This window comes from Vulpes vulpes, chromosome 15 (genome assembly GCF_048418805.1).
Source record: "Vulpes vulpes isolate BD-2025 chromosome 15, VulVul3, whole genome shotgun sequence".
NCBI classification, from domain to species: Eukaryota; Metazoa; Chordata; class Mammalia; order Carnivora; family Canidae; genus Vulpes; species Vulpes vulpes.
This window is the reverse complement of record NC_132794.1, coordinates 78911210-78972157: the sequence shown is the minus strand read 5'-3', so window position 1 is coordinate 78972157 and position 60948 is coordinate 78911210. Positions and strand designations below refer to the sequence as shown.

The 60948-nt window shown below is 48.8% G+C and overlaps 2 protein-coding genes across 2 annotated transcripts; both read right to left on the bottom strand.

The window, feature by feature from the left end:
• Positions 1–1763: 1763 nt before the first annotated feature.
• CHAT (choline O-acetyltransferase) lies at positions 1764–54548 on the bottom strand. The gene is made up of 15 exons (XM_072739291.1): positions 54321–54548; positions 52120–52222; positions 49770–49961; positions 48882–49000; positions 47437–47490; positions 45730–45910; positions 43485–43662; positions 22973–23142; positions 20533–20633; positions 19511–19639; positions 16922–17044; positions 13784–13925; positions 13575–13637; positions 6601–6738; positions 1764–4874 (listed from the first exon to the last, which is right to left on the bottom strand). Exons 2-15 carry the CDS (start codon positions 52183–52185, stop codon positions 4605–4607), a joined length of 1926 nt encoding a protein of 641 aa, XP_072595392.1. The 5' UTR covers positions 52186–52222; positions 54321–54548; the 3' UTR covers positions 1764–4604.
• A 1465-nt stretch (positions 54549–56013) lies between these two features.
• Positions 56014–58557, bottom strand: SLC18A3 (solute carrier family 18 member A3). The gene is made up of 2 exons (XM_072738132.1): positions 58345–58557; positions 56014–58246 (listed from the first exon to the last, which is right to left on the bottom strand). The coding sequence occupies exons 1-2, from the start codon at positions 58555–58557 to the stop codon at positions 56390–56392; spliced, it is 2070 nt and encodes a 689-aa protein (XP_072594233.1). The 3' UTR covers positions 56014–56389.
• Positions 58558–60948: the final 2391 nt, after the last annotated feature.

The following is a 60948-nucleotide window of genomic DNA, read 5'->3' as shown; positions in this document are numbered from 1 at the left end:
TAGCTCCTGTTTGCTGCTTGATTTTGGACATTCTTTTCTCTGTAATGTGAGGATTTATTTTCTTTCTTTGACCTTGGTTATATATTTAAAGAATTTTCTCTTTGTGCTTATGTGTTTTGTTTTGTTTTGTTTTAGATTTTATTCATTTTTTTGTGAGAGACACAGAGAAAGAGGCAGAGACACAGGCAGAGGGAGAAGCAGGCTCCCTGTGGGAAGCCCCATGCGGGACTCAATCCCAGGAACTCAGGATTATGACCAAGCCAAAGGCAGAAGCTCAACCATTGAGCTACCCAGGTGCCCCTGTGCATATGTTTCTATAGGTGGAGGAAACCCTTCTGATCATTTCAGTCTCCCATTTTGCTGCTCCTTAATATAAGAAATAGAGGTTGAGGACAGAACCCTGGGGTCCAATGACAGATGAGGGACAGAAATAGGAAGTGAAATCCCACAAGGAGATGGGAGAAACAGTAGAAATAGAACAAGGAGAGGGCTGGCCTTTAGGAAACAGGGAGGACAGCTTTTAGTAAGGCTCTCTTATGTGATATGAGGCCAGCTTTTCCCAGGGATAGCATATTGTTCATCCTGCAGACTCAGAAGGCCTCTTTGGAAGGAAAACTCAGAGAAATATAAAAGAAATATAAAAGGAGGAGGATCAACTGAATTTATAAAGGGAACTCAAGGCACTGGTTCTACACCCCCCCCCCCCCCCCACTACCAAGGAGAACTGCTTAGGATTAATTGGGGAACTTTTGGTTGTTTTTGTGAACCTGAGAGGGACTCTTCTCTGCATTTTTAGCTAAATATGCCAAATTCCACCCCACAGGACCTCCGGAGACAACAAGGAGGGTGTTGCATTATTTTGTATGTTGGGGGCTGGTTTGCCTGTTTGGAATCCTATATTGTCTTCATCTTGTTATTCTAGGGCCACATGTATATACATGATGAATAAGAGCAAACCCACATTACTTGGATCCTGTTTCTTCCTAATCCCACCATTCCTCTTGGAATGTTCTTAGCCATTATCTTTTTGGATACTGCCTTTTCTGCATTCCAATTACAGAAATTCATACAACTTTAAGGTTCCTTTAGGCTCTGATTGGAAAGCATTTGGGCTTCTTTTTGGAGGAATCTCAGTTCTGGTTCTGTGGATCTTTGTGGCTGCATAGGAATGTATCTTGCAGCTTGGAATATATCTCTGGGCTGTGCAGAGTGAAGGAACTTGTGTACCATGTACCTGAGTCTTCAGTAAGAGACTTTTACATCATTTTCTAAGTTTTCAAACAAGGACAATCTATGTCATCTCATCACAACCCTGGAAGCGGGTAGTGCTGATGTCAACATCCCCATTTTACAGATGAAGAAATATGGCTAGAGAGGTGAAGTGACATCCCCAAAGTTAGAGATAGAACTGGATTTATACTTCAGGCATCCTACCTCTGAGCCTGGTGCTATTTCCTCCACTCCATTCTGTCTGTGCATGTTTGTGCAGGCTTAAGTGGAGACACCCATCTCTACACCCAGGTTTCTGCCAACCTGATCACAAACAGCCTGTGAACCTCTCTGCCCCTCACTCTTTCCCCATGCCACACACTAGGAGAGATTACACTCCTTCCTCCCTTTCTCTCCTGGCCCCTGTATCTTTCACACATCCACCACTGCTGCTGACAGACCTCAGACAATGCCAAAGGAATCGTTGACCCAGTTCACAGAATTCACAACAAAATCTATAGCATTTCTGGGTAGAAACAATGGCTAACACCATCTTTCTTGGCATTACTTTTTATTGAATACAGATTTACAGTCTTGAAATATTTTGAATATAGTGCTTTCAATTTACGGTTCTTTAGTCATACATATATTTCTTTAAAGCACAAAAAACTATAACTTAAAATTGAAAGGCTATAAATACACATGTATATATTGCCATAAATCTAGAATAATTTTATAAAAATAGAACTAAAATGTCAACTTTGTATATTTTGGCAACTTAGCAGTATTGTAAGGTGGCCACAAGCATTTTTATTATGCATCACTGCCCCAGTGTGACTCTCTTCAGATATCATTTCCATCTCTTTGGGGACACTTGGAACAGTATCTATTACCAGGATCCCCCAGAGGGATGCCCATGGCCATGGCTTAGCATTGCCTTTGCATAAAGACTCAGTGCATCCACCTGTTCTTGGAGGGGGAAGACCAGCTTCCAGATTCTTCCTCAGAAAGAGGAGGTGTTCCCTCCTGTCAAGTGTCCACAATCCTACACTTCTTGAAGCCCTCACAGTGTATGGTTGATATCTGAATATACAGAGTCAGTTTCCTTTCCCTATGCTCAGAGAATGATAGATGTGTTTGGTTCTTTCAAATCAGTGTAAAAAGTCTGAAACAAATTCATCCAAACAGTGCCCACTGGGGTAACATCTTCCTGACAGTGAACATGAATGCCCGCTTGCTTGCGCAAAGCCCCTTACACATGTGCTCTACAATCCTCACAGCCTTGAAAGTTTGGAACATTCTTGTCTCCATCTGATGACAGAGGGAATTGAGTCTCTGGGCATTTAAGTCTCTTGGTTAAGATCCATGGGGTTGCCTGACCCCCAAATCAGAGATCTCTCTGCCTGCCGTCAAATCCATGGAGGGAACCAGAAGAGAACTCAGATCTGTACTGTGGCCATTTGGTGAGAACAGACAAGTGGCTTTGGGTCGACTTACAGCAGGTGGACAGTAGTTCCCCAGATATTCCTAGGATTCTTGGGCTGCAACTTCCCACGGAGAGCAGGAAGGTGGATATCTGTGGAAGAACTATGGACCTACAGACAGTGCCAAAGTCTTCCAGTGCCTCCCTTCATCCAATAGGGATCCTCAATCTAAAACCAGGGCTCAAAAAATTGACTGCTTGGGGTTGTTTGTGTTTTCGAAGAGTTGAGCAAAGGTCATAATGCCAGCTGCCCCCATCTCAGCCCTGCCTTCAATACAGGTCAAAGTGCAGAAAGCTTGCTCAGTGGCCCAAAGGGACATGTGCAGGGTCCCTGGGCCAGAGTGCAGTGCTTAGAGTGCTGCAGAGCACAGTGAGAATGGGGCGAGGGGGCTTTTTCAGGAACCCCCTGTAGGTTGCACAGCAGAACTCAGTGTGGTGAGAGCCAAGCTCTGTACCTCCTCTGGACAGAGACAGACTTGCCTCCTCAGCTATTTGCAGTTTTGATTTTCTGGTTGCTTTCTGACTACCTTGACTTTTTAGATTTTCCATAAAAATATATTGCACTGGGGAGTGCCTCTCATATGTCCTGGATGATCACAGCCTCTCAGGACAAACTTAACTTTGGCTCTGTGCATGATCTGCCTCTCAAAGCTGACTCTGGACATAGTCATTCCCTCCTACTGGCCCTGCTCCCCTCCAGTGGTCTCTTCAAACTGCTCCATAACTGCACCCCACCGACCCACCCACTGCCAGGCCAGGGAGAGCCCTGCTCTGTGTTCCTCCATGTGAAATTTGGTTAGAATCCCTAGATAACATCCTCCACATAAAGGAGCCCAGCTGTCTGCAGGTGGATGCTTGGGCCACTGAGATCGTTTTCTGAAGTTAATGTCACAGTGTTTTTTTTTTTTAAAGCCTCCCTTAAGAATGAATAAGACAAAACAAATAAACAACAACAGAAAATCCCCAAAGCAACCCTCTCTCTTCTCCTCTAGAAATCAGATCACCTGTAAGGGTATTATTCCTGTGAAGGGGAGTAGTGAAGCAACCAGGAAAAATGTGAGTGCAGGATTCTTGGGGAAGCAGACTGCTCCTTCCTCGTCTCTGCTGCTTGGCAGGCACTGTGCTGTTTACTCATCCAGGACTCGCTGGTGGCCCCAGGGAAGCAGAGCAGCACTACTCCAGTGTAATGGTGGATGAGTCTTTCTCCCCTATCAGAATAGCAGGACAAGACTTTCCGAACTCAATGGAAGGCTGCCCCTGGGAGACGAAAGGAGAAATGCGTTCTGGGGCCTGGGTGACTATATTTTAAATTAACTCTGTGTGTGTGTGTGTGTGTGTGTGTGTGTATAGGGGATGGGGTGTTTACAGCACTATATGGCTCAGTGCAGGCCACCCTGAATGCCATGATTGCACTGCTTTGAATCTGAAAACAATACTCCCTACTCCTCCACAAGAGAAAAGAGGTAATGACCTGAGTTAGCCTCTTTCTTCATGATTCATGTAGGTACATTGAATGTAATAGGGTGACTCATTCTTTTTTTGGGCAAAACATCACCTGGACCCTCTAGGTCTTGCTAGAGAAGAAAACACCACCATTAAGCTTCTGAGGCTATGGAGGGAAGGTGGTGTAGACTTCCCCATCTCACCAAGGTTGCCTCAGAGCCAGGCTGGTCTATTTCCCAGTACACAGGCCAAAGGACAGTGTGACAAATAAGGATAGTCTCAATGTCTAATGAGGGACACTTTCTTCCCAAGACTCCTGCTTTGCGTGATGCCTCAGTGTGGTCTCTGTGTTGGGCCCTGAGGACAGGGGAGCTACCAAAAGCTAGGGAGAGGGTTGGGAGCAGGGGTTTGGTAGGGTCTAGCAGCTGAAGAATATTGGATTTGGGGAAATGAAACATCATGGCAGGAGTCAAGGTTGGTGCCCCTGGATGGGCCTCACAGCTTTTTCTTTTGTTGCCAGTGGCTTGCCCACTGTAGACTCTGGCAGACTGCAGAGGTCCCTCATTTCAATGAGGCTTTCTTCCACTGCTTTTGCAAACTTGGTAGAAGAGGTGTCTTTGCAGCCATGAAAACTGGAGATGCAGAAAAGGATGCTCTCTGGCTGGGGGTTGTAACAGGCACCGTACCCGTTGGGTACCACAGGACCATAGCAGCAAAACATCTCCATGGTTGTGGGCACCTGGAGGAGAGGACAGGTCAGAAGCTGCTGGTTCTGAAACATAACCTGTGAACTTGCTAGAATACAGGGCATTTTCAATGACCCTGAGGCCTCAATGGGATATTTACATCTCTATTTTCCACCTGGGCATTTGACTGAACCAAATGAACCAATTACTTCAGCATGGATGGTCATAGCCAGAGTCATAATAACAAACCCAACTAACTGCACAATATCATAAGAAGAGGGTCCATAAGCCATTCCCTGGTGGGAAATCTACTCTACATGTGGGGTTAGAATCTCCCAGAGTGACCTGTGCTGGGTCTCAGGCTGAGTCTCTCCTTCACCTGGGGGCTGTTGGAGGCATCAAGGCAATCAAGGTAATTTACTCAATGGCACCCTGGTGGCACCCAACGGTTGGATGGCTTCCCAGAGGGAGTAATTTATGAACAGAAGGAAATCTGGCCTGTCTTCTCTGTCGATTTTCCCCACATCCTTGATTACTGTCAGTATTGCCTGGCTGGTCTGATTTTCTCCCCACAGCCTCGCCATGCACAATTACCCAGCGTGGGCATTTCAGGGATTGCCATCAACTGGAGTTTTAGTTATTCACCTAATACATTTTGAATTCAGAGAGCTGAAATTTTGTAATCAGGATCACAAATCAGGGAAATATGTCTCGGATGGCATTCAAGCCATAAATGTGTTCATTTCCAGGTGGGAGAAAGAAAACAAACAAACACCAAACTACCATACCAGCTAATCTTATTAACGAGTCTTAGGGGGAAAAATAGAACACATTCTTGGGTGTTGCAGGGTGGAGCTTGTTTTTACACCAGGGCACTGTGTAGTCGGGCCTTCAGAACTGACACTGGCCATTTTAATGGGGCAGAACAAACCATTAGTCTTGCTAATAGAGTCACCTCTTTGTCAGATAAATTTGCCGTGCGATAGCTGAAGGCTGTAAAACCGTTCCAAAGCACTTTTTGCCCATGGATGGTTTCCTGAAGAATTTATATTGTGTGTCCTGTTCTCGTTTATTCGCTTCTGTGAGCTCACTGCTGTGATGTCAAAATCAAATCACTGAGTGGGCTTTTATCCTCAAACACAACTTATCAATCCTTCTCATTGCCCAGGTTCATCCTTTAGCAGATGAAGCTTTAGGGAGCTGATGTTCGAGGGTTCTTTCCTAAACTGCCTGCCCTTCTCTGGTGGATTTTATTCTGTCTTTGTCACAATGGTCCTCCCACAGGATGGGCCTGTAGCATCGTTTAGGAGACCTGCCGTTGGTGGTGCAGCCCTTCACAATAATGACCATGACCTGTTTGGAGGGTCCTGTCCATGCCAAGTACTGGGCTAGGCTTTCTACTCAAATTGTCACTTTAGTTGAGCCACGACTTCACTCTAGACCTGTTGGGCTTCTGAGCCTGTGGCCATCATGGTGGAACACCACCCAAGTAACAGAAAGATAGTACGATAGTTAGGACACCCGTTCCCAACCAGTCCACCTCTATTAAGGTGGCATCCATGATTACACCCATTTAAATGGTTGGGAAACCAGAACTCTGAGCATTTAGGTCACTTAGGTCATTTTACCAAAGGTCACGCAGCTTGTGAGAAGCAGAGCTGGGACTTGCCTGCCTCCAGCCAGTGGGCTGTAGTCACTGACTTATGCTAAATGGTCTTTTAGAAAGGCCACTGGTTGCACTAAGTGGCCCCTTGGGTGACAGCTGCAGTAGGGCTGTACCTGGCTGGTTGAGAGGATGAACCGGTTGCTCATCATGTATGTTTCATCTGTGAACATCTCAGGCAACTCCTTGCATGTGTCCCGGGCCAGCTCCCGCAGGGCCAGCAAGTGGTTGTCGATGGCCATCCCTGTTATGGCCTGGGTAGTTGGGGACAAAGGACAGGAAATGAGACAGAGGCTCCTGTGCCCTCTTCCCTTGCCCCCGCCCCTTCTCTAGTCCACAATGCTAATAGCTACTGCTAGGGCCACAGCTTGCACTTACCCAGTGCTTGCTGCAGATAATGTGTGTGAGTGGCCGCCCAGGACTGACCACTCTACTACTCAGACCTTTCCTATGTGCACAAGGCAAATCCAGAGCAGGCTGGGTTCTAAAATGAGCGTGCCTGAGTTAAAGGTCTATGAGTCTCAGTATCCCCTGCCTCTCAACCCCCGCACGGTCATTGCTGACCATACACTGAGTATGACCACTCACGTGGAAGGGGTGGGGTGGGCACCCCTACTTACTTGTTAGGTAGAGGAGAAGTCTGGGGAGGAAGATGAGTGTGGGCCCTGGTGAAGCAAGGAGAGGGCTGCTCAGGCTGTCCCTGGGCACTCTTACCACAACCAGCACTTAATCCTCCAGCAGGAGTCCAAAGAATGAGGGATAGAGAACATTAAGGTCTGTTCCTAAATCTTGGTTCCTATTTCATGGGCTCAAAATCAGTTCAACTAAACTGGATTTACAATGAAAGTAATCATTCTGAGACAGGAACTAGACATTTCAGCAGAGGCTCTGCTGATGTTTGCAAGGGGAAAGCTTATTGAATGAATAAAGATTTTTTTCTTTTTATCACAAGCTACTTGAACACTTATCAAAGGATAAGATAATAGCAGTGGAGACTCCAGAATGAATATGTGGGTGGAGCTCAGAGGTGGTGGTGTGGCTGGAAGTTGGGCAGTGGGGCCATGGTACTCATTTCATTTCTTTCCCACTTGAGGCTGCATGTGTACACACAAATTGGTTTTGCTTGGATTACATGTTTATTTGGGGCAGTTTTGGGAGCTGATGGAGATTTGACTACCTCTGGTCTACAGTCATAATCTCTGTTCCACATCAGGGTAATTGTAAATCTTGGGAGGTTCACAGTTATGTAAGGTGGCCACTTAAGCTGTTAAAGCCCCACTTAGGAGGAAACCTCCATCACGATGAACGTTCAAGTTTACAAGGCACGTTTTGGGATTTGACAGCTGTTCTTTTTCAGTGGAGAATGAATGCATAAAGATGATTCAGAGGCCTCAGTCTCTTCAGATGCACTTAATTATAGGCTGAAAAGCCATGTTATACAACCACAGCTCACTTTTAGACGTGCCCTGTTAGGACAGGGGGGACAAACTCGGAATCTGTCTACGAAGTGAGTAGACTTCTAATTTCTCTGGTGACCTCTGCTTAATTGCTGATTTGTGTAGATCTATAGAAGCAGCTGCTCTGTGCAGCAGCCATCTCCCCGCCTTCACCACCTGGAGCTCACTGTAGCAACTGGGGTTGATTTAACAGATTGTTTGGATTAAGGCCATGAGTAGTAATGAGTAAAATGATTCATCGTTCAGTCCTTCATTCATTCAGGGAATCTTACTTGAGCATCACACTATGTGCCCAATGCTTCTGGGTGCTGGGGGTGGAGGGTGTCATGAAGGAAAAGCATAAGGTGCTGTGAGAATCTGTGATGGAGTCTCTGAACCACACTTGCTTCTTCACTGGGATGTCCTTTTCCCACTACCACAACCAAATATAGCTGTCAGAGAGCTAAAGCTTTCCTTGCTTCTTTCCCCTGTCCCTTACTCCACACAGCCAACCAGGCACCAGACTCAGCACAAAGCATTTTTATAGCCCTGCCCCTTCCACCCCCATCTCTTTTATTTAGCTGTTCTCATCAACTTAAAATAGTTAATACAGCCGAACCCTAGGGCTTTACAAGATATTTTTCTAAATCTTTCATAAGCATTTAAATTATTACCAAAATTATATATTTATATAGTTTAAAGCCCCAAAGAAGCTAAAGAATTCTGTCAATTTGCCAGGTCTGATTTCTACTCCACAGAGGCAACCATTTTTAGCTATTTAATTTTCTTAGTTCTAAGTAACAGTCTTAGGCTGCCATCACTACATTTTCCAACTTTATCTATATCTTCTTGTTATAGAAGATGAAACTCTGGCTCTTTTATACTCTTGCTTCCCAAATATCCTTCCATTCTCCCATTCTCTCAATAGAGTTACATTTAACTCTTCATTGTTTGATTGGTCTTCAGTGTTGACATGATTATAATTATGCAAGTATTCACAGGGGAGTCTCATGGTGTATTATGATTAGATTTCCTTTCTTACTCATCTTTGTTTTTCCTTGGAATTGACAATTTTTAAATGATTAAATTATGATTTCCCCCACTTGCTTAGCTTTCTATGTATCTATAACTAATTGGTTCCTAAGCTGTCAGTCAGAAGTGTAAAATTTTTCTTAATACATTCAAATAAATCAGATAGCTTATCAATTTCATCCCACCTCTCACTTCTTGCTTCTCTATGGTCCCTATGTCTGCTGAACAAATGTCAACTTGGGATCTCCCTTAACTTTGATCCTCTTTCTCTCTTTCTTGTGTTGAACCTTCTGATTTTTGGAGCCCATGATTTCTTTTATATTTTAACTCTTACTTTAGGTCTATATCGTCCAATAGTTTTACAAGAAAGAAAGCTTAATAAGTAAAACTTTTGAGAACTTGTCTGTCTGAAACTTTCTTCTATCTTCAAAGCTGATTATAGTTTAGCTGGGTATAGAATATGCATTAAAAGTCACTTTGCCTCAGAGTTTGAAGACATTACTCCATTATCTTCCACCTTCCAGTGATGCTGCTGAGAAGTCCAGTTACACATTTATTTATTTATTTATTTATTTATTTATTTATTTAGTATATTTTTTATTGGAGTTCAATTAGCCAACATATAGCATAACACCCAGTGCTCATCCCATCAAGTCAGTTACACTGTTATTCCTGATCTTTGACCTTGATTTTTTTCTGAGAGATTTTAGGATCTTCTCTTTGACCTTTGTGTTGTGAAATTTCCTTGGTATGAATATTTTAATCTATTATGCAAGGTACATGGCAGAGTTCCTCGATGTCTTGAGACTCTCAATGAGACTCAAGCTCATGTCTTGCCAATTCTGAGAAATTTTCCTGAATTATTTTGTTGTTCCTCTCTACGCCCATTTTTTCTTCCTGGACATTTATTACTGGGGTTTTGATCCTCCGGTACTGAGCCTTTTTTCCTGTCCTGTATTTCATTTCTTTGTTTTGTTGATATTTTGGGAAGATTATTTCATCTTTATCTCCCAATGCCCCCATTGCATTTTTTTCTACTGTATTTCTCCCCAGTTATTTTTATTTCCTCCAGAAAGATTTTATTTTCATGTCCTTATTAATGAATGCAACAAGTTCATTATCCTTCAGAGGATCTCAGTTATAGTTTTTAAAAATGTTCTCCTGCTTCCTGCCTTGTTTTAATTTCCTTGAAGCTTCTCTTAAATTATTTTTATTTTTATTTTTTCTTAAATTATTTTTAAAAATTAAACAAAAATTTTAAAATTACACAGAAATGTTTGTACTGGTTTCCATGTTTTATATTAGCAGATCTCCTCAATGTCTGATGATTTATGGCTATTTGTTTATATCTCAGAATAAAGCATGAGAAGGATAATTAGAAGATACACGTGTAAGCCTGTGTTTGCCATCTGGTAGACTTTACTGGGAGGTGAGCCAGCCAGGCTGTTTCATTGGGCACCCCAGCTATCAGTGTCTGTGACTTTGTTCTCTTGGGCTGGTCAGTCTCACCACTGAGAAATCCTCTAACCTCAGGCTTGGGGAGAGGTGGTAATAAAAGTGCTTCCCGGTATACCTGGAGCTGAATATGTAGACTTTGATTAATCACCCTGTTTAGTTTGATTAACTTTCCCTGAGCTTGGGATCCCTGGGTGGTGCAGCGGTTTGGCGCCTGCCTTTGGCCCAGGGCGCGATCCTGAAGACCCGGGATCGAATCCCACATCGGGCTCCCGGTGCATGGAGCCTGCTTCTCCCTCCGCCTGTGTCTCTGCCTCTCTCTCTCTCTGTGACTATCATAAATAAATAAAAATTAAAAAAAACTATCTTATTAAAAACAAACAAACAAACAAAAACTTTCCCTGAGCTCAAGCTGGTGTTCCCAAATCTAGAGTCCTCTGTCTTCAACTTTTCCAGAGCTTCTAGCCTACCATTGAGAAAGGGGAAGGTAGTGGCCTGGCTGCATGGGGTAGTAGAAAGGAGCTGAGGTTCTAACTGCTTCTTAAATAGATCAACCAATCCTCTTCTTTTCAGCCCTGTATGCACTTGTATTTTTGGTGGGTACCTCCAATGACTGAGCCATTCTGAGGTTCTGCAGTACGATTCATTGGGCTCCTGGGTCTCCCTTACTATTTGCTTGGGTTTCAGCTTCCTCTGGTTTGCTAAGTCACTTGCCATCTCTTCTACTTTCCAACTCTAAAACTTTGCTGTTCCCTCTTTTCCCATTCTCTTTGCCTAGTGTATTCATGGCTTAAGAAAACCTCTTCGCTGATATTTTTGAGCATTTCAGAGGGAGTGACAGTAAACCCTTGTGTCCACTGTGTTTTTTTTTAATTTTTTAAAATTTTTATTTATTTATGATAGTCACACAGAGAGATTGAGGCAGAGACATAGGCAGAGGGAGAAGCAGGCTCCATGCACCGGGAGCCTGACGTGGGATTCGATCCCGGGTCTCCAGGATTGCACCCTGGGCCAAAGGCAGGCACCAAACCTCTGCGCCACCCAGGGATCCCTTTTTTTTTTTTTTTAATTTTTAATGTTCACTGTGTTTAAACAGAAGTTGGTGTCTTCCTCTTCAATCTCTTGCCCCTGCTCTATGTCAGTCCTTAGCTCTACCAAAATACTACATAGGTTCCTAATTAGTGTCACTGAGTGTTGACAGACCGTCCCTGCTCCAACTTTTCTTTCTTCTACCTGGTCACCAGAGTAAACCTTGTGACAGAAATATCCCATATCATAAACTCCTCTGCTCCTCTGTCCTTTGCAAGCTGCACACACTGAACTACTTGCTTTTCCTCCAATGTCTCTTATGCTTTCAAGATTCTTTGCCTTTGCACATACTGTTCCCTTCTGGGGCCATTCTTCTCTTCTATGTCCACCTGACAAGCACCTCTTCAACCTTCAAGTCTCATATCAAGTACCACTTCTTCTGGGAAGTCTTCCTGGATTTCCCAAGCAGAGGAACTAGCTTGCCCCTCTATGCTCTCTTCTACTTCCTGAGAGTTCTTTTCACATGGGATGAAATTTATCATTTAAGGGCTTTTCCTCCCAGTTATTCCCTAAGGACAGGATTTATGGACTTCACCTTTAATTCCTACAACCCAGTGTTTGTCTGGCATAAAGCAGGAAAGCCAAAAATACTCATTGAATACATGAGAGTGAGCTTGATTCTTCCCCAAACAGAACAAACACTTAACTCTTCAGATGAATTAGGAACCTGGTAACTGAATTGGAAAGAAGTCTACATTGGCTAGTTCTACAACCCAGATAATGCATTGTACTTATTTTCAAGTATATAGAGTGAAAATCAGTCAACTCCTTTTCTTTTCTTTCTTTTCTTTTCTTTTCTTTTCTTTTTTTCTTTCTTTTTTCTTTTCTTTTCTTTTCTTTTCTTTTCTTTTCTTTTCTTTTCTTTATTTTTAAAAGATTTTATTTATTTATTCATGAGACACAGAGAGAGGCAGAGACATAGGCAGAAGGAGAAGCAGGCTCCCCATAGAGAGCCTGATTTGGGACTCAATCCCAGGACCCCAGGATCATTCTGCTGAGCCACCCAGGTATCCCAGTCAACCCCTTTTCATAGGTTATGTGATCCTTCAATGGCTATATCAGAATGATTTTCAATTAATATACTGATCACCAGTCCAAGTAGTAGCTTATTCTCTGTTGTTTGTATGTAAATTATGGCTCTGCCATGTTAGAAAACAAACTATTTCCCTAAACAAAACATTTCCTTTAAAATTTTGATTTTGGGTTGCCTCAGTGGCTCAGTGGGTTAGGCGTCTAACTCTTGATTTCAGCTTAGGTCATGATCTCAGAGTTGTGAGGCTGAGCCCTGTGCCGGGCTCTATGCTGGGCATGGAGCCTGCATAAGATTCTCTCTCTCTCCCTCTTCTTCTACCCCTCCTCCTCTGCTCTCTCTCTCTCTAAAAAGAAACAAAAGTAAAAATAAATAAAATTTTGATTTCACTATTAATCTTGAGCAAAGAATTTTTATTCATAAGCAATATAAATTAAAAAAATAAGAAAGCGAAACAAGCCCTAGGTGGCAATAAATACTGCCTCACCTGCAATGATGAAAGGTGTACAAACCACTACAGTTTGCCAGGCTTGGCCACCATCCCTCACATTTGACTTCTCCTGTTGTATAAACTGTAAAGTGCTATACATATATGGTGCTATTATTATCATTATTGTCTTTTCAAAGACCATTCATTGTATTCTTTTTTTTTAAGATTTTATTTATTTATTCATAGAGACAGAGAGAGAGAGAGGCAGAGACACAGGCAGAGGGAGAAGCAGGCACCATACAGAGAGCCTGACGTGGGACTTGATCCCGGGTCTCCAGGATCACACCCTCGGCCGCAGGCGGCGCTAAACCGCTGCGCCACCGGGGCTGCCCCCATTCATTGTATTCTTATAAAATCCATGTAAAAATGAGTGCTGTGTTACCCAGTTTCTAAAAATAAGAAAAAGACTCTGAGACACATGGCTTTGGCTAAGTTGCTGATTAGTTGGTGGCCCAGCTCCCACCCAGGTCCTGTGCCATGGCCCTATGCCTGCAGATCCAGCTTTGGGCTCAGCCTACAGTCATGAGCTCCCCCAAGAAGAGGCACTGCATCACTCACCATGACTGTGTACTCAGTCTGGGCTCGGATGGCATCCTTTAGGAGCTGCAGCTTCTCTGAATCCTATCAACAGGCCAGAGATAAGGCTTTAAGGAGCTACTCAGTGACAAACAAGCTATAGGAACTGGCTGTCACGGAGTCCAGCTGACAGGCAGCCCACCGCTGCCTTGCTGGCCTCCTAGAGACTCCTCAGGCGGAGCAGGACTTACGGGCACAGCAGCTTTGTGGTCAGTAATGGCTTTCACAAAACTCAGTGCCTCTGGAGTCGCCGATCGAATGTTGTCCACACGGCCCTCCTGGAATCGGCGGATGGACGCACTCTCATAGGTGGGCACGAGTCTCCTGTGGAGCCTGCATAAGATGAAAGATGAATGGCAAATGGTGTTGCAGTCTCAGGAAACCATAAACGCTGAAAGAAAAATAGCCTCTGCAGGCTTTATTTTTACAGTTCTGACTCTACTTGGCATAGTATTTCATTTTAATGTTAATAGAATTCTAGAGGAGATTTCCTAAAGATGAGTGTCAGGGAGTCAGTAATATGAAGAGCTATGTATGCTTTCATATACTCCTGACACTGTGTGGATATAAAATAAATAAGTGACTGGCAACTTTTCAAAAAATCCCAGTCTGGTGGGAAACCTAGAATTTTCTTTGAGACCTGATGAGTGTTTGATTGAAAGCACAGAATGGAATACTTGTGTAATTAATCATTCATACCCTTGAGGGAATCTTGTTTTATTTAGAATAATTCAAGCATGACCTGTGGATTGAGGCAGGGAGGGGGCTTTAGTGATCATGAGTGGAGAATGCTGCATAGACCAGCCTGTCCCGGGGCAGCTGAGCTTCCAACAGACCCATGGGTGCCATGGCTGTGCCTCTTCTCCCCGTTGTCTGTGACAGGCTCCCCACACCAGCTAGGGAGAGTCTGTTGCTTAGGTATGTGAACCAAGTGAGCACTCCAAGGCTTGCACACCTGCCTGGCACACATCTTTCTTATCAGTCAGTAAAGTCTTTGGTGTTAGTGGTGGGCAGGAGAAAGACACAGAATCACAGAGGGGTAAGTGACAGCGTAACATCACACACAAGTCATGGTCCTGCATGCTGGCCTCATTGGGGCATGTATCTCCCATGTTGGGTCAGCTCTAGGAGGAGGAGGGCCAAGTGTGGTTCAGCACAGTGCTTGGCATTGTATCTTGGTGAGAACGTGAATAACTTTCTGTACACTTCTGTCTCTTCCTCCTCCAGGAAGGACTCTGGCAAGGAGCTCACTTCCTGTATCTCTATGGCCCCTGGAGGCAAATGCCATGCTGAGCACAAAAGTAGAGGAAATCATTGGCCAGTCACTGATCAACCTCAATTTAGGCAGCTTTCAGGTTTCTGCTGAATCTAGGGGCAGATTAAAAAAAAAATTTTTTTTTTTGTTATGGCTTGGACTCTGAAGAATGTTCTTTAATGAAAACAGATCCTATTTTGGCTGTTGGCTGAGCCCAGGAGCCTCTGGCCATGTCGACTGTTGGCCAAGTCAAGTGCCACAGAGATCACTTGAGGGTGGAGGAGGCGGTGCTCTGAGTCAGGTCCACTAGCCCCTCCTATCTCTGGAACTGAAATGCTCTCTGAAGGAACAGGTTCCAGCAGGACCTGGACCTCATGGCCCATCTCAGCCACATGCCAGTATGAGAATGGAGACCATGGTTCTAGACACCAGGTGCTGCCACAGCTCAATGTCAGTGGGATCACTGTGTCTCCACCACAAGAACAGATCAGGTGGAGTGACATCAATCTTCTCCAAAGAGTCTCAGTGCTCAGAGTGGCCGAGGCCACTTCCTTTCCCTGTGAGTTATGACCCCTCTGGAGGACACTGGGATCTGGAATGCTGTGCCCACATGGGTGCTATCTGCTCACTAGTGAGACCTCCTTGCCCTGGCCTTATTGCAAGGTCACTCTATGCTCCCTCTGCCCCCATATATTGCAAAATAAAAATAGGTCCTGGTGGGGTCCTGTGCCAGTGTATGAGCTGTTGCTTTGGGAACAGTGGAATCAACAGGATCAGCCTTGTCTTGAGGATGATCTACTTTACATTTTAGTTTAAGTCTCCTATAAAAGACCATTTGGCCTTCCTGCCTTGTCTTCAATCTCTACTTTTTTCTCTCCCCCAACACATAGCTACCACTAAAGAGATTTTTCTAAATCACAGACCGGACTGTGTCACCCCCAGATAATACTCTTGTAGTGTCTTCTCAGGTCTGTGACTCAGTCCCTGATGCCTACTCTATGCCTGGTGTGTGAGATACCCAGAGGGTCGGGTTTGGAAGAAATGGTCTAGAAAACAAAATTGACAAATCAATGAACAAGGTAGCTCACATGAACAACAACTGCCATGAAAGAAAAAGAGAACACAATGTGACAGGCCAGAAAGCTGGGTGGTGAGGGGGTCTGAGGTGGCTGCTTTAGGTAAATGGGTCAGGGAAGGCCTCTGAGGGCTGACACCCTCTGGGCAGAGACCTGAGGGATGGGAGGAGCTGGCATGTGAAGAGTGGTGGTGGCAGCAGGTGGGTGGGTGCACCAAGGCATAACCAGAGTAAAGGGCTGGAGGCAGGAGAGAGCTTGGGAGGAGGGCCCAGCAGAGACTAGTTCACAGGGAGCCTTTCTAAACCTGGACTTTGTTCTACACATGGTGGGAAGCCACTGGGAAGGTTCAAAGTGGTAAGTGATAGAATCTGATTTGCATATTTCAAAGGCTATGATTCATGAAGCTGGGCATGGGAAGCAGAGCTCCCTGGGGGAACATGCTGCAGCTAAGCAAGCATGAGTTGATTAGGAAGAGGGCCAGTAGCCATGGAGCTGGAAGATTGAGGGTGGGTCTGAGAGACATCTGGAGGAAGAACATGGGGGTGGCATGGGTGAGAGAGGAGAGACAGGGATGAATCAAGGATGAGTTCACATTCTTTGACTTGACCCACAGGGGGATGGTGGTTCCATGTGCTTATCAAGAAACAGGGCACAGATACAGGGGCCAACGTGGGCTGGGTGAGGACAGGAGCAGGAGCAGTCTCCATTGCCCACCTTATTAGCTCAGTGTTCCGGCTTTTTGAGCTCTGTGCACATGGGCCTTTGCTTGGGCAATTTCCTGACTGTGAGTCCTTCCTTCTCTTTTCTGGGATTGAATTCACACTTTGAATCCCAGTTCAGGTGGCACCTCTTTCCATGCAGCCTGCCCTGGTTGTCCCATCTTCTAAGCTCACAGAAAGTCATTCCTCCCTCCAGGATGCTTCTAGTCTCTAGAGTCTAGAGCAGTTTGTCAGGCAGCCCACCTGAGCAGAGTCATTCTGCTGGCAGGCTTTGCTCACCTGTAGAAGGCCAGCTGGAGGGCCACCTGGATGAAGGCATCAGGACTGCATTTCTGCTTCTTAATGAATGTTTTCCCGAAGATATCAAACTTGTAAACAGTGAAGTCGAGATTCTTTACTATTCTGTGGAAGAAACAGAAGAGATGCTACTACATGCAAAATAGAATGCACACACTGCAAAGTCTAACCAAGTTGCTCAAGCTTGATCTATGACTCTCGAGGACACGGTCCTTGCCCACCAGGAACATAGCAGGTGTCAGAGACAGGCCTTGACATACGGAAGTGGCAGATGGCATGCCAGATCAGGGTTCCTCTGAGCTGAAGAGGAGGCTTGGTCGGGCAGGGCAGTGGCCCTGCTTCTGGGGGTGGGGGGGGGGGTGGCTGGGGGCAGGGAGGGGCCTGGGGGCACTGGGGCCTGGGAGACATTTGCATGGGCAGGGAGAACACTGCCCACAAACAAAATCCTAGAAGCCTGTTGCCCACAGAAGTGGGCCTGAAAGAGGCCATGCATCTGTTTAGGAAGGTGTTTGTCTCACATCCTGATTCTTTTGGCATCCTGTCCATTCTGCAGACCTGACACACCACCTTTGCCCAAGGAAAAGCCCATTTCTCAGATAAGCCTTATCTCTTCACAAGAGTCCTCCCTGTTGTTCTATGAGAAGAAACGCCTGGAGCCTCCCTGGTGGTCAAGGTCACCACTGCAAGGGCTGCTCATCTGGGCTTTGCTGGTAACTGTGAACCCATTTTACCTGGAAACTACTGCTGAGCTTCCCAGGTCTTTACTGCCCATGAGTCACTGTCAGAATAATAGGTCGATTCCCTGAGTCTCCACTGAGACCCCTGAGCACTGATCTCCCCCTACCAATATTGACCGGTCTCTCCCCCATGATGAGGCTGGGCTCTGGGCTGACTGTCCACTGGGGCAACATTTGGCAGGGTCCACACTATCTGTCCACTGGTTGTATGTGAATGCAGAGCCCTGGGTAGGCAACCCCAACCCTCCACTCACATACTTCCTCAGGACTCAGATGCTCTCCTTGAGTTATTCCCCCTGCTTCATGGGAGCTGAGCTTTCAGGGGGCCGTGCCAGGTTCTGGGGACCCAGGGAGATTCATCCTTCAGTCCCCAGCCTGCTAGCCGACTGTCCCTGGACAGGCTGAGCTCATGGTCACACAGACACCTGGAAACCTCTTGCTCAGACTGTGCACTCAGGGCCTTCAGGCAGCTCCTCCTGCTTTCCCACTTTCAGGCTTCTCCTGGCTCCCCAGCTCTGGAAAGAGAACCTTAGGGGCCCACTCAGATCTCTGAAAGAGGAGTGGGCACCTTTCTCCATCCCGGGCTGGCCCGCCCACCAACCCACTCTCCTAGAGGGCTGCTCATCCCAAGAATAGCCCTGTAAGGTTGGATATTAGCACGATTTGTAGATGAACAGTCAAGGCCTCTCCAACTTTCCTGCCACAGCCAGCCAGCCCCCACAGCAGCTTGCAGCGGACTTGTCCTCCCTGCCCTCCGAGCCTGACCATGATCACTCCCGCTCACCCGTGCTCTTCCCACAGTCTCCTCACTGGCTCCCTGAAGCCCCCGCAGGGGCTCTTCCCCATAACGCAAGACCAGCACAGCTCTTCACAACGTGGCCTCAACTTCCCTTTAGTGCCTCTGTTCTGGCCATTCTCTCACTTGCTGGTTTCAAAAACAGCCTGGATCCTCTATGAACCTGGACAAGCTTGAACAAGTTGCCTTTCTGCCTCTTCTCCAGCTGTCCGCACCGTGAACTATCATCCCTCAAAGCCCATTACTGCCAAGCCTTCCCACAGTGTCCTGGTGGAATTCCACTCCTGTGTCCTCGTGGGCTCAGGCCTGTATGCCTTTCTCTCTGGTTTGGGCACTTACTGTGTCACACATGTTTTAGTTTGGGGGACTGCAGTGTGGAGGGCAGGCTCCGTGGCATATTCGTTTCTGTGTCCTCAGCCTTTCTATTATAGTCCTGGCACACTCACATGTTTGATGAATGAATGAATGAATGAATGAATGAATGAATGAATGCTGTTCACTGACTGAATGAGGGAATGAACAACCAAGGGCCAGATCTAATCTAGTTGCCAGCCTGCAGCTGCCACTGTGCCCCTGCGGGTCCCCTTCTCCTGCGCGGGGGTCCCGTTAGGGCCTGAACTGCCTCTCAGCCCTCGGGGAGAAAGGCCCCCTTGTCTAGTTGCGGTATAAGTTCAAGCAAATTGAAATAGCTTGGATTCAAATGACCTATTCAAACCAGTTGTTTATTACTCCCCCCGAAAGCAAGGGAATGATTTCCTCACCTTGATTCTGCTCAGGCAGGTGAAACCCATAAAAAAATAGCTCCATGTTTGCATTTTATGGAAATGATGGAGACCTCTGCAATGTTATTTCCCCAAGAGTTAAACTCCCCTTTAGTTTGACTAACATTTCCATGAGGGGGCAGGCGAGGGGAGGCAGAAGAGCTGGGTCTTGGGAAGCTTCCAGGGTGCCTCATCATCCCCAGTGGAGGGGCCTGGGGTGGGGGTGGACATGGGGTGACCCCAGAGCATCACCCTCAAAGAGACTTGCACTTTCTACCGTTGAAGTTTTTCCGCCGAGGAGGCTAAGAGGCCTTGAATTTCTGGGGAGCATTTCCAACGCAGCCTCCTGGGGGCCGGGAGCTCACTGACAGAGTCGGCTCGGACCAGCTTCTTGCCGCTCTTCACCCTGCTGGCACAAAGAGGCGACCACCTGAAGCCCGGACCTGGGGGCTGCAGGCAGCAGTTCCTGCCCTCTGCAGTCCTCCTTGCTGGTGGAGCCTCAGTGAGCTGCCCCCTGGATCGGCTGCACAGATAAATAGACTGACGCTTGGTCAGAGATGCCACCCAAAGAAGCACATGGCACAGCCAGGATTCCGGCCAGTTCCACCTGACTCCAGAGCCTGGTGTTTACTTTCACGTTTCCTGCTCCACCACATTCTACAACTGACACTTAGGAAACAGTTGGAGAAAAATTGAAGAAGCAAACTGTGTTGTTTTGTCTATGAGGGCTGGTATGGGCTTTTAGGGATTCTAAAGAGTTCCTAAAGCATGGAAGAGATTTAGAACTTAGATTCAGGGAGAAGATTCTGGACAGGAGGGAATGAGCAAAACACAAATTGTTGGAAGGAACCCAGTGTGTTTAAGGGATAAGAAGCACTCAGGCCAGCCAGCTTGGAAGCTAGGGAGGAAGGTCCAGCCCAAGGAGATGGAGGAGGTGCAGCTCAGAGACCTCCCCTCCTTTGTGCTGGATCAACAGTCGGCCCATCTCTGACTCAGAACAAGTGCTAGGTATGGATCTGGGCTTCGCTGGGACAAAGCAGACGTTCCTTTCTGGCTGAGAATTCTTGGCCACGCTTCCCCTCACTGCCTTCACTGTGGTCCTGTCTGCCCCTTCTGTCTGTGGCAGATAAAAGTATAATGTCAAATTGGTTTTCAAATCCATCTTTTGCTAAGACACTTTCCAGACTAATGCAGCCCCCCGGTGGCCACCCACATTTTTCTTGGTCAGCTTGGAGGCCCCTTGGCAGTCTGGTTTTGCCTCCCATGGCTGCTGCTGAGGGGCCCTGCCCCCAGACTCACATGTGCTTCAGCAGATGCTCTGTGCACTGTACCAGGACGATGCCGTCAAACGGGGAGTGTTCGCACACTACGCCACAAGTGCCATCTCGTCCCACCACAAACTGCAACAAGGAAGAAAGAGGTGAGTGGATCTCAGGTAGATTCTGCATTTCAGACTAGCCCCTTGGTTCCAGGCCAGGTCTTCCAGGCCTCTAAGGGGGATCTCTCCTCCAAGGATACCAAAGCATGTTATCTCTGGAAAAGAATGCTATATGAAATTGCCATGACCTGAGAATATGGGGGCCTCAAGATAGCTCTATGATGTCATCGCCTTCCCAGACATGATCTGGGCAGTGAGGCCAGAGGCCAAAGTTCTGTGGCTAAAGGAGCCCAGTGACTCCTAAGAGCTCACACTGAAGCTGTGCACACTTTCCTTAGCTCATGGGCAAGTTCCTTTGGCTTAAGTACTGTTTCCCCCTCATGGTGTGTAACAGGGCCACAATCCTACACAGCCTTGTGTGATCATGTGTCTAAATGGAACCTGTACATTTAGCCACCATTGATTTTATTCCCAGGATCTAGACCAGGGTCTACCTGGTAGTAGGTGCTCAGTAACTTGGTTGAATGAGTGAATGAGAGGTAATGATCTAAGTTGGATGGTGTGCAGATTCCTAGGGAGAAATGAACTGTCATTTGAAGGGAGTGAAGGAAAGGTGTTCTGAGGATGCTCCACTAACTGCTGCCTGGGTTTCCCTTCAGGGACCTGGACTCCAGGTCTGCCACACACCCCGGCAGCTGGGAAATCTTCAACAAGACATCTCAGCTCTCTGGCTTCAGTGTGTTCCCATTGAAAATGGATCCAATAAAACCCAGTTCACAGGATTGATAGGAGGATTGGAGAGAAGGTATAGGAAAGGTCCACAGCCTTTGTACTTAGCTAACTTCAAAAAGGGACATACTCAGCACATACAGAAATGCTGGGAAAAAATAATGAGAATGTGAGATTTGATTATTAATGTATGACCTGGATAAGGTGAGGCTGCCCATAGTTCAGCTCAGCACAGCGTCACATGCAAGAGAGTCTAGTCCACCATCCGCAAACAATCCAGCAAACAAACAAGCTATTGGCATTCTTACTGATGCTCTTCTAGGGCACTGGCACAGTCAAACACATGTGAGCTGACTCCCCTGATGTCTTCTCCCGTCCCTCATGTGCCAGTGTATATAGTGTGCCCGAATCTTTACTTCTAATCTTTAAACGACCTCCCCACATGGTCTTTCTCAAGGCTGATCCTTGGAGGTTCTTTTCTCTTTCTCCCCAATGTCCTCTGCTTCTCCATCCTGAGACTAGCTCCTGATCTTTTCAATTCAGGTCCATGGAGCCTGTTTGGCTTTCCCAGCTCATCTGATCATCTGTCCTGCCTCTGAAAAGAGCCCAGGGGTGGGCACCCATGTGAGGTAGGAGGGGAAGACTGTGCCCACTCATGCACTAGTGCTTTTCTGTTCTTGCCACTGAAACAAAAGGGGGGAAAAGAAAACCACTACCCTGGCTTGCTATGTTTCTGGTTCTGTACTTCCATTATATCATTTCATTCCCATAGCTGCTCCATGAAAGATAACAAGCCATTAGCACCACTGTGGAGGCTAAAATAGCCAGCACAGCAGCAAGAGAACTCATCAGAAATAGTAGAATATGCAAACCAATAAAAGGCATATAGGGGCCAGAGAAAGAGAAAAATGAAATATTGCTTATTGGTGGGAGAGATACTAGCCCAAAGCATAGCGATCGTTGGCTATTTAATGTGGTCATTGTGAAAGTGGGGTGGCTTTAAAAATAAACAAGGTTCAATTCAGGATTGACACAGGGGAGAAAAAAGGTTGGAGGAACAGGAAAAAATGGACCCAACCTCGACCTCACCTGCACCAGCTGGAGTATTTTTCTCCAGGTCAAACTGAGTGTCATGTTTCTGAATTGATGTCATGAGAATGAAAAATATATGACTTGCTTTATTTCATTTTATGACTTCCCTTGTATGGAGATACTGAACTGTCCTACTTCTCAGGGATGGAATGTAGTGTGTTGAAATGGCCAGCAGGTAGGAGCGATGGAGATTCAGAAAAGCTGGCCTCTCTGGGCATCAGACATGATTCTTGCTGAATGCGTTGAGGAAGTGTTGAGCGGGCCCCCAGGATACCCCCACCTTACAGTGTGTGCTGGGAGATGGGGAATGAGCCCCAGCTCTGACCCAGAGGTCCACAAGCCTGGCCCAGGCTACAGAAAGGTTGGGAGTTTGAGTTGGGTTTGGTCACTTGCTCCTGAGAAGAGTTCCGGCCAGTCCAGAGGCTGATACCAGTGGCACATTTCCAGTGCCTTCAGCTCCCTTGGCCCCAGATGCAGCATAGGCCAGGGAGTGAGCATCTGCTGACTCAGGCCCCTGGCCAAGCCACTGGGGAAGCTTACCTGTAGGGATTTGTCATACCAGCGGTTTGCCCCATTCTTGCTGCATCCTCCACCATGAAGGAGCTGGAGCGCCCTGTTGGTGTCGCTGAGATCCACACCTCCCGGGGCGTCCAGGCACACGAGGCAGATGCAGCGTTCAATCATATCCAGGGCGTCCCGGTTGGTGGAGTCTGCAGGCCAGGCAAACAAGGCCTTAGCACCTACCCTCCAAACCAGGTCTGAGGTCCCCTCCACAGAATGCCACACAGCACAGGCAGGCACACACATGGACACCCAGCCCTTGAGTCAGTCCTGACCTGACTTCTCTCCCAAATCCAGTGGGTGGGCCATGAAATCAGACAGACTGTCCTGAACTTCTGCATTAATCCCAGCAGCCAGCTTACTGTCATGGTCTCTGCAAGAGTCCCACTCACTCTTTAGCTGTGGCCAGATCTTCCCCAGATGGATGGTCGCTGGACCTGCCTTCCAGGATGAAGGGACTCATGCAGGGCCTTCTGCATGGACATTAGACCCTCAGGCCAGCCTTTGTCAGGGGAGGAGCTCCAATTCCTCCATCCAACAGTACTGCTCCCTGATACCCCCCACCCCTGCCACTGCAGCATTTGAGAGCTGCATCTGGGTCCTGAACTAAAATTTTTAAATATTAGGTGCTGAAATTTAAAAATCAGTCCTCTTCACATGAAAAGCTGAAGTAAAGGAGTCAAAGTCTTGCTCTCCCAGCCTCCTGCCACCTCAGCAACTATTTCAATGCAGAATGCAGATGGAAGGGCCAGGCTGCCCCAAAGCCATATCCACATGAGCCCATTTGGGTCATTTCAGGCATGTGGAACTCCTCAGGACAAATAGGCTAGGAGCCACTGAATTGTGCCAGAGATGTGCCACCAAGGCAGCTTGATTTCTCCATGGGGGACAATTGGGTACAGGGTTCCTCCCTGAAGAGAGCTGGGCCAGCCAGATGGGCTGCCCCTGGGCAGCCTCCTCCACCTCCATCACCTCCTCTACTCAGACTTTAGGGCTGGATGCTGTTACAGGATGAGGTGCAGGGTTACCTCTCCCTGCCAAGTCTCAGAGCATCCTATGCATGGAAGATGGGGTGCAAAGTATTTGGAGGCAAGGGCGCACTGTGGGGAAGAGACTGCTAGCTGCATATGGCAATACCCATTCTCCCTTGAGTCATGGAGTGCCCAGTTTTAGCTTGGCACAGGGGAACCAGAACTAAAGCTGCATTGCCCAGCCTCCCTTAGGGGGAAGCCACACATAGAAATTCTGCTAACAAAATTTAGAAACACTATATGACAGCTTCCAAGAGACTTACTTAAAAATAACTAGCATGTCTTCTTTGCCCTTCCCACTTTCCTCTATCCATTGCTGGGACACTGGTGTGATGGCTGGACCTCTAGCCTCCATTTTGGATCTATGGATGTGGGCCACACCCTTGCAGGGAGATAGAAGAACCCTAGCCACCATGTATCAGCTCTGGGTGGCTTACTTCTGGTATACATGAGAGAGAGAGAGAAAAACCTCTGTTTTCCTTAAGCCACTATTATTTTGTGTCCTCTGTCATATGTGGCCAAATGTAATCCTAACTGACCCATCTGGTGATGTTGGGTGCACGTTCTCCTACCGCAAGACTTAGCTGGAGCTGAGAAGCTGCATCCTTGGTTTACCATAGTCTTCTCTCATTCATTCAACCCCCTTGGTCCCTGTAGGTATTGAAATTCAAGGTCCCTGTCCAGGAGGCCATTTGTCAGAGAGAAACATTCTTCAGGCTGAGGAGTCCCCCAAGATGACAGTCAGGACCCTCCCTGCTCCCTCTTGTCCCATCAAGGCAGGCATTTGGGCAGGCCCTGGTCCTGAGTGCTGACCCTTCTATTTCCTGTAGTCAGCCCAAGCCCAGGCACACACACCCCCCTGCTCCAGCCCTTCCCCTCCCGACTGGGATCCCACTTCCTGCTGAGTCAGAACTCCCTCTGTCAGAGTCCCTGGCTCTGGAGGCTTCTCTTCTTCCAGAGCCTCAAGCCAAAGGAAAAAAAAAAAAAAAGCCCATAATCTCTCACAGCCATCTGAAATCTGCTTTCCTGAAGTCCAGGGAACATGTGGGAGCAGGTGTGGCTTCCACACCCCCAGCATCAGTGTTGGTCTTGCCTGTGGGCTAGAGCCAGGCACAACAATACCTTCCCCAGGCAGTGGGAGGCCAAGTCCATACATAGTCTGACACTGCCAATGGAGCCTGTCCTTCCTTATGTCTAGCTAGGGACCCAGGGTGGCCTTCGATGAGGTCCTGTCTGTTCCTCTCTGCTCTTGGCCTCACATTGACCCTCCCTGGGGTATGTGGTGACTTCCCTCTCCCAGTGCAGTCAGCCTTGAGTGGGGCAGTCCCTAAGACCCTTCCCTGGGCCTCCTCAACATGTGCTAGGCACACAATGCTAAGCCCACCTCTGCTGGTCCCTGCTCTGCCCATGTGGTTTCTCCAGTTCATGAGAGGTATCCATGCGTAATCTCATGTGAACAAAATCTCTAGTCCCCACCCATATCCTTCCTCCCACTTCTTGCAAATCCCTCTCACAGAAAGCCTTCTGCTCTGAGGAGAATGAAGAGCAAGCCAGCCCAGCATTGGGTCATCTGTTCCCCATTTCCTGTGTAGAATGAGGGCTTGGAGAGCACTATATTTTCAAGACACACCCCCCCTTGATCTTGATGGGGCCAGGATGACTCATTATCTTCTGCATGGCCTCTTGTGCTTTCCTGGAGTCTGATCAACTCCAAGGCTTTAGGCCATGACTTCAGGATCTAAAGGTAAAGGTAACCTGGCTGATGCTCTGGGGAAATTCCCCTTCCCTCTGCTCAAGTGTGGTGCAATCACTGTGTCACCATCTTCAATCTGAAACAACTTCTACTGCCCATGAGGTTGTGTCTAAATAAGGCCCTTTGGGCTCCATGGCTCACCATGCTGCCCCTTCAGGGTCATCTCCCCTGAATCCCTGCAGGGACCTCATGCTTCCTACCATTCTCTGGACACCTGGGCTCATTCACCTCTTCATCGTAGCATAGGATGTCTCCTGGATAGGGGCTCTTCTCTTTCTCTGCCTATCAAAGTTCCACTCATAAACCCCTCCCAAGCTCCCCGATCCTCTAACAGGGCTGACCCTATGTTTGATGTAGGTAGGAACAGCTCAGACAGAGCTCTTGCCCTCCAGAACTCCTCACATCCAGAGCATGCCAGTTGCTTACTCAATGCAGACAAGGAACCTCTGCTCTGTTTATCAGGCTGGCCTCATACAGCACCTGGGGCCAGGGCTGGACCAGTCCCCTCTGTACCCATTGTCTCCTACTACATTGTGCATGCTCCTACAGCACATGACCCTGTTGCTGACTTCAGACATCCCCATGTTTCAAACACTGCCAGTCCAGCCCCAGAAGCCCTGATCTAGTCTCCTCCCCCATGTCTGTGAACTTGCAGAGGATGGCGCCTCAGTTGCCCACGTGGGTACAGGAAAGTGTCCATGGACAGGTGAGGCTGAGACTTGTGTCCACGCTCAGAGAAGGAATCTTGGAGTCCAGTGGGCTTGAGGCTTTGGGGCATGGAGTCTCATAGGATGGGGGGGATGGTGAGAGGTTGGGAGAGGATGGAGATAGAGAAGGGATTCCTTATCCTTTGTGAGGCTCCCAGCCCTGGTCCTCTTTGCTCCAATAGGAGTCCCTGCCAATGGATCTGGTGCCTGACCCTGCCCTGTGTGCTATTCTGGGGGTTCCTCTGGGCTCCCAGGCTGGCTGGTGACTTCAGAGCATGAGAAGTCCTTGGCCAGGCTGGGATCAAATTCAAATGGGCAGAGAGGAAGGGAGAAGCATGTCAGGAGATAACAATGCTGGAAAAGGTTCTGAGGGCTAAGGTGTAGACACCCGGGCTTGTGGGTAGAGCTTGTGGGTAAGAAGACCACCCCTGGCTGCAGTTCATTATAGGTGAAGGCATAAAGGACTTAGGTGAGGTTGAAGAATGCAGTGAAGTGATGCTATTAGTTAACTTTTGTCAACCATCTACTACATGCCTGGCATCAATCTAAGTCCTCATATTGATGAACATGATATAAGAATTTTTTATCATCCCCATTCACAGAGAAGCTAAACGTCTTGCTTAAGGTCATCCAGCAAATTGAGGGAGTTAGACTTGATCCCAGATATACAACCTCAATGCCCAGGCTGGGGACAGATCATCAAGGGCTGTGGATAGCAAGATCAGGAAGTGGACTTCATGAGCAATGACAAGAAGCCACCAAAGTATCTTGGGCAGGGGCTGATGTGGTCAGAGCAGAGTCTAGGATGCCTAGCAGTTTAGGGAGGATGTGGGCCTGGTGGGCAGTTAAGGGATCATTGGCAGCCCCAGTGCTGCACATCTAGACCCTGTTGATCAGGTCTCAGTGAGCTCTGAGACCCCTGGCTGAGTATCTGCCTAACTAAAATTTCCTTAGTAACAGCTCCTAGGCCAATGTGGAGTGGGCAGGCTATAGCTCCTCCAGGAAACCCATAGCAGGCCTGTCTAGTCAGGATGCTGGGGAATAGACCTAACACATCCTTTGGGCAGGAGAGTGAAGGCTTGGCACACTCCCTCCCAGCTGGACAAGCAAAGCAGACAGCAAACAAGGACAGCTTCCTAGGCATCAGTGCCCCAGCCGCCTCCAGGCAGGAGAGAAGGCCCTCCAAGGAGGGACTGAGCCATCATCATCACGTGCAGGTTGTGCAGGGCCCCAGAGCTCAGCACCAACCAATAGTAACCAGGTCCTGGCTCATTAGGCAGGATGAAATGGGAGCAGGACAGCCGAGCTGGGATGCCAGGTGGCCTTGCAAATGAACTCCCTGCATACAAGTAGCTGATCGGTCAAAGGCTGACAAGTTTATCATGTAAGGCAGAAAATGAACTACACCAAACTCATCCACCATGACTCTGGCCCAAATGTAATGGAAACAGGGGGCGGTGGGCTGTAGGCATGCAGCAGGAGCCGTTTGTCTTGTGACATTCTCATCGAGCACACAGAGGCTCGTTTAATGTAGTAAATCAATCTTCCTCAAGGAGCCCCTGCTTAATAGTGAGAATTTGGAGTTGAGTAATAGGAGGAGCTTGCTCTGCCACCCATGCCTGGAGAGTTGATAGCTTTGGTGATGTGAAAATTCCAGAGGCCACAAGGCCTTGGAGGACCCTGGAGCTTCCGTTAAAGACTGAAAGCTTACAGACTATGACCATGAGCACACACACACAGCTCTGTCTTGGACACTTGCCTTCTCCAGTTTATCACCTGGGAGTTTGGCTCAAGTCAGATTCCTACTGTCCTGCCTCACGGTCTAGGGAAATGGAAACACTAGGCTCCTTTTCTGAGGTTTAGATCTTTTAAACCTTTGTCAATTCCATCTGAGGATTTTTCTTCCCCAGATGAAGGGATTATATCTCCTTTTGGGATGGGAAACTGCCATCACACATCCCATGTTCCTCTCTATTACTCTATGGTTTATGGAATAATCTTTATGCTCCCAGTCCTCAGAGGCTATGGGGAAATACTTTCAGCAAAAGTATTTCTTGCCCAGTGAAATCTGGTTCTTGCAAATCAGAACTGCTTTTTTTTTTTTTTAAGAATTTTATTTTATTTTATTTATGATAGTCACAGAGAGAGAGAGAGAGAGAGAGGCAAAGACACAGGCAGAGGGAGAAGCAGGCTCCATGCACCAGGAGCCTGACGTGGGATTCGATCCTGGGTCTCCAGGATCGCGCCCTGGGCCAAAGGAAGGCGCCAAACCGCTGTGCCACCCAGGGATCCCAGAACTGCTTTTATCTTGCTTTCTTTTTCCTGCCTTCCTATGAGTTACTTGAACCTTTTTTAGAATTCCATTTTGATTTATCATAAGGTTTTTAGTATATCTATATATGTTCTCTAGTGGCTTCTAAAGGTGTTACTATAAAGGAGTCACAAAAACCTCTTTAAAGAGCTCAAAAAGGAGGAACTTCTGCTTCCAAGAACATCAAGTAGACTTTTCTCTATCACTTCCACTAAAACCCCTGGACATTATATTTAAAACAAACATAAGAAGACTCTGAAAGATGGAGAGAGAGGGGCTAGGGACTTCAGGACCCAAGGAACAAAATGATGGTGAGTTCCTTGGTTGTTCTAGACTGAATTGTGTCTCCTCCACCTTGAAATTCATTTGTTGAAGCTTTAATCCTCAATATTTACTTGTTGAAGCTTTAACTGTATTTAAAGGTGAGCCCTTTAAAGAGGTAGTTAAGGTTAAATGAGGTCATAAAGGTGAGGCTTTAAACCAATATGACCATTGTTCTTATAAGAAGAGGAAGAGACTCATGTGTGCACAGAGAAAAGACCATTGGCAGTAAGATGGTGGTCATCTGCAAGCAACAGAGAAAGGCCTTAGGAGAGACTAATATGCCAACACCTTGACTTTGGATTTCCAGCTGCCAGAACAGTGAGAAATAAATATCTGTTGTTTAAGTCACTCAGTCTGTGGTATTTTGTTGTAGTAGTCCTAACAAACAAATACACCGGGTTTTCTGTTTTATGTAAAATATCCCAGAGCTCAAATAGCCAGTAAAATAAAACACAAACAAATGTAGACCAAAAAAAAATTTTAAAAATCCAACAAAAGCCTGCTTTCTTCAGTCAAAGGGCCTGGGAAAAGAATAACTAGCAAGAAAGGAAATTTTAGATAATATCCTTCCTCCATGCCAGCAAAGGCAGAGTGGGGGAGCCTAGACTTGTAACAAGTCTGTAATGAAGCACGTCAGTCTCTGATGGTATCAGAGAAGGCATGGTCTCAGATAGAAGCTGGGACATCCATCTGCATTGGGTAGTAATCACCACCTCAATTGCTCCACAGATAGCATCAGTAGAGAACATGAGAGGACCTTGACTTCCCACTCTCACTACCAGTAACAAGGAGCACCCTCCCCAATATAGGCTTCTTGAGAGACCTGGAGTTCTACCTCCACCTGGCTGTAACAAGGCAGCACCCACCCCCTGCTTCTGCCGGAGTGGTATCAGAGAGCCAGCTAAAACAGAAGGTTTAAATAACACCCAGAGTCTCATAATATAAACACATCCATGTTTCAACAGAAAATCACTTGGGGCACCTGAATGGCTCAGTAGTTGGCGTCTGCCTTTGGCTCAGGTCATGATCCTGGGGTCCTGGGACTGAGTCCTGCATCAGGGTCCCCACAGAGAGTCTGCTTCTCCCTCTGCCTATGTCTCTGCTTCCCTTTATGTGTCTCTCATGAATAAATAAATACAATATTTTAAAAAGAAAGAAGAAAGAAAGAAAGAGAAAATCACTTATCACACTGAGAACCAGGGAAATCTCAACTTGAATGAAAAAAGGCAATCAGTAGATGCCCAAAACTGATATGACAGGAATGTTAGAATTATGTGACCAATATATTTTTTTAAAAAACAACTTTATTTTTTTAATTTTTATTTATTTATGATAGGCACACAGTGAGAGAGAGAGAGGCAGAGACATAGGCAGAGGGAGAAGCAGGCTCCATGCACCGGGCGCCTGACGTGGGATTCGATCCCGGGTCTCCAGGATCGCGCCCGGGGCCAAAGGCAGGCGCTAAACCGCTGCACCACCCAGGGATCCCTGTGACCAATATTTTTAAATTAATTATCATGAAACTGAAAAATCTGTGGGACAAAAGATCTAACAATCATGTCATTGGAGTCCCAGAAGGAGAGGAAAAAGAATAAAGCAAGAAAGTACTCAGAGAAATAATGGCCAAAATTTCCTAAATTTGGCAAAAGACATAAACCTAAAGATTCACGATTCATTAATTCCACACAGGGTAAATTCAAAGAAATCCACATCAAGACATTATCATAGTCAAACTACTGAAAACTAAAGACAAAGAAAAAAATCTTGAAAGCACAGAGAGAGAGAAAAATGCTTTATCTATAGGAGAAAAAACAATTCAAATTATGGTATATTTCTCATCAGAAACCATGAAGGCTGGTAGAAAGTGGCACAACTTTTTTAAGTGCTGAAAGAAAAGTACTGTCCACCCAGAATTCTATGTTTAGCAAAGATATCCTTCAGGAAGGAAGGGAAATCAAGACATTCTTAGATGAGGAAAAACTAAGAGAGTTTGTCTCCAGTATCTGCCCTAAAAGAATTCCGCTCCCCCCCCCCACACAAAAGTACATTTTATAAAGGAACATTGAAACATCAAGAAGGAAGAAGGAACAACAGAAAGAGTAAATATTTTAGTGAATTAATTTTCATTCTATTTTTGAGTTTTTAAAAATTATATTCACCATTGAAGCAAAATTATAACACTGCCTGATGTGGCTCTAAATTTATATTAGAGGAAATAGTTAAAAGAATTATATTATAAATATGGGAGGGTAAAGGGATGTAAGGGATGGTAAACTTTCTACATTTCATTAAAGCTGGCAAAGCTTCAACACCAATAGACAGTGATAAATCATATATATATATACTGTATACTATATATATCATATATATACACATATACTATATATACTATATAATTAAATCATATATACACACATATACTATATATAATATATATAATATATATATAGTAACACCTTTAGAAGCCACTAGAGAACATATATAGATATACTAAAAACCTTATGATAAATCAAAATGGAATTCTAAAAAAGGTTCAAGTAACTCATAGGAAGGCAGGAAAAAGAAAGCAAGACTTGAAAAACAGAGATAACAAAAAACAAAATGGCAGCATTAAATCCCAGCATATCAATAATTTCAGTAATAGAAATTGACAAGGTAGGGTAAAAAACACATCCTAGTTATATTCCATGTACAAGAAACTCACATCAAATAAAATGATGCAGATTGGTTGAAAGTAAAAGGAAAAAGATGCATCAAGCAAACATTAATCAAAAGAAAGTAGGAGTCACTTTATTAATATCAGATTAAGTAAGCTTCAGAGCAAAGAAAATTACCAGAGACATTGAGGGGCATTACTAACACAAAATGATCAGTCTACCAGGAAGACATAGCAATCCTAGGTGTGTATGTAACAAACATACCACAAAATATGTGAAGAAGAAACCGACAGAACTGAAGGGAGAATAGACAAATTCACAATTATACTTGGGGACTTAAACACCCCTTTTTCAATAATTGATAGACCAATTAGACAGAAAGCAAGAATATAGAAAAACTCAACAACACTATCAATTAACAGGATCTAATTGACATTTATAGAACACTCCACCCAACAATAGCAGAATGCACATTATTTTCAAGTGCCCATGGAATATATACGCCAAGGTAGATCATGTTCTAGGCTATAAAACACCTTCAAATTGAATTGAAATCATATAAAATGTATTATCTAACGTATGAAAGCAAAGTAAAAATAAACAACAGAAAAATAGCAAGAAAAGTTCCAAACATTTGGAAACCAAACAATACTCTTCCAAGTAATCCACAGGAGAAAGGGAAAGTCTTAAGGGAAATTAAGAAAACCACATTGCAATGAGTGAAAATAAAAATACATTTTATCCAGATTTGTGGGCACAATTAAAGCACTAAGAAATGTATAGCACAATTGCTTACATAGACAAGAAGAAAATTTTTAAATGAATTCTATAAGCTGTTACCTGAAAACCTAGAAAAGGAAGAGCAAAATAAAGCTATCAGGAGGTAGGAAATAACAAGAATCGGAAACCAATAGAATTGAAAACAAGACAAAAACAATAAAAAGAAAGCTAGTTTCTTTAGAAGATCAATCAAATCTCTAGCAAGTCTTGCAAAAGAAAGAGAGAGAGAGACAGAGAGGAAGGGAACACTATTAAGGATGAAATAGGGGTAGCACCACAGACCCTGCAGACATCAAAAGGATTATAAAGAAATACTATGAACAACTCTACAGACACAAGTTTGACAACTTAGATGAAATAGAGCAATCTCTTGAGAAATATGAACTACCACAATGTACCATATTTAAATAAATACTTTGGATAGCCCTATAACTATTAAGAAAATTGAATTTATAAGTTTAAAACTCCAGAAAAAGAAATCTCTAGGCCCAGAAGTTTTCACTGGAGAATTGTACCAAATACTTAAAGAAGAATTAAAAGCCATCCATACCATTTCTTCCAGATAACATAAGAGGAAAGAACACTTCCTAATTCATTTTATGAATCCAGCATTATTCTTATACCAAAACAAGATGAAAACAGTGTAAGGGGAAAAAAAGCCACAACACCTAACCAACTATAAACCAACAATCCTCATGAATATAGAAACAAAAATATTGAACAACATATAAACAAATAAAATTAAGTGACACGTAAAAAGAATTATATAGGAAGTGGAGCTTATTAAAGGAATGCAAGCCTGGTTCAATCTCTGAAAATCAATCTATATAATCCATGATATTAACATATTATAGAAAAATCATGATTATGTCAATTGATGCAGTCAATAGATTTGACAATACTTTTAAAATTCAACATCTATTCACGATAATATCTCAGAAAAATAAAAATTGGGGGGAACTTCCTCAACTTCATAAAAAACATCTACAAAAAATGCTATTGCTAATATCATTTTAAGGGTGAAAAACTGCATGCCTTTCCCCTAAAATCAGGAAAAAGAAAGGATACCCACTCTTATCACTGTTATTCAACATAGTACCAGAAGTTCTGCTCAGAGCAGTAAGGCAATAAAAGGGAATAAAAGGGATACAGATCAGAAGGGGGAAAAATCCTTGTTTTCACATGACATGACTGTTTAGGTAGAAATTCTAAGGAATATATCCCCCCAAAAAAACCCGAACCTCCTAGAACTAATAAATTAGTTCAGCAAGTTTGAAAGATATAAGATAAACATACAAAAATCAATTGTATTTCTGTATATTAGTGACAAGCACATGAACACTAAAATTAAAAATATAATACCACTTACAATGATGCAAAACAATGAAACACTTGAGTGTATCTAACAAAAATGTGTAAGACTTGTATGCTGAAAAAAAAAAGACTTGTATGCTGAAACTACAAAACACTAATAAAAGGAATCAAAGAAGATCTAAGGAAATGGAAGGATGTATTATGTTCATGCATAGGAAGACTCAAGATAGTGTAGATGTCAATTCTTCCCAATTTGATATACAGGTTTAGCACAGCTTCCATCCAAATCTCAGCAAACTTTTTGTAGATGCAGACAAGATAATTTTAAAATTTATAGGAAAAGGCAAAGGAACTAGAATAGCTAAAACAATTTTGAAAAAGAATAAAGTTGAAGGAATCAGTATATCCAACTTTAAGACTTATTATATAGCCTATAACCAAGATTATGTGCTATTGGCAGAGAGATGAGCATAGAGATTAATGGAAGAGAATAGAAAACCCCAAAATAGACTCATATAAATAGGCCTAACTGATTTTGACAAAGGCATGAAAGTAATACAGTAGAGGAAGGATGACCTTTTCAACACATGTTGCTGGAACAGTTGGAAACCTATGGACAAAATAAACAAACAAAATTTTAAAAAAGAAAAAAAGAAAACCTGGCTTTAAATCCTTACACGGGGGATCCCTGGGTGGCGCAGCGGTTTGGCGCCTGCCTTTGGCCCAGGGCGCGATCCTGGAGACCCGGGATCGAATCCCACATCAGGCTCCCGGTGCATGGAGCCTGCTTCTCCCTCTGCCTGTGTCTCTGCCTCTCTCTCTCTCTCTGTGACTATCATAAAAAAAAAAAAAAAAAAAAAATCCTTACACGTTATAAAAAATTTAATTCAGAATGGATCATAAACTTAAATGTACTGATGTGATATCAACTTTTAGAAAAAATACACGAGAAAATCTTTGGAATCTAGGGCTAGGCAAAGAATTCTTAGACTTGACACCAAATGCATGATTCATTAACAGAAAAATTGACAAACGACTTCATCAAAACTGAAAACATTTACTCAATTTGTAACATCATGTTAAGAAGATGAAACCATAAGTTACAGATTGGGAGAAAATATAGAACCACATAGCCAAAAAAGGGCTAGTATATATGGGACGCCTGGGTGGCTCAGTGGTTGAGCATCTACCTTCAGCTCAGGTCATGATCCCAGGGTACTGGGATCAAGTCCCATATTTGGCTCTACAGGGAGCCTACTTCTCCCTCTGCCTGTGTCTCTGCCTCTCTCTCTGGGTCTCTCATGAATAAATATATAAAATCTTACAAAAGCATATATATATATATAAACAACTCTCAGACTCACAGTAAAAAAACAAAAACCCAAACCCAAACAATCTTAATCAGAAAATGAGCAAAAGACAGGAAATGACATTTCACCAAAAAGGATATATAGGTGGCAAATCAGCTATGAAAAGATACTCAACATCATTAGTCACTAGCAAAATGTAAATTAAAACTACAATAAGATTTTACTACACACTGATCAGAATAGCTAAAACAAAAACAAAAAAATGCAACAACAGCAAATGCTGACTAGGATGCAGAGAAACTGGATCACTCATACATTGCTCATGGGAATGTGAAGTGGCACAGCTGCCAATCTGGAAAACATTTTCAAAACTAAACATGCCGCTATCAATGTTATTCCTGGAATTTTTCCTAAAATAAAAAGTTATGATCACACAAGTCATCTATATGTGTGTGTGTGTGTGTGTGTAATGTTCATAGTAGTTTTATTTATAATACCCAAAAAGTAGGAACCACTCAGGTGTCCCTCAACAGATAAATGGTATCAACCATTGTGATACAGTCATACCAAGGAATAAATAAAAAGGAAAGAACTACTGACACATGGGACAAGGTGGATGAACCTCCAGAGAATTATGCCAAGTGAAAAAAGCCAGCCTCGGAAGAGTACATACTGTACGATTCCATTTATACGATGTTCTTAGAACAGTAACGTTATAGAAAGTGAAGACAGATTCCTGGTTGCCAGGGGTTAAGGAGGGATGGGGTTGGAACGGAAGTGGGTGTGGCCATAAATGGCAACATAAGGGATCCTTGCAGGGATGGGAATGTTCTCTATCTTGACTGTATTAATGTCAATGTCAATATTGTCGTGATATTGTATTTGTGTATTTTACAAGATGTTAGCATGGTGGGAAAGGGGTACAGGTGAGATTATTTCCTGTAAGTGCATGTGCATCTACAAGTATACCCAAATAAGTTTAATTTAATGAAAAAAAAAAAAACTTCAAGAACTAAGCATTACTCTTTCTTCTGGGTTTGAAACACCCTTCCCACAGGGGCAGATTTCAAGTGATATCTTACTTCCAGAGTTAGGAGAAGGGTGGTGAGTAGAAAGGGGCATGAGATTAAAAACCAAAAAACCAAAAAACTTTCCACCCACTTTTTACCCCAAATATCATAAAATGGAAAGTGAGGGCCAGAGAGAGGGCTACTGGGGAGAAATGAAAGAAAACTGTGTGCACACTTGGAGCATGTGGCATGTGGGGAGCCCAGGGGAAGCAAAAGAGCACCCCAGAGTTAATGAGGGTTAGGGCTCTGGGACAAGGAGTGCAGGCCATTCAGTCTGAGTCCACGAGTCACTGTCACTGATGGAATGGATATTCAACAGGTGCCCATTTGCAGCTCACCAGATTTTTCCAGAGAGGTTGTGAGACTTGGACAAACCATCCCCACAATGTTTCCTCAAATTTAATAGGAGTTATTATTTAGCAAACAGCCTCTGTGAGCCAGGCACCAGACCACCTGCTTTGCAGCTTCTCCACACCCTCCCTGTCCTGGCCACAGGCCAGGGCCACCACCACCTCCATGTCCTAGCCTAGGAAGCCAGCTCCAGGGCATACAAGGACAGCCAGGTCAAGCCCAGGTCTCTGAGGCAGGCAACGGGCCTCTCCTGGCCTGGATGCCCGCATACAGGAGAGCCTTCCCGCTGCCATTGTGGGAGGGAGACAATGCCCGCCCCCCATGCCTCCAGCCCCCCCCCCCCCCCCCCCCAGGAAAGAAAACAGCAGTCAGCCTTGCCAGCCCAGGAGGTATTTCTGGGCCAATTAAATGAGGAGAGGCTGTTACTGCTAATGTGTAATTGGTTTTAAAATCAGCAGACTTGTCTATCTCTGGATGGCAATATTTAAGCAGCAAAATGCGCAGCCTGAGTGGTTCTTGTAAACCGTGACCGAGGCCTTCTCCAGACTCAGGGGCCTTCTGTCAGTTCCCACCTTGAAGCAGTGGCTCAGCTCTAATTGGCTGCTGGAGATACATATTGACGGCGCTGTGTAAACAGAAGCATCTGCCTGAAGTCTGCCCGCCCGCAGGATCTCGGTGCAGCACCCAGGAAAGCCAGCGGGCTCCAGGGTGGGGGTGGGGGCTCTCTGAGCTGGCTATCCTTTTCCTACAAATTGACAAGCACTGTAGTCTTCCAGACTCGGGGCTGAATGTCTAATCAAATTTCCAGGCCAGGATGACAGTGTCGGTCCTCCTGGGTTCAGGAAGGCCGCAGCTTCAAGGCTCTGTGGGGAGGGAAGGTCCTGAGGGGTTACTTGTGCCCTTCCTGAGGCCGGAAGCCCCACCCCAACTGCCGGGCCCTGAGGATCTCGGGCTTGGGAGACAGATGCCCTGATTCCACCACTCAGCACCTCTAGTTCAAAAATCCCCAGCTTATGGGCTATACTGAAGACTCAGAGCAACAGGGCCCAGGATAAGGCCAGCATCATGGGGTACCTCCATACACCAGAGCTGCTAATATCTGCTTCGGTTGATCCCAATCTGTGCTGCACGTGGGCTGCACATATGAAGGTACTTTAAAAATACAGATTCTTTGGCCTCATTCCTGTCCCACTGGAAAATCCCTGGAAACCCAGAATCTTTATTTTAAGGGGCTCTCTAGATGATCCCGATGTTGTCAGCCAGCCCCAGTCACACCCACCTCAACCCACCTGGGCTTACCCTCATGTTGCACCTGGCACAGGAAGCCCTCCTAAGCTATGACAGGTTGAGCTATGAGGTCCCCAAATTCCCTCAGGACTCCTGGAGTGGAGACGCTCCTTTGGTTTTATCCTGTCTGCTCTTGTCCTAACAATTCTGCTTGTTCTGGTGTCCCCAACAACCCCAACAAGACCACGGTCTTCTGGGGAGCAGTGATGGTCCTGCCGGGTCTCTGAGCCCTTGGATCCCCCGGAGGCTATTCTGTGTTGGCTGTGGGTGTTTAGGCTGCAGGTAGAGATGACAATACACTCACTTATCCTGCACCGTAGTCTCAGAGAGCTCTGTGTTAAAAGTGCTGTGTCAGGAGCTCTAGGGGGCATGGGGACCCTGGGTACAGAGGGGGAACACAGGCTTCATGGCAGACAGCTGGCTCCACTGTTCTGTGAGCTCCACCCTCTCACTGTCACAGCAGAAGGTTAGGCTGAGGAGCCTGTGGGTGATGAGGGAGCTGTTTTGGTTGAGGAGCAGAGTGAAGGATCAGAGACAGTCCCTCTAAAAAGAAAGGGTTGATAAAATCAATTGCCCCACTGGTTCTCAGTTGACCCTATGAGAATTCAGATTTTGTGTGAGCTCAGGTGCCTTGGTCCAGACCTCTACCAGGACAATAGGAGCTCAGCTTGGTCGAAGCCTCCTGCTGGACAGTACCTGCCTGGGCCCAGTGCCCAGGAAGGAAGGTGGAGACCTTGGGACTTCAGCTTTCCATGGTGTTAACTGTGATACTGTTGTGGGCTAGTCAGAACCCTACCCCAGCCCCTACAACCACACCCAGAACCAGGAGAGTACCTCCCTAGAGACTGAGGATTTGGAAGCATTGTTTGCAATGATGACCACCATCCCTGGGTCTCTGGCTAGCACTCCCATGCTTGCTGCTCCAGTGTCCCCTGCATGGGCTCATCCCTCACTCCTCACCTTTTCCCCTTCTCGAACCCTTCATGACATCTGAATAGTGATGGAGGGTCCCCTTGTAGTGTTAATCTCTTCAGTGAGTATTCTGTTCACCCTCTGCCTCAACAGGAGGGAGGCCCTCCCTGAGGGACACACTTCCCTGTGCCCTCTCCAGGAGACTATTTTCCTTCACACTCATGCCCCCCAGGGCCAGGTGGGGTAGGTGGTATTTTTCCCTGTCCCTGCTCCTACATGGCTCCTCCCTGTTTTCCCTTTGGAGCTCCAGGTATTAGACTTCTACCTTCCCACCCCCGTCATCATTGTCCCCCTTGTCTCTACATTCCCCTGATTTCCTCACAGCTCCCCATCATGCCAATCTGGATTCCTGGTTCACCTCCTTCTTCTCCATCACCAATCCAGCCATCATTCCTGCAGCCCGGATGTCTGTGTGGGGGACCCACCCCACACTCGCCCTCTTCTCTCAGCCCCTTGATCTCCCACCTTTGACTGTCCAACCTTAGCCTCCACTCCCACAGTCACACCTGGGATCTCATCACTACCAGGAACTGACCTCCTCTGAAGTGTCAGACTCAAGCATCCCATACTCTGACCACACTTCCAACCTTCTGATTCACACACTGTTGTCCCTCCTCTCCTGACATGATGTAACATCCTCCTGACATGATGTAACATGTCTCATCTCATTGACTCCTCAAAACCATTGACATCACTACCTCTTCCCCCTATCTATCATCCACCTCCATCTTTCATTTCCCTCCAGTCATGGGCTGAGTTGTGTCCTCTCAAAGTCCCCAAGTTGAAGTCCTAACTCCCCAGTATCTCAGAATAGGACTGTATTTGGAGGTGAGATCTTTATTGAGGTAATTAAGGTAAAATGAGGCCCTAATCCAACATAACTGGTGACCTTGTGAGAAGAAATTAGGACAGAGATATGCACAGATGGGAGACCACAGGAAACACGGGGAGAAGACAGTCATCTACAAGCCAGGGAGAGAGGCCTCAGAAGAAACCAACCATGTCCATACCTTGATCTCAGACTTTTAGCCTTCAGAATGGTGAGAAAATAAATTTCTGCTGTTTAAGCCACTCAGTCTGTGGTACTTTGATATGATGACCCAAGCAGACTACTACACTTCCTTACTCATTTCAGACTCTAACATTATAACCATTCCCTTGCCATACTTTCCCCCTCTTTCCCTCGGTTATATTCTCCAACCAAGGCTGAACCTAGTGACCCATTTTTCTTTGCCTGAACCTGAGAAGATGTACATTGTGAGGCAAAAAATTGCAAAACAAAGCTAATTGATTTCTAAAATGTATGACCCCCAAGCCCTTAAATATGAGCTCAACAGAATCCTTAAATCTCATCAAGTTTTCCAAGAGACCATTTCATTGTTCTCTTTTGTCTTGAGAATCCCACCCCCACCTCTCTCCACCCAGGGCCATGGCTCTGCTGATCTGAGACCGAGAAGCCATCAGTCAGGAACCTTCTCGCATTCCCACTACCACAGCCATAGGCCCATGGACCGCAGGCCCAGGTTTCAGTTTCCCCTGTACCAAGCAAAGGCTTCTTATTCTCTGGGTTCCATTTCTTTTTGCCTTTGCAAGAATCTCATGCCTCCATTCCTCTCCTTTGTCCTCATTAATGATTTCTCTTACTCGAGTACTTTCAATATAGTTGTCTACATACAACTATGCACTTGCCTCTCCTACTAAAGATGCTTTTCTTGACCCTCATCTTCTCACAGCAACTGCCCCATTTTTCTGCTATTTTAATACCAAAATATCTGAAAACAGTCATCCATGCTTAACTGATTCTACTCATTGACAGTTTCATCAATTTCTTCCTGCTGTTGGATCACACTTACTAGCATACAACCATTCATTCTTCCTACTCCCCAGTCTGATCTCAGTGAAGGTCAGCAATGACTTGGGGTTGCCAAGCTCTGTGTCTCATCTCTGTCCAGCTCTTCCCTAAGCTCCCAGTAACATTCCAAGTGGTTGGCTGCTTCCTCTTTCCCTTTGGATCTTCATGACTCACCTCCTGGTTTGCTCTTGACTTCATGGGCTGCTCTTTCTCAATCCCCTTTGCATCTTTCTCTACCTGACCTCCAAGGACCCATTCTGCTATTTCTAGATGATCTCACGCAGGTCCATGACTAAATATCACTTATGTGCTGATAGCTCTCAAATTTATGTCTCCGCACTGACCTCTCTCTTGAGCTCCAGACACATAGATCTAATTTGACATCTCCACTTAGATGACTCAAGGCATCTCAAACCTGACATACTTAGAAAGGGCTTCATTCTGTAGCCACTTTGCCAACCTGGTTCCCATCACAGTGAATGGTACCACCATCTACTAGGTTGCTTAAATTAAAAAATCTAGGAATCTTCCTCACTTCTCTTTTCCTCCTTGTACTTCTACTTTGCGATATATCTGGACCCCACCCATGTCTTTTCATCTTTACTATCAAACTTAGTCCAAGCTGCCATCTATACTGAAATCCTTTCCTAAATGGTTTCCCCTCCAGGAGTAGGGGAGGCTCTGGGGAGGAGGGCTCTGTGAAGGACTGGTTTCCTGCTGTGCAGATGACACAGATTAATCAGATCTCTGAAGGAGAGGCGTGTGGGCCCTTCCTCTCTGTCACGCTTCCTTCAGAAACAGCACTTCCATTCAGAAAGCCAGATCAAGTGCCATTAACAAATTAATTCCGATTAGCACAACCCAAGCACTTAAACCTCAAGGCAATCCCTGTCAGTCCTACAGGGAGATAGCTTGGCTGGCTAATAAAGTGGAAACTGTATTGGAAGCAGAGGCGATTGTTTGATGCCTGTCTCTGTCCCTGGAGGGGAGAACAGTGGGATTTGATTACACCATGATCTCCTGAGGGAATTAACTCACTTTCTAATGGTAAGTTATTAATTTTCCAACTTGGTAGTTGGGTCTGTGAGAACAGGGTCAGGTCTCATTCCCCCTTGTGGCCCCTGCAGCCCTCGATTTAGGACTGAGCATTCTGTAAGTGCCCCATGATTGAATAAAGAAATAATTAACTGGTAGGTAGGCAAGAAGCCTGGGACCTACTATCATTAGTAACCATTCGTTCTTCTATATAACAAATATAACTGGGGCCCCACTGTGTTTGGCAAAGTAGATTAAAAAGTTAATCCAAACAAATAAGGCCCCTGTTCTCCTAGAATTTAGAGACTAGGGAAGGGAGGCAGATAATCAGCACGCATAGACAAATGAGAAACTAAATTCAGAGTGACAATTTCAATCATTGTAAGAAAGCAGGACAAGGTGACAGTGTGTTGAGTGGGGGATGCTCTAGGGGACCTGAGGCAGTGACACCTGAGCTGAGCACTGGATGGTGCAAGGAGCTAGTTAACTTTGATGAAATAATTTTCTAAGGAGAGGGATCAGAAAATGCAAGTGCCTATTGCCAGAGAACCAGACTCTACCACCTTTTTATTCTTTCCATACATCCAGCATGGCCATCTTTGCCTGCTGGTTGCTCTCCTTGTAGAACCAGGCAGGGCAGGCACGTCCTTGGGGCCAATTAGCTTTGCTCATAGACCGCCTGCCTACCTGTATGCTACCCCTCCTTCCTGCCCCTCTCACTCATGTCTCAGAGCTTTGCATAATTCCCACTTTTTCAAATGAAGCCTTTCAATAGCTTCCCAAATAGGAGGGCTCCCTCCTCTTGATGAAGTCCTGGAACGCTTATTGGTACTTGCTATCTTATTGCTTTACATGGGTAGATGCTGCATTACTGTGTACTTGAATCTGATTCCCATGCCTTTCCTTTCACTGTCCAGGGGGCTGCTCAGGGGCAGTGGCTTCATCCTCTCTGCCTCTTATATTTTCCAGGCCTAGCCCAGGTCCTCAGGAAGTCTGAATGGACACTTGGCCAAATGAGAGCCCAAGGTGCAGATGGAGGTCCACCTCTGGAGGAACATGGAAGCCTCACCTTTATCCTGGAATCTCTAATGTAGACAAGAAAGGAAAGCATTCCATCCAATTCCTGGGAATAGAACTGGCTTTGGATTTGAAAATTAGTTTCCAGAAGGATGATTTAAAAGATTTAAGACTATTACCAGCTTTCTTATGAGAATGCTTAGAAACTTTCATAAGAGCAGCAGCCACCCAGAAGGATAGGTCAGTTTGAAGATGAAAAGTTTGAGGACTGAGAAATCACGTGAAGAAGGCAGTGAGCCACCCTCCCAGATCTGGGCTCTATCCCATATCTCCATGTGACAGCTCTCCCAGTGACTCGGACCCCTAAAATGAGTACCATCCCTGCCCACCAGTAAAGCACAACTGCTTAATTGTAGCCAGCCTTCCTCCAGCTCAAAATCTTTCCTCCCTCAATATTCCCAGACATCCCAAGATTCCAGTGCTAGTCAGTCTCACCCAGGAAGCTAGAATATTTCCAGATGAAATATGAGGGTACAAAAGGTGCCGTCAGCGTCCAGGATCCTCAGCTGACTTGTTGTCAGGTCCTGAGTTGGAGGGAGGCCTGAGCGCCCCATGCTATGGCAAATGGGGATGAGGCATGGTGCCCGACTGTAGAGGAAGGAAAGCCAATGGGCATGATGATGAGATGAGCGTGGAGACGTGCTGGGCACTGCTGCTAACCTTTCACGAGGACCGTCCTGGCCTCAGCCCACTCGCTCCTCCCTTCTGACGTCAGCAGGCCGATTGGAGGCAAGCGTTCATCCTCGTTGGAAGCCATTTTGACTATCTTTCTCAACTGAGTGAACAGATCCCCCTCACTGAGACGGCGGAAATTAATGACAACATCCAAGACAAAGAACTGTGGGGGAAACAGGTCAAACATGTCACTCATAGCAGCTGGCCCAAGGTGAAGGGCCTTCACTGAGCCTTCACCTGTGAGCACAGGTGGGGGATACTCAGGCCCAAGGATCTTAAGGTATGTGATGGTTCTGAACAGTCACAAGTTGGGGACCTACCCAATGCTGTTGACTGTGCTGGACTCCAGTCTTCCCCAAATCAAAGAAGGCCAGATTAAATTTAGCTAAAATAAAACTTGCTTCTGTGGTTCTCACTTCATGTAAAACTATTATGTTTGTGGGGAATTAAGTATAGATTGCTACAACTACTATTGGAGGGCAATGTATGTCCAGCTAAATTGTGCATACCTTATGATTCAGCAGCAACTACTCTTATAAATACATACTTTAGCCTAAGGCTTGGAGAAACATATACTCTCGTGCCCAGAAGACATGTGAAGGAGTGTGCATTTAGGTTGTATTTGCAATAGCAAAACAGTAGAGAGAGACCAAATATTTTTCAGCAGGGGAACAGCTAAGTTAGATGTAGTGTATTCATCTAGTGAACATCCACTCAGCAATTAATAGGAATAAACTAGTTCTAGATACAGCTATAGGGATAGACATCAAACACAATGGTGAGTGGAGAAAAAAAGCAAGTTAGCAAATAATATGCAGAGGAAGATTAAAATGGAAAACATGCAAAATGCTCTATCCTTATGTGTGCGCATACACATGTGTGCATGTGTGTGTTCCAAATGAGGCCTGTGAGCTGTCATTCAGGAGCTTTGAAGCTAAGGTCTTGGGCTTCGTGAAAAGTCTTATCCCTAGCCCCAAGTCAAGATCCCTTTTCTGCCAGTTGATATGAGTGCCTGGTCTCATGCCCTGAGCAACAGATACATGGCCTGGTCCAGAGCAGGAGCCCTGAGAGTATTTCTGGAATGGATGAATAGTGCAACATGCAGGAGCTGGGAAATTCTGAGTTTGTCTTTTTAATGAAGATGGAGAAGTTATTATTTGTGGCCAAAATGCATCAGGGAGGCTTCTGGTGGGAATAGCCAACCTAGGATGGCAGACTTTCACTGAGCTTCTATCTTAGACTGAAAGTATCAGGTGAACCCAAGAAGAAAACATGGTAGCACAAATAGCAGGGGAATCTCTAGAGTAGGTGTCAAACTTGGGTTTTAGAAGAAAAAAAAAAAAAAGAAACAAAAACAACATCAAACAAAAAAAAACCCCACTAAAATCCAAAGCCAAACCACACCAAAACAAAAACAAAAAGCAAAAACAAAAACAAAAACAAAAACAAAAACAAAAACAAAAACAAAAACAAAACAAAACAAAGAAGGCCCAAAACAGCTTCTTGTCAGATGAAATAATTAGGTGGAAGCTCAATATAGAGAATCTATAGTCTGATGAGTGCTGCTAAGGGGTCAGGAACCTACATGCTTAGCCTGTCTCCTGGGTCCTCACGGGCCCTTGTGGGCTCCTGGAAGCCAGTGTGAAGACCTGAGCTGCAGGAGGCAGGGTATGAGCGGGCGGTACTGGCCAGGCCTATAAGGCCTTCTCAGCCTTGGACAGGCCACTCAACTTGTTTGAGGCCTTATTTCCTCTTCTGTCAGATGGGGATTCCAAGCACCTCTGCAGGTCACTACTGAATCAGGAGGGATGAATAAGTGCTGAGCCTAGCACCTGGACATGGAGGTCTGGACAGTCAGTCCGGAAAGGTGTCCATCTTCTGTGTGTGGTCTCCAGGAAGGCCGCCACCTGGGTTATTCATGAGGAGTTGCTGAGGCCACGCTGGGTCTCATTAAAAGCCCACCATCCATTCAGACCAGCTGACCTGGCTGGTCAGGGCCAAAATGGGAGCCCACTGAAGTCATTCTCAATCGATGACTCTCCTTGTACTCATAAATGATAAATATGGGGATAAATGGGACTGACCAGGAGTTGAGAGAACCTACTCTATCCTAACTCACTGAGTGCCTCGAAGGGGAGGCTGAGCATCCCTGGTGAAACAGGAACTGATATGTATTCATGCATCCTCCCCAGGGCGGAGAGGCTGCAGCAGAGAGGGCCAGGCCACTTACCTGGTTACAGCAGGCCACGATGATGTGCTCTGGCTCAGGCATGACACTGCTCTTCTGGGCCACCAGTGTGTCCTGGGTGTGGCCGGGGAGCCGGTAGGAGGAAAAGAGCCCGTAGTATTGCTTCATACAAAGTGGCTGCCCTGACAGCTGGCCCTTAGCACAGTCAGGAGGGATGGAGTGGCTGGACAGCAGGGAGGGAAGCAGGGGATCAGAATTGGGTCTACTTGACTTGATTAGGCAAAGCAGGGCACAAACACCAGAACTGCATTAGGATGGCAGTCAAAGAGCCACTTTCTGAAGTGGTGGAGTTCTGTGTTTCCACAGCCCATGGAGGGGTCCTCAGGGTTTTCTCAAGCCTCTGAGAGTCTCCCTCATCACTGCCTCGGGCACTACATGTACAGAACTTTCATATTTGCCCTCATGACTTCACTCGTGCTGATCTTTGCTTGGCATGCCTTCACCCCACCCCTGTGCTCAACGAACGTGTTCAGAAAACTCCTACTCTTTCAGGAGCCTACTCTTCCATCATCTCTTCTAGAAGCCTTCTCTGAGTTCAAGGTAGAAAGTTCTTTCTTCTGAGGTCTCAGCATCTCTTGTGTTCTTTACTCGCTCCCTTCCCTTCTGCTCTGCCACTTCCTCCTCTCTCTTCTCATTCTTTCTCCCTCTAGCTCTCTCTCCTTCCTCCCTCCCTGCTCCTTCTCCTTCTCCCTCTGTCTCTCCACTCTCTCTCCTTCCCTCCCTCCCTCTCAGGCAACACATTTTATTGAGCACTCCTCTGTGCCAGGCACATTTATTTCTATGATCTGGGGTTATAGTGGCAAACAAAACATGAGTGATGGGACACAGATCCTGGGATGTGTAAGTGGGGCGTAGACAACAAGCAGCAAGCTGATAAATGAGAGGGTTTCAGGTAGTGAGACAGAGTGACAAGGACCAGGTGTGAACTGAGCCCTGAGGATAAGAGGCAGCCCTGAGATTAGCTGGGGCAGAGTGAGGGTATGGTGTCCCTGGCCCTGCTGCTCAAAGTGCAGATGCCGCTCTGAACTCTGAGAAGCAGAAGCAGCTCTCAGAAACTTTTATAGCAAGTTAACTGAGGAATTCTATGTGTGTTAAATCTAAAATAAAAACAAAATATGTGGTTGTGTATTCTGTGCCTTTGTACCATTTTTCTGTGAATTCATTTTTGTAGTGTTTTACATTTCATAAAGTTAAAAAAATACATTGGTCCTTCACCACAGATCATCTGAGGAACACCTGTCCAAGCTGGAGAGGAAACCAGAGAGGTTGAAGCCTGGTACATAGGCTCAGCATGAGGAGACCATTCCCCTCAATTGGCAACTAGCAAGGATGAATCCACCATCACCTCGCTCCCATGACTCCTTCTCTGCCTTCTCATGCATCCCCTAAATTCCTGAGGCACATAGCATTTTAAAGAGATCAAGGAAGGACAGTGATCACCCTAGGAAAAGGAACCATTAATGTTCAGTCATGTTAGCTGGGGTTAACATTATCCTGATGCTGGAGGAGTTGGGATGGGGAAGGGGGGGGGAGTCTACCTGCCCTGTGACAGGACCCGGGAATCCAGGGCTGGAAAAAGACAAGGTCTTTGCCTCTGGGAGCTCCGTGGCTAGTGTGGCAGGGAGACAGATGACTCAACAGGCTGTGCCAAATTAGGGCACTACCCTTCCCAGGCTGGCCCCAACCTACCTGTCCAGCAGCGTCTTGTAGTGGAGCACACCAGAGATGAGGCTGGCTGCAAACCTGCAGAGAGAGATCAGGGCTGAGGTTCTCCTCTTAGGGGCTCAGGCTCCTTCCCTCTCTCCCACTCTCCTCTCCCTCTACTCCACATCCCTCTCTCAAGCTCAACCATCCCTCCCGGACCCTGCTGCAGGCATGCTGCCAGTCTTTCACAAGCCTTGTATTAAAATGGTCTTGTGGAGATAACTAGGAGGAGGGGGCCCTGGAGGGTAAATGGGGAGGAGGAGAAGAGTTGGGAGAGGAAGCTGGGAGAGGCCAGAGAGCAGGCAGGAGAAGGCTGGATGGTCAGGGGTGGGGGTTGTCCCTAGGAAAGGCCTGTGCTGGGGCTGAGCTAGACCGGGAACCCAGGTTTGGGGAAATCCAGCCTCCTAGGAAAAGTCAACAATTTGGTCCCCTTAGTGCTAATGAAAATGAAAGTGGGTGCTAGGGGAAAGAAAAGTCACCAGAGGACTGTGCCATAGGACTGTGTCATCTTAACTGTCCATGGATGATGACCCTGCCCCCTTGGATGCAGCTTGACAATTGTTTTCAGATGCTGTTCATCCATCTATCTGCACACTTCCTTTTGCCCACGGGAGGTCCAGGCTGCAGGCTGCCTGACCAGCAGCTGGGTTGGGCTAGTCCCCATGAGGAAGGAGGGGATGAGGGTTTTCCTGGCGCAGCTGAGTCCTGCTCATTGGCCGATGTAGGCCCCTCCTCTTTTGTTTGTTTTTGTTTTGCTTTTCTTCTCTGAGCTGTCCCTGTGCTGTGCCACATTGGGTTTGGATCTGCGAGACCACTGTAGGAAGACCCTTCCTCCCTGCCACATCCCTGTGTATATGTTCATCACCCCTCCTGCTCCCCCCAGCCCCCCAATCAACATCAGTGGGCCCAGAGGCCATTCCAGTGGCTCAGTGAGCCCTGAAATTGCAGCAGATGGCAGAGGCTCTGGTGGCGGCAGCTGGCAGGAAAGAACCATTTCCACCCCCTTGGAGCCTCTGTTGAGAGCTGTGGGCTGGTGGGGCCACAGCAGAGGTCGTCTCAGACAGCCTGGGGCAGTGCATCCGAGGGACAAGTCCAAGCCTCAAGTACTGGTGGGGTCAGAGGATACACACCTCCTTCCAGAGCCTCAGCCAGGTGGAGAATGCCATGGGAACACCTGGGAGCCCATGACCTCCTCTACTGCTCACCCCACCCCAAATAAATATGTTCTGAGGAAGACTGGGTGTTTGTCACTCACATAGCAGCCTCATCTAACCTATTTCCTGGACCACAGCCTGGACAGCCTCTGTCTCAGGGGCATTTGGCCTTAGAAAGCTCAGCCGAGGCACAAGCCTCGATCTTTTCTTCCTGGTGCTGGGGCTAGGCTCCAGGCAGACTCTCAAGCTGTGAACCTAGGAGCATGGTGGCCTCACCTTAGCTGGTCACTTGTATCTTGGAAGTGCTGCCGGGCAAAGATCACTGCTGGGCTGGAGTTTACAGGCAGGGCCAGGCGGTTATTGAGATACATGTCATTCAGCCAGTATTCAGACACCTGTTGGGGAGAATGAGAGGGGCGCCATTACTCCCAGCGGTCATACACACCCCTCTGAACAAGATCACCTTGCCTGTGAAGAGTGCCAGTCCCATCCTGGCAGCCCCACGGGACAATTGGGACACTTTGTTGGATCATACACCTCATTCATTCGCTCTACAAACACACACTGTGCCCCAGGTATGTGCTAGGGGAACTGTGTGCTCTCTGGTCCACCATGACTGACTTTCATCTTTGCCCCATGCCATTTCTCTCTTCCATCCTAGTTTCCTATTCTGGGTGTTTGGTACTTCATCCCTGTCCCCTGCCCATCCTACGTGTGCTCTATTCCTGCTTTGCCCTCTTCTTTGCTTCCCTGAGCTAATCCCCATCTTCTGCTGTCCCATCTCTGTCCCCCGTCTGTCTCCATCTCTGTCCCTTGTCTTACCTTGTTGCCCCATTTCTATCTCTTACACTCTCCTATCCATTCCCCCATTCCTGACCCCCATTGTCTTCCACCTCTATACCCTGTCTCTCTCCATCACTTCAACTCTATCCCCATCTGTCCCTTCTTGGTCCCCATCCTGTCTGTCCCTCATTTTTGTCCCTTGCAATACCCTTGTTTCTCTTCTCTTCCCTCTCCCCCAATCTGTCCCATCTTTGTTGCTTACCTGCCCTTCATCCAAATCCCTGTCTTCAAGTCTACTCCCTGTCCCCCATCCTGTGGGTCCCTTGTCTGCACTGCACCCTTGCCAGCCCCCTGCAGTCTGCCCCTCTCAATAACTCTTACCCAATTGGCAGTCTTCTCCTGTCGTTCCAGGAGCTTCTGCTGTAGGGTCTCACCAAGGCCACCAGGGGCCCCAAACTGCTGCACGATGGCCTGGCTCCTCCTGAACTGCTCCTCAGGTACTAGGTGCTGCATGCATCGCAGATAAGTGGCCAGGGTCTGCTGCAGTGGGGGCACTGGAAGTTTGGGCAACTTCTGGAAGAGAAAGTTCATAGGCACTTTCTATGCCTGTTCTTATGTGGGGTCCATCAGTGGGCATTAGACCATGCCTGTCCCCAAGTTGGTCTCCAGTTGGTGTCTCCATCAGTCCCCATCTTTGTTCCCTATCTTGAATCTTGCCTATTTCCAGGGCTCAGCTCAGCGGAATTCTGACTTTAAGAAGCTTCTGTCATTTTTTCTGGTACCTTAGCCCTGCCCCCAAGAGGGGATAAAGTGTAGAGGAGAAGACCTTGATGTTTGTACTGAGTTCATGCACTGACCCTGATGCTGACAAGCTGCGTGATCTTAAGCAAACCACCTCCCTTCTGTGCCTCAGTTTCCTCCCTTGTAAAATGGGCGTTAATAGCCTCTACTTCTCATAGGATCAAAGAAATCCTATATGAAAATGCTTTTAAACCACAAAGAATAGGTCTAAGATGAAAGAAACCTGTCATTGATATTGGCTGTTGGTCACTGTTAATTTAGGAATTGTTCCCAGCTGGGGCTTCAGAAAGAAGCTAGTTTATCTCTGGACACAAAGGGTGTTATACTCATGGAGAGACTGGCTCTTTTACATCTCCTCCTTTTCCTTCTTCCTCACTAAGCTAGTCACAGTCAGAAACCACAACTTTTCATATTACAGATTCAAGTTTACAAAATTGGTGGTAGGGGGCCACCTTCTTTCAGGGGTTTTTCTCTTTGGGGTGGTGGGACCAGGCTGTGGAGTAAAGGGACCCAGTGAACGCTTGCCTCTGCTCGGCTCCTGCTGCAGCATGGGCTGGAGCCCTCCCTGCAGCGGCCCTGGGCAGACAGGGACCAGTATGGGAGCCTGTGCTGATGAAAGAATGGGAGTCCTTGCCTGCCCGATCCTGTCTTTAGGGCTCACTGCCCTAGGGGGAGGAAGGGGGAGGTCATTGCCAGTTATGGGCTGCTCCTGCCCCAGCGAATGCTCAAGGATGAGGGTGGTCTGGGCAGCATTCTAAGTTGCTTAGTCCACTTCAAGAAAGCCAGGTCCAAGCCCCCCAACCAGCCATTCTGTTTCCCTTTTCCTTCTCTTGGGGTCTGGGGGTCTGTGTGGTGGGGGAGTGGGCAAGCACAGCCCAGATGGTGGCCTTGCCAAGAGTGTCAGCAGGCCTGTCTAGAGTCTGTGCTAGAAACAGGGTACCTTTCCTCAGGGCTCTGATAATGTTCTGGGGCTCAGTCATAGGGAATCAGTGATGGGTAAAATGGAATGAGGCAGGAAATCTTGGCTCATACATCTCAGTCCCATGGGGCTCCTCTCTAGATTCTCCTGGGCTTCTAGCCGAGGCCTGGGGCTGGAGACAGGGACATGTACTGAGTGTCTTTGGACCCTAGGGTCTCAGGTCAGTACACATTTTACAGGCACTTCATGTGAACCAAGCCCTGGACTGTACTTAGGGACAATGGAGAGAGAACGCCTGCTCTCAAGGAAAGGGCATGTCATGGACCAGACTCAACAACAGAGACGTTCGTGAGCTGTAATAGTCAGGGCAACATGGTGAGCAATTTCATGGGGAGAATCCAAAAAATTCTGATTAGGGTTTCAAATGAAGCCCCGGGTAAAGAGGTGGCAAGAAGACAAATGTAGCAGAGGGGCCGACGCTTCAACAATCTGGAGATCAGATGTGCTGCTCCATCACTTAAGAAGGTGGGGAAGGAGGATGCCTACCTAAGGAAAGTGGCAGTGTCTTAGGCCAGTGGGGAAGATGGTGCCTAAGGCTCCAGGACTGAGCCAGCAGCTGAGGCTGGGATGTGACAAGGCTTAGAGAGTTCAGTCTTACCGTAAGGCAACTCCACCAGGATCAAAGCCTTTGGAAGTGAAACCTGGGGAAAGGAAAAGCCTAGGGAGAAGAGTATCTAGCCCAGGTCAGGGGCTCTTCCTGGCCTTAGGAATAAGGATGTGGCTATTAGCATTTCTTCAACATTGCCTGAAGCCACTCCTAGGCCCTCCAGGCTCTCCCAGGATCCTCAGCAGGCTCAGGGCAAGACCGCAGCCTGGGCTTCATGCCCAGGAGAGGACAGGGCTAGTGGCCAGGCAAGTGCTGAGGCCAGTCCCATACAGGACTATTCTGGAAGCAGGGGTATGTAAGTGGGGAGGGCAGGGATGAGAGACAGGACTCTAAAAGTCACTCACAGGCTCCTCCTCACTGCTGGGAGTTTTTGTTGCTGTCTTATGGGGAGCTTTTTCCAGTATAGGCATCTTGGTGACTCCTGGCTGGGGAAGCAGAGGTGCAGACCTGAGGACCAAGAAGCAGGGAGACATCAGTACAACAGCCACATAGAGTTGTCATGGACCCTTTTACCTTCCATAGTCTAACCCTCCACCCCTACCCTGTAAGGAAGCCAGAGCTAGACATGGGCCCCAATCACACAGGACCTCAGTGCAGGTCCCAATCTCCCAACCTCCAGACCAGCCTCTCTAACTACGTGTCCTTTCCGAGTCCCCAAAGAAGTTAGAGTGGGGTCTAAAGCAAGTCTTTAGCTGATACCTATTCCATAAGACTGTCACCCAGACTCAACTGACCACCCTAGGCCAGAATGGGAAGGAGCCTGTTGAGCTTGCTCACTCCAAATCATAAAGGGGTCATTGGCAGAGCACTTGCTTTGTTCCTGCCTAGGACTCAACAGATACATGTTTTGCTGATTAAGATCTCTCCTACTAGACTGCGAACTTCTCCTGTTGTGTTCAGGGCTTCACCTCTGGGACCTAGCCAGTGACTAGCATGGAGTAGGATCAGTGTTGGGCAGCTGAATTGAAGGAACATATGCTTGCATGAATGCACGGGTAAATGAATACATGTCCTCTTAGGCTGTGGGCTCAGGAGGCACTCTGGGCTGACCAGGAGCCTGGCCTGTGGCCAAGACAGGGGTTGTGGTGGAGGACCCTGGGGCCTGCTGGATGGACTGTGACTTAGGCAATCTCTGGTTTGCAGGCCCCTAGTGTAGGTGGCATGGGAACACTGAGGAGATGCTACAGGGCAGCTGGGCAGTCCAGGACTCTAGGGGTCACCTGACTCAGCCTGGAGAAAAATGGATTAATTTTTTTATTTGCAGTAGAAGTGACCCAGGACAAGAGGGGCAAAGCCCTATTTAAGACCACCCTCTACCCTCAGCATATTCCCAAAGCAGAGTCTCAGAGCGACACACTCATGATTTCTACTCATCCATCCCCTATTCTCTCCCAAGAGCCTAAAGCTGATGTTTAGTCCATTTTATCCCCCACCCCCACCCCAGGCAAGCATAGCCCAGGTGGGGGCTAGGCTCTAGGCACAGCTGACCCAAGGACAGAGCTTCCAGAAAGATGATGAATCAGGCTCAGGAATGGAGAAACCTGGGGCTGCCTGGCAGTACTAGCAGAGAATACAGAACCTACATGAACTCCATGCCAGGATGCTGTGCACTAGGTGGTCCCCAGACCTGCTGAACAGCATAGTCATTGCCCCTACACCCAGCAAAATGGAAACAGTGGTATACAAGGAAGGGTCCACGGCAGGGCTGTAGAATTTGGAAAGGTCAGTGAGGGCAAGGTCAAGTTGGTAAAGGTCCTAGTGTGACTGGACACCCCATATCTTGGAGAGGTGTGAGGTTGGAGCACTATGGCTTCCTGGGGACCAAATGGGAGGGCCTGGTCCCTGCTGGGCAGCGGGCTGCTCCCCCCCACCCCACCCCAGGGCCAGGAATTAGGCGGTGAATGCGGATATATATGCGTATCTTTTTGCTTCTGATGCCCTCCAGTCGGTGCTGCCACCAGCCTGGCTTCCCAAGGCTCCCGGGAGGGGGGGGGGGGGGGGTCTTTCCTCTGAACTTGAGGCCCAATCCGAGCTCGGCCTCCGCAACACAGGCACCATGTAGGGACTCCCTGGGACCTAGCTCACACTTGCCACCTGAGGCTGCTCCCCACCTCCCACCTCCGCGAGAGTCGGGTGCGTACCCGCAAATCAGAGGGGTCCCGGTGAGGCCTGCCGACGCCCTGGCTGGGCACACAAAATGCAGACCCTGGCATTTAGCAGATGGGGATCCAGAATAGAGAAGTGAGGACACGCACGCGGAGGCGCGGAGCGTGATGGCCAAGCCTCTCCAAGCCCTTTCCCCTAACTTCTCGCCGTCCTGCTCCCGGCCCTTCTGCCTCCACAAGCCGTGGGGAAGCGCCAGAGCCGCGGAATCCCACACTCTCCCGGCGCTTCCCCGACGGCCACTTCGGTTCAGGACTCGGCCAGTGCCGCGGCCCCTGGGGCCTGCGGACCCGGCGCCTTCCCCGGACCGAGCCCTCCTCCCCCGCCCCCGGCTCCCTGCGCTCGGCTCCGGCGCGGCGCTCTCCCGCCCGGCCCCTCTCACCTGTGCTCCCGGTTCCGCCGCGCTGGCCACGGTACCCGGGCACCAGGCAAGACTGGGCGCGGGAGTGTCGGCGGGAAGGGATCCAGGGGCGCGGCAGCAGTACGGGGGTGGGGGCCTCTGTCCGCGGTCGAGCCTCCGACGTCGCCGGGTCCCCGCGGCCTCCCTCCTGGATGCCAGCGGACCGGCCGCGCCTGCCTGTCCTTCCTCCTGTTCCTCCTCCCTCCCCTCTTTTTCTTCCCTCCCTCAGCCCCACCCCGTTTCTCCCGCTCCTCCGTCCTCGCCCCCACCCCCGCCGCCTGCGGCGATCCCACCTCCAGGCCCCCTGCCCCGGCTCGGACGGCTCCCCGGACGAGTTTGTGTCAAGGCAGCGGAATCCAGGCAGGAAAACGGGGTGCAGAACATTGCCCGGCCCGTGCTCATTGCCCCCTGCCCAGCCTTCCCCAGTCCCGGTGCTCTCCCAACTCCATTATCCTAGCCCCGGCTGCGGCTGCGGCGGCACAATCCTGGGGGAAGGGTTGGGTCTGGGGAAATCTGCCCCCTCCCCGCCGTCTAGGCCAGGCTCAAATCATACTACAACTCCTTTCAAAATGATAATGATCATCATCATCATCATCATCATCCCGATCACTGGAGGTCCTCCTTCCTTGCTTGCACTATGGGGAGGAGGGGGTGGGGAGGAGTGGAGATACAGACCTGGGGATGCTTACAGACACGCAGCCAGAGGCATACAGTCCTCCCAGACAAAGCACTCCTCCCCCACCCCCACCCCACATAAAGATCCTTACACAGCAACACACACAGACAGACCCACAACGACAGACCCTGCCCAAACACACACCCAGCCCAAGACACGATCAGAGGACAGATGTGCACACACCAGTAGTGAGGACTCTCAGAGGCATTGTTTAATACATAGGTGTACCCCAACTCTGCTGCCTCTCCATGCCAGAATTGTAGGGCTCCTCCGCCTTCAATCAGGCCGCAGACTCCAGGACTGGGAGTGGCCTGCAAACCGGGGCCTGCAGCTCCAGAGACCAGCACTCAAGGTGGGGAGACTTCTGACAGCCTTGGCCAGATGCTTCCACCAAGGCAGGGGTAAGGGTGGGGGTAAGGGGGGTGGCACCAGCTCCCACATTGGCACCCTCTTCCCTTAGGACTCAGACCCGCACAGCCAGGTCATAGCAGACACACCAACCTCTCCCCCACTCCTCGAAGGATAGAGCTTAGCTCTCTGACAAACACACATGACAGAGATGGGAGCTCTGCCAGGAACAGGTCGGCCCCTACTCCTCACCGAGCCTGGACCCGGCAGGATGCCACGCTAAAGGGAGGCCCACCCCTGACGCTTCAAAGCTCAGTGACTGACACAGGGAGTGTCCTCAAGGGGCGGTGCCTCGCACACCCGGAGATAGGAGATAGCGGGTCCTCAGGCTCCCCCGGGCGGCACCCTGGGGCGCTGCGTTGGGGCTGGGAGGGAGGGGCTGTGGCGGGCTAAAAGGAAGTGGTGTCCGAAGGTGGGAGCCTTTGCTGGATTTGCTTTATTTCTACCTCCTCTACTAGGTAGCAAAAGAGCCACAGGCGTCCCTAGTGCTTGCCAGGCCCAGACCTGTATTAGGGCCAGACCCAGCTCACCCTCCCCTCTGCCCTGGCCCTGTGCCCGGCCGCCCACCCTCACCAGTAAAGAGACTCGGTCTCGAACAGATATAGTTTATTGATTCGGGCCGGCAGCACCGCGGTGCAGGGCGCCAACTTGGCACTGAGAGAAATGGGAGGAAAGACAGACAGACGCACGGTTCTACACAGAGGAGCCCCGAGGTGGCGCCTCGCGCACCTCTTTATCTCCGCAGGACCAGGATCGCATCGCATGCCTCTGTGCTCTGCGCCCCACTGGACGGGAGGGAGGGTGACACAGAAAGGGTCATAGACAGGGGACCCAGACGAGGAAGTCCAGCCGGCCGAGGCTGTGGAGGCTGTGGAATACTCGTTGGAAGGGGCCGGCCCTGAGCCTGAAGCCACCTTGACCCAAGAGGTGGGGGGTGGGTGGGTGACCTGGAGGAGTAGCGGGGCTGCTAGCTGCGGGTGTAGTAATTGTTGTAGACGTCCTCGCATTCGTCAAAGGGGCCCGAAGGGCTTCGGGGTGCGCCGTCGGGGTCCGACACGGGGCGCTCACGCAGGCGCACAGCATCATACAGACCCTGCGGGGGCTCCTCCAGCAGCACGTCGCGCTCCGAGCGGGAGCGCCTCAGGAGGCCCACGTTGCGCAGCAGCAGCAGGACGGGCGCGTAGAGCAGGTTGGCCAGGCCCATGCCGAGGCTGAGTTGCGCGAAACCGAGCGAATGCACTATGTGGCCCGCCACTATAGGCCCGAGCGCGTAGGCCACGGAATAGGAGATGTCAGCGATGGCGTAGACGCTGCCGTAGACCGAGACGTGGCGCACGTCCACGAGAAAGGCGAGCGTGGGCAGCAGCGCCGTGTCTACTAGCGCAATGCCAAAGCAGAGGCCGCAGAGCGAGACCACTAGCGGCGCGAAGGAGCGGCAGGCAGGCACCATGCAGGAGCTGGCTCCGATCACGGCCAGCCCGAGCGCTCCATACAGCCACTGCAGGTGCGGGTAGCGCGCCGCCAGGCGCACGGTGAGGTAGACGCCGAGCACGTGCGGCACAAAGGCAGGCAGCCAGGCCATGCCGGTCTCCCATTCAGACGCCGCCATCGTGTGCTCCATCCACGTGGCGATGGTCGGCTCGAGGAAGGCAAGAGGGATGTTGCAGGTGGTGAGCGCCCCGGCCACCACCGCGATGTAGGGGTCCAGCATGAGGCGGTGGATGGGTGTGCCCACCGGCAGGTTGGCCCGCGCCCTCGTCGCGGCGGAGAAGGGCTTGGCCACTGCCAGCAGCAGGAGCGCGTCGAGCAGCGAGACGGCGGCCAGCACCAGGAAGGGCGTGTGCTTGCCCGCGAACTGGTAGAGGAAGCCCCCGAAGGGCGGCGCCACTAGACTCCCGAAGCTGATGAAGGCCAGAGCCACGCCCAGCGCGCGACTGCGCTCGGGCTCCTCGGGGTACTTGTCGGCGATCATGGCGATGCCGGACGTGTCCGCAAAGGCCGAGCCCAGGCCCTGCAGGCTGCGCGCAGCGAAGAGCGTGGCGTAGTCCTCCGCGAACGCGAACAGCAGGGTGGAGGCGAACAGGACGCCCAGGCCGATGAGCAGCGGCACGTCGTAGCTCACACGGTCGATGAAGGGGCCGCTCAGGGGGTTCACCAGCAGCTGCAGGATGGCCTTGGAGGCGAACAGCACCCCGATCTTCACGTCCTCGTTCTCCGTCGCTGCCGTCGGGGACTCGGAGGTGTTGCCCGCGTTGGCGCCGACGCTGGCTGCAGTGGACAGCGGCAGAGCGGACGCCTCGGTGCTCGGGGTGGGCCTGCTGGCCCTTTGCATGCGGGCAATGTAGTCGGGCACGATGGGCACGATGACCATGTAGAGCATGTTGTCCAGGAACAGCGCCACGCACACGATGACCAGCACCAGGCGCCGATGCCGCCGGGGATCCTGCAGCGCCGCGCCCACCGCCTCTGACAGCCTGACGGCGGCCGCCCGGGCCGGGCCCCCGCCCCGGCCCCCGCCCCGGCCCCCGCCCCGGCCCCCGCCCCGGCCCCGGCCCGCGGGCGCTGCGGCTTCCATCGCCTCTGCTCCGCCGCTCTTCCCAGGACGCCTTCGCGGGCCGAGCGCGGGCGCCCTGCGGTGCAGAGACCGGGCTCGCAACTTCGCGGGCGCGGTCGGCGCGGTCGGCGCGGTCGGCGCGGTCGGCGCGGCGCCCCTGTGTCTCAGGTGGCCGCAGGGCTCATGGCCCTGTGCCCGGGAAAGGCAAAGACCCTGCCCCTCGAGCCGCCGCGGCTGCTGCGAGCCGAGCCCGGGCCGGCCGCCGCTGGCCTCAGGGCGGTCAGGGAAGGCGGGCGAGCCGAGGGGCCGGGGCCGGGGCCGGGGCCGGGGCCGGGGCCGGGGCCGGGGCCGGGGCGGGGGCCGCAGACTGCGCACGCCGCGCCCCTGGCTCGCGCGGGGCCGTCCCCGAGGCGCGGAAGGGCCGCCCGCGCGGGCCGAGGGGCAGGCGGCCGCCGCCTCGCTCTCCTCCCCTCGCGCGCTCTGGCCTCCTCCGCCGCCGCCTCCGCTTTCCTTTCCACTCGGGGCTGTGACGCGGCGAGTCTCGGCCCCCAAGTGGTGCCCGGGCCACTTGCGTCGCTCATGCTAATGCGACGTCGGCGGGGCGGGGGCCGGGGGCGGGGCGCGGCGGGGCCGGGGTCCCCTTCCCAGAGGCGCCGGGACTGGAAACCCTGGAGAAGGGTCTCGGTAAGAAGACCCCCTGGTCTGGGCCAAGCCCCAGAGGATGGATGCGCGGCGCCAGGAGCGGGCTGTCTGTTCCCCGGCCCCGGCCCAGTTCTAGGACCCGGGGCGCGGGGGGAGGGGGGGGCGCCCTCTCCGTCCCCCTCCCCAGGGGTCGCGCCGCGGCCGCTCTCCACCCGCCCGGCTGGAGGAGGGCGCCGAGGGCTGCGGGTCTCCGCCTCCGCCTCCGCCTGGATCTCGGCGCACAGCGGGCAGAGCCCCCGAGGTGAGCGGTGGCTGCGTCCATCTGTTCTCGCAGCTGGATGGGGGGGCGGCGATGGGTGGGGGGCCGGTACAGACCCCCCGACCCTTTCTCTGGCCCCACCCCTGGCCCCTCCCACCCCCAGGACGGGAGGGGGAGACGCAGACACTGCTGGGCCGGTTCCGACAGACCGGCCCTTCGGGAGAATGTCACGGCAGAGAATCCCTGACTGCGAGCTTCTGGGCACCGAGGGAAGTCGCCTCGCTCCCACCAGGGCCCTAAATATCAGCCCTGCCCCGCCCACCCTCCGGCACTGCTCCGCCACCTTCCCTCAGCAGGTACTCCCCCTTTCAGCCTCACCGTCCGGGACCCCAGCTCCCCTCATCTCCTTGCCCTCCTCCCGACCCCCACCCCCGGAACTCCTCCCAGGTGCTCTTCGCCCTGGAACTAACCCCCCACCCGCTTCGGCGAGGTCCCGCCCCCATTCACACCCCCTCCTCCCCACACCCCTTCCCCTAAATCTACAAAGGTGCCTCCAAGTCTCCGGTGGGCTCCGGGCGTGACGTGGCCGGGGTCCTCTCTCGCAGTTGTAAGAAAGCCCGAGTGGGCGCCGCGCCCACTCCCACGGCAGGAGCCGGCAGCTTTCCTCTCCTCCGAGGCTCAAGGGAAGCTCACCTTCCGGGAGGGCCCCCACCGCCCGGACACCCCATTCTCTGCACCCTGCCTGAGCTGCCCTGGCTGTGAGCTGGGCCTAATGTGTCCCCCAAAGAACAATGACCCTAGATGGCACAACGAGTCTGTGTTCCCAGTCGGCCGGCCGGCAGGAGAAAGGCAGTTGAGATTGAGAGACTTGTGTCTTTAAGATTACAGTTTGCCTTTTCCAGAGTCAGAAAGAATTTTCCCATTCTTTAGGTCTCAAAAGTAAATTAGCATAAATCCAGCTTCTTTCTATACGTGTGCTCCCACCCAGAAGGAGGCACGGGTGATGCAGCATACAGAACTTGGGCTTTAGAGACAGACGACTGAGGTGGCTCCCAGCTCTGACACTTTCTAGTTAGGGTGCCAGGGAATTACTTCACCTCTTTGTCCTCCAGTGTCTTCATTTGTAAAATGATGTAATAAGAGTAACTAGTGCTTAGGGTACTTGGCACATAACATAGTAAGAGTGATAGAAGTGCTTGTTGTTGTCTGTGAAATGTGTTCTTTAGCTTCCTTTCACAGTAGTGGGTCTTGTGAAGAGCAGGTAAAAGGTACAGGGGCATCTTGGCTTCCGGGCTAGTCCCTGTGGTTAGGTGGGCATTGAGATTCCAGGCTCTGTCCTAGCTGGTGGGGGGCATTGGCAAGTTGCTGCCCCTGAAATGGCTGTGGGATGAGGTGATAGGACCAGGGTGTCAGGGTGAGAGACAGAGGCTTTGGTACCTGTTACTTAATCTCTCCACCCACCCAGGCATCCCAAGAAGGAGGAGAAACTCTTCCACTAAAGAGTTCCCAGCACCTGCTCTGTGGTGGCCAAACTGCCCTCTGTCTGAGAGAGGGAAAGAGCCCCAGTATGGGGACAGATCTGCCTCTGACTGACCTTTGGCAAGTCACAGCCTCTCTCAGTCTCCAGCCTTTGTTTCTGTTAAGTAAAGGGTGAGGGAAAAGCCCACTCACTACATTCCTCCTGGGGAAGTGGGTACTGGAGAGAGGCTCTTCAGGGTGACAGAATTATTTTAAATGTTATTTGAAGGCCTTGAGTCAGCACACACTCTTCAGCTTACCACAGTGTCCCTCCAACTGAGGGATATTTGCACATTTATGTCACCTGCCTAGCTTTCCAGTCATTTGAGTTTGAAACCTTGTGATGAGGAAAACAACTTTCAGGAAAAACAACTTTTCTTTTTCTAAGTTGCTGCCTAGGCATTTTACAGTTTGATAGCCCTACACACACCCAGAGTATGAACATTTAGATAAGGGCTTGAGTTTAGGATTTTTTAAAAAGATTTTTATTTATTTATTTATTTGAGAGAGAGAGAGAGAGAGAGAGAGCTCTCACACATGCACACAGGGCAGA

Excerpts from the sequence above, each read along its gene's own strand:
- CHAT (XM_072739291.1), bottom strand. The coding sequence starts at position 52,185 with ATGCCTATACTGGAAAAAGCTCCCCATAAGACAGCAACAAAAACTCCC. Across the intron at positions 49,001-49,769 it reads AGGAGAAGACTGCCAATTGG|GTGTCTGAATACTGGCTGAA; the intron begins GTAAGAGTTATT and ends TCTCCCCAACAG. Across the intron at positions 17,045-19,510 it reads TCGGCGGAAAAACTTCAACG|AATAGTAAAGAATCTCGACT; the intron begins GTAGAAAGTGCA and ends TTTCTTCCACAG.
- SLC18A3 (XM_072738132.1), bottom strand. The coding sequence starts at position 58,557 with ATGAGCGACGCAAGTGGCCCGGGCACCACTTGGGGGCCGAGACTCGCC. Across the intron at positions 58,247-58,344 it reads CCAGGGGCGCGGCGTGCGCA|GCCAGCGGCGGCCGGCCCGG; the intron begins GTCTGCGGCCCC and ends GACCGCCCTGAG.